The sequence below is a fragment of the Alexandromys fortis genome, unplaced genomic scaffold (assembly GCF_014885135.2).
Source record: "Alexandromys fortis isolate MF-2015 unplaced genomic scaffold, M_Fortis_MF-2015_v1.1 scaffold_52, whole genome shotgun sequence".
Lineage (NCBI taxonomy): Eukaryota > Metazoa > Chordata > Mammalia > Rodentia > Cricetidae > Alexandromys > Alexandromys fortis.
The window spans coordinates 6596892-6662255 of NW_026067929.1; the positions used below are offsets into that span (position 1 = coordinate 6596892).

At 35.3% G+C, this 65364-nt stretch overlaps 1 long non-coding RNA gene across 1 annotated transcript; it reads right to left on the minus strand.

The window, feature by feature from the left end:
- Window positions 1-7954: 7954 nt before the first annotated feature.
- Window positions 7955-30247, minus strand: LOC126503256 (uncharacterized). Its single transcript, XR_007592230.1, has 3 exons — window positions 30228-30247; window positions 24706-24782; window positions 7955-8950 (listed from the first exon to the last, which is right to left on the minus strand). It is a non-coding gene; the product is annotated as an uncharacterized lncRNA (long non-coding RNA).
- Between the last annotated feature and the right edge of the window lie 35117 nt (window positions 30248-65364).

Here is a 65364-nt window from a genome sequence, read left to right on the forward strand (position 1 = left end):
TATATATATGGAAAGAGAGAGAGGAAGAGAGAAGTACTAGATGTTTGTATTTGCCATAATGCTCATATATATTACCTTGGTATTTTGTAATGAATATGTAGTTATGAGTTTTTCATTTTTCTATATAGGATGTTTTCTTTGAAATATATAATCGCAGACTTATCATGAGAATTTTTGTGATTGTAGGACACCAATAAAGAGAATCCTGAGTGTCACAGAGGAAGAAAACAGACACCTCCAGGCAAGAAAAGGCCCATGTGATGGAGTGTGGAAGCTATGAAATTAAAGTATTGTTGGTAAGTTGCAACCCATATTTCTCAAGCTGTCTCTTCCTTCATTGTGCAAAGAACTTTTTCATCATTTTGCCCCAATGTTAGGCTCCTTTATTTTGCAGCATATTCTGTGTCAAATTGTTCACCCCAAACATTGTGTTCGGTCCTTTAGCCATTTGTAATAATGCTAATGATGTAATAATAATAATGATTGAGGAAATCACTCATTTATAGACAGAATGAGATAACTGTCAGATAAATGGGTTTCTTCTGGAATAAGGCAGGTACTCATTCCAGTATCAGTGATGCCCTGTGAAGAGAGAGCAGATAAAGAGACTCTCATCCACACAGGAGAATTTGCAGACACAGATCCACACAGTGAGCATATGTCTGGCAACGCAGGCAGAGAGCAGAGCAAGGTCTCAACAAATGAAGAATCAGCACCCCAGGTGAAAAAACAAAAACGGTGAGACTTTATCCTTAGAAATTATCAGTTGCATCTGATCCGCAAGGCTCTTTGTCTCCTCGTCTCCTAGCAGATTTCCCACCAACTCAACCTGGTGACATTTTAAAGTAATTTCTTATTCTCCACCTCTTTTGGAAAATAAGACATGCTTAATCACAGGATAAAAAAAAGATAGTCATATTACATTATGTGAAATATGCTGTATTTATTGCCAGAAAGCAAAGACAGTTAAGATAATAATAATAATAATAAACAATAGGTGCATGCATGCAAATAATAAGCAGTAAAATTATATTTCATATATTAAACAAAAAAGGAAAATATCCTAATTTCTCTCTCTAGTGGTTTGAAAGAAAATGGGCCACAAAGGGAGTGGCAGTATTAGGAGGTGTGGCTTTGTTGGAGTAGGTATGGCCTTGTTGGAGAAAATGTGCCACTGTAGGGGTAGCCTTTGAGGTATCTTTTGTTCATGATACCATCCAGTGTTTCAGACTATTTCCTGTTTCCTTCTGATCAATACGTAGACAGCACCATATCTATCTGAATGCCGTCATGCTCCCCACCGTGATGATAATGGAACGAACCTTTAGAGCTGTAAGAAAGCCATCCCAGCTAGATATTTTTCTTATAAGAGTTGCCATGGTCATGGTGTCTCTTCACAGTGATAGAAACCCTAACTAAAATGCTCTTCTATATTAATAAAATTTTAATTATTATTGAAAACTTTAAAGGGCCTCCCTCTAAAGCTTTCACTCAGGGCTCAAAAGAGCTACAATAAGTGAAGGAACTAAAATCTGAGGGTTAAAGAAAAAGAATCTACTCACAATATGTTTTCACTATAGATGTCTCTTTATTTTTCTCTCTTCCTTGCTCTCTGTTCTAATTTTTCTGTCCTGTCTGCAATTCCTTAGCTGTAATTCTCTATCTCAATTCTAATTCCAATTCTTTGCTACCTCCTCCTCCTCCTCCTCCTCCTCCTCCTCCTCCTCCTCCTCCTCCTCCTCCTCCTCCTCCTCTTCCTCCTTCTCCTCCTCCTCCTCCTCCTCCTCCTCCTTGTTCTTGTTCTTCTTTTTTCCTGTATCTGCTAATTTCTGGGATATTTCTGCTTCAAATATTCTCCAGCTTCTGCTCACTCTCTTTGTTCTTATCCAGCTATAAAGACCCACAAAATCTTGTGGGCATTCTTCTGAAGATCACATTCCATGACTTAAACAAATAATAAGAAGCAAAGTCATGCCAACAACTTACGGAGCAATAAACCCAGATCAGAAGAAAGGAGCACTTTCTTTCTATTAACTCCCTAATTCATGGGCTGCAAAGCCCAGTTCTAAAAGGAGAAGTCTTTTCTGTTACCTATAGAGGTAGCCTTGAGAAACAAACTCCTCAGAGAAACAAGAAAAAGAAACTTGCAACTACTTTGGGTGTCCATGAAGTCAGTTTATATTTTGTAGCTAACCCTGGCAGTCAAGGAATCTTTCCTAGTGGTGTTTGAACAAAGACCATAAAACTGAATCTGTGTGAAGAGGTAATTATTATTCCTGGTACTGCAATTAGGTTACTTTGCATTGTTTACCTTAGTTCAACTAATCATACAGCTGGTTCCAGGTCCTAGTATTTTTTTGGTAATGGTTTATCTTAAAAATCCAATTAGCAAGACATCTGGTTGTGGGAAAGAGTTTTTTTTTGGCTGTAGAACTGCTCTCACCCATAGCTATGGGAAACTGTGCCCAATAAATGATCAAATAGTGTTGAATTGTGGAAGATATATTCCAATTTTGTAACAGATGGAAGTCAGCTATGGGAGAAATTTGTAGCCAGAAAGATCCGGTTCATTCATAAGGCAATAACTCCAATATGCATTACATCTTGGCTTTATCCTCCTCCAGAATTGATCCTGATGGGTCGACATAATGAAAAGATGGCTGAGTAATTACTGTATAACTCTGCTGTCCAAGGTAAATTCATAATCACATTCTAATTTTATATTAATATCTCAATTAAATGTACTAGCGAAGTCATAATGGTGAAGCAGTCTGACTGTTCCTACAATTATAAACTCCTTATCCAAGCACTTTACAGGTACATTTTGCTATTAATATTTTAATTACACTTATTCCATGCACACTCAGCACTTTCATCCCCTCCACCCCTATTATTCCTGTATAATCTCTCCTCTCCCCACAAATCTGTCTTTATGCTCATGGCTTTTCATTTCTCTGTGCCAACAAGGCTTGTCTGTGTGACTGCGCATATGGATCTATTCTCTGAGATCTGCTGAGCTGAACACAGGGAACATAACTAAATACAGTGGTTCTTTCTCTCCCTTAATCTGTCAGTGGCCAATGGTTCAATGTTAAAAGACTGGACTTCCTGTGCACATCCACTGTTCTTAATTCGTCTTTGATCGGCCTAGACTTGTGTAGTCCCAATGCAATTAAGCATTGTTGTAGTGTGTGAATGCTTGTATCAAGTGCAGAGAATGGCACTCTGTAACCCTACACCCAATCTTACATCTTTTCTTTCTCATCTTCCACAATAGCCCTTGAACCTTAGAGGATGAAGAAGCAATGTCTTATTTATGGGTCTTCCTCAAGCGGTCATTTATTCTCTGCATCTGGGTCAGCCATGAATCTTTGTACTCATCAGAGTTCATTGAAAGGACAGGCTTCTGGATTACAGCTGGAAGGCAGATTTTGTCTGTGGGTACAAATGTTTAAATTTGTGAAGCAGTTATATACTGTCAGTTTAGTTCAATAAGAGTAATAACTTCCTCAGCTTGCCTTTGACCTCCCAAGACTTGAGTGGCTAACTGGGCTTATAGTAGCTGGCGTAGGTTCTTCTCACCTGAAGAGAAGCCCTAGGATCCAATGAAAGGGTAGCTAGTAACTCCCAAGACAGCCAAAGATGATGATGCCCTTTTGTTCCCAAAAGCCCAGCACTGGGAACATTCTATGCTACCCAGCAAGAAGGATGTTTCCAGCTCAGTTCTTGCTTTCTCTGCATTCCGACAACCATAGTCTGTGGTATCATAAATCATGTGATTCAATCCTTTAACTGTCTCAGAAAACCAATACAAGTGACAAAAATCTGTCATGTTTCAGGGTTCTCTCGTGTCTACCTGTCCAATATCTGTGGAAATATGAACATGTGGGAAGAAGCATGTCAAACAGATCTAATGCATGACTAAAATTTTCTGCTGCCTGAAGGGCCAGCCTCCAGCAGCACAGGGCTCAAAGGGAAATCCACAGAGTTGGCAGAGTTGGCATACTACGACATTTTTAATCTGTGGGAAAAGACACTCACACACTTTCTGGATGATTTCCTTCAGACCTTTTTAAAATTCTTCTTTTAGTTGGGTGGTGGTGGCACATGCCTTTAATCCTATCAATTGGGAGGCAGAGGCAGGAGGATCTCTCTGAGTCCGAGGCCAGCCTGGTCTACAAGAGCTAGTTCCAGGACAGGCACCAGAGGTACAAAGAAATCCTGTCTCAAAAACAACAACAACAAAATTTTTCTTCTTTTATATTCTGATTTTGTACTCTATTCTATGTCTTATATTCTCTTTTTTTATTTCTATCCCTCTGTCTCTCTTGATGTTTCCTCCTAAATCTTTTAATATTTTCACCCTAATTTTATCATTCTTGATGTTTTCCTTCTCAATCTCCCTAATTTTTTATTTACAGCTTATATACCCCAGCAAAATCTTTTAAGCGATACAAAAGTTACAATATGGTTGTGTTCTATTTTTCAAGTGAATGATTATAATGAATGCAGGTAAAAATATATTTTTCACCTTCTTTACATGATTAAAACAAGGTCATACCAAGAACTCACATACATGTAAACATGTTACAGATTAACAGAGTTTGAGCAAACAGGGCATTTTTCTCAGGCATTTCTTTTGCTAGCAGGCTGCATATTGAGCTTACACACACACAAAAAGAATCAATCACTACATTATTTATCTTGATAGGTAATCTTACAAAGAATCTTAAAGGAATTAAAACCTAAACTATTATACATAAAAATAATCAGTAAGCTATACTTTAAATCTTCAGTGTACATACCCACTCATCAATAGTGGTTTTTTGTTTTTTTTACATTAGCAGGTTAAGGGCAAAAAATAGGTGCAGGGATTTAATAGTCTTCTCTGGTCATCAACCAATTCCAAAAAAAAATGCACATCAGCTAATGATAATTTAGCTGCTTTATTCTTGTTTCCTGGCCTTAAAGAGTTCCTCACTCAACTATGTGCCTTTTAAAAACTTTAGATTGTCTTCCTGGGTTTTTCACCTCAAAGCTATTTATTAAAAACATCTTAGTCTATTTTTTAGTTATTTTCAAAGTTTTGTTTCAACTATGATGTGCCCCGAAACCTGTGCGCACATTCCCCAACATTAAAAATAAAAGAATTTAAACTGGCTGGGCTATTGAGACTCAGTTGTTTTCATTAATCATGAACCTTAACCACAGTCAATATAGCTGCTCAATTGAAATTATGTGTTCCACCTGTGTGACACTTCCTTGTTTTTAGTTTTTGTCATCAAAACTCTATTTAAACTAACGTTAGTACTATCAATTACACACTACAGTTTAGGAAGAAATCATCTTCATAAGAGTCCACAGTAAAAAATGCCCAGTAGAGCCGGGCGGTGGTGGCGCACGCCTGTAATCCCAGCACTCGGGAGGCAGAGGCAGGCGGATCTCTGTGAGTTCGAGACCAGCCTGGTCTACAAGAACTAGTTCCAGGACAGGCTCCAAAACCACAGAGAAACCCTGTCTCGAAAAACTAAAAAAAAAAAAAAAAAAAATGCCCAGTAGAACAGGGTGTTTCCGTGAGATATGCATACTACATTGCAGGCAGTGGGGATCTTCCCACACCCACTCACACCATGCCAGGTACCAGAGAAAGATGGCAGTGATAAACATGTAAAGGCACAGCAGAAGTAAACGATATTCTGGAGTCTGTGGTCTCAGGGCCTTGCCCATCCAAGATTCACACATCAGGGATTGGCCCCCTGGTGGGGGGACAATTGCCCCATGCTGCTTCACTGGCATGAACACTGGGAAACAATTCTTTCCACAGAGTGAATGGTAGCAAGCACTGGCTCAGTGCTTCTTCTTCGGAGCAGTTTAACACTTGTTTCTCTATGAATTAGAGAAATGCTATGTGGAATTCATGAAAAACGCCTTTGAAAGCAGAGGATGGTCAATGTTACTGTACAAATGAATAGTGATATAGTCACATTTCAAGAAAAATGTCTTTCAAATGCTCTAAGGATTCTATCTGCTTAAACCACGGAGATAATACATGTGTCTTATGAATTATTAATTGATTTATTTTTTTAAATGCAATTGCTTAGAGAAGGGAAGATTTTGCTCTATAACCAAATGCACCTTGGGGATAGTAATATTAAAAACAAGGCTTCTCCATGCCACAGAAGGAGATGCAGTGCTTGCCTGCTGGGCTGAGCACAGAATGCTGATGAGATTGTGTCATAAACAGAAGATGAAGGAAGGACTCCTGTGTTTTTCTAGGGTAGTAAATCATTAAAATCTCCATATTCTGTGTCTCAGTATACCTGGCACGGTGTATAGAGCAATTCAAGAAAGGATTTCCATAGTCAACATAGTGAGATCACATGAGCCTCATCAACATAACTGGATTATGTGAGTTCTCAGGAAACCTGTGGCTGTTGAGTCATAAGTTTGCAGAAGATCACTGTCTGTTTGTCTCTCTGTTTCTCTGTCTCTGTCTTTCCCTGTGACATGTGGCAGATCCTAGAAAGCTGTGACTAATACAGCCCAGGGATAATCACCAGAGAAGATCAATTGAACCTTCCTGTAGTCCTCAGACTGTTTGTTTTAAATGTTTTTTTTTTTTTCCTAAAGCACTTCTGTGTTAGAAGAGATTCCCTAGGCTCGAATAACTCAGAGGAGCTTACATTTGACTTCCAGCCAAACCCCTTTCCAAGCATATGTTTCTCTAAAATGCCAAACCTGGAATTGTCACTACACAAATTCACTGTGAAAGTTCAATTTATTATTCAGAATGGAAATCAAGAATAGGCCTATTCATCAATCTAAATGGCAAGGAGAATTTTAGTTACTATGCTTCCTGACACAGTCTCAGTCTATTCCATACGGTAAATTCTGCATTACTCCCCGAAGTGTATATGAACTCTATATTCTGGATGCTGCTAACAGTGTGGGAAATGGAACTCTCCACTATCTTTTTTTTTTAATTTTCATGGGTATATAAGTTATAACTACCATATATAATAAAAGCCCCTGGTAGAATGACAAAAACATTTGTGAATAAATAAAAAACCACAGAATATATATGTAAAATTGTTACTCATTAACAACTTGTTCCTGGACCTCGATTCACTTTTTAAAGCTTTTTTAATTTAATATTTTTATATTTTTATTAGCATATATTAATTATGGGTATCATCATAATAGTTATACAAATACAGAGTATATGCGTATATCATCGCCATTACTTTCTTTTTTCTTCTTTATACTCCAGTTAACCCCTTTGCTATTCCCAGTTTGATGCTTCCATTTTTGTAGGTGTTTGGTGGTACAGGCAATCTAAACGAGATAACCAAATAACCGAGGGAGACAGAGTCCCACCTGCCTATCCCTTTTCTCCAAATAAAGCCTCCAGTACCTGCACTGGGTTTTACAACTAATAAATTGTTAACCTAAGGGGCCAGATGGGAATTCCACAAACAACCCACACTGTTATCAAGGCAATAGATTGTTCTTCACAAACTGACAGCAAGGAGCTCTCAATATTTTTTTAAATATTTTTATTTATTATGTATATAGGTTTCTTCCTTCATGTATCCTGCAGTACAGAAGAGGACACCAGATCTTATTACAAATGGTTATGAGCCACCATGTGGTTGCTGGGAATTGAACTCAGGACCTCTGGAAGAGCAGCCAGTGCTCTATTCCTCTGAGCCATCTCTCCAGCCACCGAGCTCTCAATATTTTGTGTGCTTTAAATATTTAAGTGTTTAGATAATTTATTATCAAGCACATAATACCTTGGCCTTATTTTTATTCATTTCTATAGAACAGAGAAAATGCAATAAACAAGTTCATATTTTTATTCCTTCATATCTGCTGTATTAAGGTATATACTGTTGTCATCCCACTGTTAACCAGCACTGAGCTTCAATCTTTGTTTCAAAAATCAGTGACACATAATGGGAAAAGTATAAATATGTGAAGGATTCTTTATGATGAATTATATCATATCCAGAATATATTGCATACTATTCAAGTTTTTATTATTTTTCACATTACTAATGCTCATGATTGATTACATTAATAACACTTAATAATGGAACTATATTCTAGCTATATAAACAGCTTAAATGATTGTGGTTAAATAAAGTCATGCTAACATAAAACTGAAGAGAAATTTAACAAAAGCTACACATGAAAATGACTCCTGCAACCTCCTTCATCCCTCTTTTACTATTAGTAAACTATTATGAACCCATCCTTATGCGGACCCAGGGCGGGCATCTAAAGTTACTGCAAGTTCATGTTTGCAATAGTTATGACTTGCACAGGAGATGGCATTTCAAAGCATATTCTATGTTTTCTAACTCTATGTTCTCTCTGGTTTCATTTCTGTACTGTTAGTTGGGCCTTGGGGGTGGTGGTAAATATCTTGTTTAGTAAGTATTTTCTGTCACATATTTTATGAATGCTGTACAGTCAGGAATCTCTTCACTAAGCAACATTATCTTGAAAGAGAATTAAGGCAAAGAGCAATAAAAGTCTCTAGATATGAAACAAATGTTTAGAAGGTAGCTTGAAACTATGCCAGTTGACTAAACAACAGCAATCCGCTCTTTCCTAAGGCCTATGAGCTACCCTGCCATGGATCATTGGCCAGGTTTACATATTCTCTCCTTTGGAGTGTTTCTCAAATCCTATCAGAGAGCACTGTTTCATGAGAGGGCACATCTTGGCTAGTAGGTTATTCCCAAAGGTGATAGAATTCAAGCTCGATAATGCACCTTGCCTTTCTTCCCAAGCCCCCACGTATAATTGGTACTCTGAGAGATCTGCACAGTCACAGTCTTCCAGCTCGGTTCTTCTTGGGCTTTTCTAGATCATGTATCTAAAGTGTACAGTGTCTTCAGTGACTGAGGAGATGGGTTGACACAGAGGGTCTTAATCAAACCTAAGGTAGAAAAACATAAAAAAAGCTACTATTTATAAACAAATTTGAAAATACTGTTTATAATTTTGTTATTATTATTAGCACAAGTCAAATCAGTTTGACCATATATTTGTTGGTTGCGAAACACATTCCTTGTGAAGTGGCCTACATCCCCATGATTCTTCGGCTGATCCTAGACATGAAATCAGTAGGAAGACAGTTTGACAGGTTCTAAGGGGAGTTTCAATGAGCTACTGGGAGGGAAAATAATGTCAAAATGTATTTTACACAAGTTTTAATAGTTCAAAGAATAAGCAAATTATACCTAAAGAGAAATGAACCATTATTACTCAGATAAATGTTTTATTATTGCTAACATATTATACTTATACTTATAAACTACATATAATTTATGTATTATTATAAGTCATCTATTATTATAAAAGTACAATATTTTATAAAATTATATACATCATAGTTTGTGTATTATAAAATCACATAAATCTTATAATAAGAACAGAATATTTTTAAAGAGAAGTTACTTGTGAAGCTGGTAAATATTGCTTAAAGAAATAATGAATTATGATACAAAATATACAATGATGATAACGAAAAACTTTTATGAGATATTGGTAATTAATATTCCAGAAAACTCCCAAGCAAAAACAAATCTTTTTCATTATTTTGGTTGTTCATCAGGACTAAATGATAGCTGCTTATTGTTACACAATATAGTCTTTAATTAAACAAAACTAAAAATATCAAAAGAGTGAAGGGATTTGGCTACCCTTTTTCAAAAATATATAATTTTTAATTACTTGATACCCAGTTACAGTGTTTTAATAGAGAAAAAATGTCAACATTACAGGATCTGCATAGATGGCTCAGTGTATAAAGATGCTTCCTGTGATTTCTCTCCATGAATTCAATTCCCATCACCCATGTGAAATCTGGACCTGGTGGCAGTGCCTTCAACACTAGTGCTTGAGAGAGGAAGTCTAGTAAACAGCAGGTGGATACTGGGGCTGGCTGGTGACTCACACGAGCCTATCACTGAGTTTAAGGTTAGGGAAAGGCCCTGACTCAAATGAAGGTGGCTGGTAATAGAAGAAGATATAGAACCTTGACTTCTGCCTCCACAGAAGACACATGGGTAAGTACACCCACAGAACATGTGTGTACACATATACCATACACAAATGTACACACACACGCACATGCACACACTTCCAGTCCTCATTCTACAAATTTCTTGCTATAATCACACACAATGCATATTTCAGCAAGCAATTATCCGACCTACATTTGTTGGAAGCCTAAACTATCCTAAAGAACCCATGGTCGCCTGGCGGTGGTGGCGCACGCCTTTAATCCCAGCACTCGGGAGGCAGAGGCAGGTGGATGTCTGTGAGTTTGAGGCCAGCCTGGTCTACAAGAGCTAGTTCCAGGACAGGAACCAAAAAAGGTACAGAGAAACCCTCTCTCAAAAAAAAAAAAAAAACACATGGTCATTTATGATATTTTGAATCTGAATGAAAATTATGTCTTACTAGATATTGTCAAATTTGAAGGTAAATTTTAAGATGGTATCATTTTATCTCATGTTGTGATCCATAAGAGGCAATGAAACATAATTTACATACAGGTAAATTTTAATCAGAAGTTGGTATTCTGGTGGCAAAGGAAAACTTGCTAAACATTAAGTTCTTAACACTACACACAAATATTTTGGTTTCAGAGAGCCAAAGATCCATTTCTGTTTTTCCTCTTCCTTCTTAAAAAAAAAAATAACATATTCTTCAAATCATGTAGCAAGTTTTGAACACTCTCAATCAAAACTGTTAACTATTTTTTTCTTGAGCTATTTTATATAAACTTACCCTACTAACTGTCACTTTGACATCACTGTTTAAGATGGCAGCCCCTAAAATTGTGGCGATAGAGTAGGGGATTGCGTTTGTGAACTCAAGGGAGTGGCATGGTATGAGCAAGGCATCTGTTATTAATGAGGAAAGGGCACTTAAACACTAGAAAACGTCTTAATTTAGTAACACTATAAAAAAAATTATGCAGCAAAGTCTTACACTTTTAAAACAGATCCTGTCTTAAAACATAGCATAGGTATCTGAATTTCAATAATGACCCGAGAGTTAAATGGCAGCACAATATCTCAGAGGTGACAGGGTAATTGTCCTCCTCTCATCTTCAGCCTTGAATGTAAGCCCCACACTGAAGCTTCTTCTGAGTAATAGGAGGGAAATAAAATGGGTTAGAATATGATCAAACCATCCCATTTGGCAATCTAAACCAAAAGGAGGATTCTGCATTGTACATCTGCAGGATATTAGAACAGTGCTGAAGGTTTTTATGACCAAAACTCGGAGAGGTTAATTAAAGTTCAAGGGGAAGGAAACACATAAAATAGTCACGCAGATTACGTATTAAACCATCTCCAACCCTCATGTTCCGAAAAGAAGAGCTAATTTGCAGAGTTAAAATATAGTTTTTACATATGTATTGTAGCGTGGTCAATGAACCAAATCAAATCATCTAATGAATTCAGTAAGCTTAAGAGGGATTAATTATCTTGGTAATTATTCATTATGAATTAAGAAATTAAAAAGTGATAAATTATTTTGTTAGAAGAAAATGGTGGTTGCCAATTTGTTATGAATTCTCATAGCATTTATCATAATAACATTACTCATGCACAGCTGCTCTGCTTTTAAAATATATGAACAATTCCACATCAATTCATTTGAAAACAGCAGCCTTTGTTCAAAGAAGAGGAGCTGATTGTGTAAGATACATAACATTAGAAATATAAGATTAACTTTTCATGTGCTACAAATTAGTTTTTAGAGGATAAGTCATCTTTCCGGGTGAAGTCCGAGATAAGTCCCTGAAATATTGCATTGCTAATTTGAGTAAGATAGTACCCAATTTTCCTCATTATTGAACAGTAAAGCCAAATTCTATTAATATAAAAGATATCACTGTGCAATGTGAATCTCATTGTGGCCCAACCCATCCTGGCTTAATTCTTCATACACCTGCATTACAGCGTCAACTACATGTATGAACTGAGCAGTGAGATTATTATTCATACACCTGCACTACAGCGTCAACTGCATGTATGAACTGGGCAGTGAGATTATTATTCATACACCTGCACTACAGCGTCAACTACATGTATGAATTGAGCAGTGAGATTTTTCTCACTGTTCAAAGCCCCTGCCATAACCCATCAACAAATAGCCTGCGCTTTCTCCTCCAAGTGCAGAACTACCTGAAGGAACCATCAGATGTTTACCTCTTTGTTAGCCATGTCCTCCTTTCCCTCAGCTGACTCTCTCTAAAAGATTGAAGAACGTGACAGATTTTGATGAAATTTGCTTTTACAAATGAATGGATTTAATTTGCCCTCAATTTCTGAAGTTTATCATCCTTAATGATTCGTTCTGGTAAAGGGCAGTCTTCCCATGTCTTCTTCTTCTTGGTCATCGCATATATTGGAGCCCACAGCCTGTTTCCAGAGCACACTGGGAAGGCCCACCCCTCCCATATTCCCTCCTCTGACTTTCTCAGTTGACAAACCCTTAGTTTGAAACCTCCCAGGATCTTTCCAGCTTCTATTTTCATTCTCTTTGGTGGAAAAGAAAGGAAGAGATAACCGTTCTTGATATTAACTATTTGATCATAACATGGCATGCAGAAGTCACACTCTGTGCATTTTATTACCTTGATGTAGATCATTCTCTTGGGGTCTACTAGGCTAGATGACATCAAGTATATTTATTTTTCCTTTAGGATGCTTTTCCTATTATACAAAGTGAATTATTAACATCAACACTTTTTAAATTTACCTCGTACTTTATTTCAGTTGTCAGTTTTTGTTTCTTTTTTTTTTTATTATTCTGTTGGCCTCTTGAGGGCTTGGTGCAATTATGAAGGTTAATCATTTAGGCTTATATATATAGCAGTGTGTTTAATATTAAAATCTACTTTTTCTGACATGCCTACTATCTACATTAGCTTTCTGTTATTGCATTGCATGCATTTTTATCCTTTCATTCTATATTATTGGAACAAAATTGTATCTGCCATAAAAAGTAAATTCTGGAATCATTATTTAAAATCCAATATGTTATTTTGTGACCCATCTCATGATTTTGTATTTTATAACTTTAAATTAAAAATTATTGTTTATACCCACATGGATGAAATTATATCAGCTCTTTTATATACATCTATTTATTATGACCTTTTATTTTTCTTTATCTTTCTTTATTGCCTTTTATATTTACTAAGTATATTTTAATTTACATCATTTATTGGTTATCTGGAACTTAACAATATACAACTCAATTTACCAAATATTACTAAAGATTTATGCAGATTATCTTTCATAAAATGTGGATTTTAATTCATATATGTTTCCAATTCTACTTTTTCTTGAGTAATTTTATATATTACAATATTTTAAATGATAAGGACTAACGCATTTATACATTACTGATCAATATATTACATATATATAAAGCTTTAGACATTAAAAATTTCTCTCTATATTACTTGAACAATATTTAATTTTTATTCTCATATCAGTGCTTTATTTATTTAATGAGAATTCAATTACTCTGCACACATAATTTCAGTTTTCCACAATAAACTTACTCTCAGGCATATCCCTTATATTTGGCTATATATACTATATTACATCACTAGAGAAAAGTATGAAATTATACACTCTGCCTGATATTTGGCTATTGAAACATAGCATATGTTTTTTGCTTGTTCTTGTTCATGTTGGTTGTAATTCTAATTTTTACATATGTTTTTACCTCTTATTTTCCCTGGATAATACTTTATATTTGTTTTTATTGTGTATAGTTTTGTATTAGGCTTAGAACTCTCTTATTTAGACAAGAGAGGGAGGTACTGTTGGAACTCCTTCAGCCAATAACCTTTAAGATACTGGCCCACTTTGTGCATGGTCTCCTGTACTATAAATGCAGACAAAAAGCATGCACGGGCCTCTTGGCTGCTGGATTCAATTCCAGTTCCCAGTGCATACAGAGGGCTGCAGATCACTATGCTTTTGGTGAGTTTATCCCCGACAAATAAATCTTTGCTATACTACATTTTGGTCTATTGTGTAATTCTTTTATATGCCAACAAATGTTAGCTCTAAATAATCTAAAGCCAAGACTATTGCTCAGAGATCAACTTAGAAAAAAAAACAACAACAACAACAAAAAAAAAAAAAACATCCAGGACAATCTTGCTGAGGTCCAGTACAACTATTTCAATTTCCTTTCCCCAAAAATCACCAGGGAATTTCTGTAGTCAAATTAGCCCATGTGCATAAACTAGTAGGGAGGCAGTGTTCTTGCATCAAGAACTTGGACTCAGGGAATCCTAACTTTTGGTTAAAAATATGAATATTTGATGCCAGTGTTCACATCATTTATATCTTTCTGGTTGCTGCTATTGGCTTTTTTAAAGTGCCGTGCATTATATTTCTGATTATCATTAAGAAGAAAAGAATCAGCATATCAAAACTGTAGAGATGGGAGGATAAATAAGAGGATACACAGATTGCTCTGCAAAGCATAAAGACCAGAGTTCACATCTCAACACCAATGTTAGTTATGATTGTACATTTTAGCTAGCCAGACTAGTCAAAACAGTGCATTATTAATTCAGGGAAAACTTTCACTTAAAAAACAAGGTGAAGAGCACCTTATAGATATGATGTCAACCTTGACCCTCTACATGAACATACAAACACACATAAGAACATGCATAAATACAGACAATATGCACAGTACACATATGTATGGATGCCAAAAAATTCCTTTGATATTTTATTATCTAATTTATTATCCTAATAGAGAAGCTATTCCAGAGCTGCTCATATGTTAAAATACTCAGGAAATGCCAAGGCAAAACAAACATTGCTGAGTATTTTCTGCCATAGAATGCTATTGAGGAACTAAAATGTCTAACTACAAAGATAAGTGGAACTGCTCTTATTCTGTGGACATAAATTCTGCTGTTCTCTCTGGAACAGTGAGTACATCACAAGTCATGGCTTCTCATTGCTGACCCACTAGTGCCCTCAATTATAATTAGAAAATATAAAACTTTCAAAAGGTATATGATACCCATGAATTTATATTATCCCAAACTGGTGTTCAGACAGGCTTGCAAAATTACTTGGAGATAGTAATGTGAAATTATTGTGGACTTTAAGTGTGAGGGTCACCCAGTGATTTCATGTCCCCATGTCTGTAGCTCAGATGTAACTCAATTAATAAAACACTTATGTAGTCTTCAAATTCATATAAAAATGTCATAGTCACAGTCATAGCTCGTCCCTTGCGATTATAAATTTTAATTTATGTTCTGTTGAGCTCTGTACACTTTTACATATACCTTTCCAATTTTGCATTGAAACCACAAATGATTATCCTGAATGCAATAAAAGTATACTTGCCATATATTGTTATTTTGACAATGGTTCAAATAACACTCTAGGACAGAGATCCCATGGTCCACACTGCCTGGATGGACAGGGCCCAGAAACTTACAAGCCCAGATACCTAGGCTAGAACCCAACATGACTGGTAAAACAAACAAACAAACAAACAAGGAAAACTACAATAAAAACACACTAAAATGATTCCTAATGATATTCTGCTATACTAAGAGAAGATCAGGGCCATGTCAAGTCATTATCAAAGAAGCTTCATCTGGGAGCAGATGGGAACAGGTGTAGAGATTCACCATCAAACATTATGAGGAGAAAGAATCTAAATTGAAAATCTCTTTTGAGTCTCTCCACATAGGAGAACCCCAATGGAATGGGAGGATTGTAGGAGTCAGAAGGGATGGAGGACACCAGGAGAACATGACACACTGAATTAATTAGTCAGGACTCCTAGAGACTGAAGCAGTAAACACATGGCTTGCATGGGTCTACACTAGGTCCTCTATGTACACATATTGTGGCTGTTAGTTTGGTGTGCTTGTGGGACTCTTAACAGTGTGAGTGGGTGGGTCTCTTTCTCCCATTATAAATGTATATATATGTTTATACCTGTGTATATCTAAGATTTACATCAGTCTTTATAGTTAATGTTTCTTTCCTTGTTTAAAAATATGGATGTACTATTCAGAGTTCTCTAGAGAAATAGAACCAAAGGACTGCATATGTAGGGGAGCTGTGGTGGATTGAATGAGAATGCCCCCCCCCCACTTTATAGGCTCAGATCTTTCATATTCATTCACTAGTTGGTGGCAGTGTTGAAATAGGCTTAGGATGTGTATAATTGCTTGAAGTATGTCACTAGGGATAGGCTGTGAGGATTTAAAAACTACACATTTCCAGTTCATTCTCCCTGTTCAGTGCTTTTGGTTCAGAATATGAGGCCTTAGCTTCCCACTCCTGTCACCATGCCTTTGCTCAGCCATCAGGGAAGTGTAAGCCCAAATAAACTCTTCTAAATTGTCTTGGTCGTGATGTTTTGCCACAGCAATAGCTAAGTAACTGGCAGAAAAGTTTACCCACCAACAACATACTTGAAAAAAATTAACATTTTATCATTTCTTTTATTTTCAGGTTTATAATTAACACTATCCTCAGTGAAGTAACCCAGACCCAAAAAGATGATTATGGTATGGACTCACTCATTAGTGAATTCTAGCCATAAATAAAGGACATTTAGACTATAACTCATGATCCTAGAGAAGCTAAATAGGAAGGTGAACCTAAAGAAAAACATGTGGTTATCCTCCTGGATATTGGAAGTAGACAAGATTGCCAGGCAAAAATTGAGAGCTTGGGGGTGGGGTGGGCTAGGGGTAAGAGGAGATGGGGAGAGAGAAGTGAGAAAGGGAGGATGGGGAGAGCTTGGGGGAAAGGGACGGTTGGGATGGAGGAAGAGTGGATATGGGTTAATTCTTAACACTAATTCTGCTCCCAATTCTGAAGATTCCCTGAACACTGGTAGGGAGCCAGATTTGATATAGGTATCTCATTTAGAGCTAAGAACTCCAGAGTGGAACTTCTTTGTACCTCCACTAGTTGGGAGTCTCTGTATTTGCCTTGGAATTTTTAAAGATGCTTTTCTGATAAAGGATGGGAGTTTCAAGAGTCTACAGAAACAAGGATATATATTTTAGAAGAATTTGAGCCTATGTCCCTTTAACAGAATAATATTAGCCGGGTCTATGATTTCCATGGGTTTTTGAGGAGAATTTCCAATAGCACACATTGTTGTAATTTTTGAGAGCAGGCCTTAAGTTCCACTCCAAAGCTATTAGCTATTCAACAATATCCATGCCGTCAGTGTCACTAGTGAAATAGTGAGCACGCTTTGCCAAGCTGATAATTACTGTAGGTCTCAGTGTTGTATGAAGGGCTGCTTGTTGGTTCCTGGCTGCTCAGTCCCAAAATAATCACACAGAAACTGAATTATTTAGATCACTCTTGGCCCATTAGCTTTAGCTTCTTAATGGCTAATTTTTACATATTAATTTAACCCATCTTCATTAATCTGTGTATCACCACGTGGCAGTGGCTTCCTGGCAAAGGTTTTGGCATGTCTGTCTCTGGTGGCAGCTCTATGGCTTCTCTCTAACTCCGTCTTCCTCCTCCCATGCTACAGGCCAAACCAGTTTCTCTATTCATTAACCAATAAAAGCAACACATAGACAGAAGGACCTCCCATACCATCTCAGTGCTTACAAATAGTCAATACTGTGAATGAATTTTCTCTTCAAGCACATTGCTTAGTACCTTCTGCCACTATATTGTCTTGTCAGCAGAGATGATGTTGGTAAGTTAGTTCCAGCACAATTTCCCCATGTTCTGACATTGAAGTGTGTTATGTGTTCTCATCGATGGAATCTTGTCTTCAAGTTCCACTGTGGAGCAAGGGGAATGACAATAGCCTGTATTATTGTGAGGATGTCTGGGACACCCCAACCAACAACTCAAACATAGTATCCTACGCTTTGCACTGTGGTTTTCTGTTTGGTATACTACGGCTTTTGGGAGGAACACTGGGGGTAACACTCCTCATAGAAGACATACCTTGTCATTTTTGACACAAATGTGCTTGTAATGGATTTCTATTATGATACTAATGTTAGAAGGGTTATAGTGAAACTACATCTTCTATTTCCAATATCAGTAATGGCTGTTTCTCTCTATTTTTATCTTTCTTATAACCCTACACAATAGATAATTGTTTCTTTACAACTAACTGATGCAAAAATTGTCCAAATTCATTTATTTCTTATTTGATCCTGTAATATTTTAGAAATATCTCAAACAATAAGCTGTACTCAGGCTCTATCTATGCTTCAGGTAGTACCTTTTGCCTTTCTGGAATATCAGGCCTTCAATCAATTCTGTGTTAAGAGATTCAACTAGATATTTTTCTTTAACATTTCAATTCACCATAAAAAAAAAACACTTCTGAAATCAGCAAGTCTCTGTGAACTTCCATTTGTCATTGAGTCTTCCTCAACATCATTATTGATAGCATGTTAGAAATCTAATATAATATTACTTGGAAGTTGAACTATGTCTTAATGAGGTCATAAATAGACAAAAGTTACAAAAATGAAAATGTTTCTACTTGAAAATATTTTACTAGAGCTCAAGATTATTGAGAGCGATGAAAAGATAGCAGATAGATTTTGAAAAATGGCTTTTAGAACTTAATTCATAGTGAAGAATTTCATTTGAAATATTATATTATTAGTGAAATAAAATGCCTTTTTCCTAAAATAACCACTGAGTTCACAGAAGTCAGCCTTGATAGGTGATTATGGATTTAAAAATGATTTACTTTTTTTCAGTGATACCAAATACAAATTTGAGAAAGGAATGCCACTGTTAATAACTCTGTACCTGGAAGAATGATTAGTCTATGTAGTTTCAACATATAAATTAAAAGAAAAAATCTTTCAAAGAATTGTAAAACTATTAGTTCAAAAAACAGTTTTCTTCTGAAAAAACTTGACATCATTCAAATCATTAAACTTCTATGGTTTGAGTTACTTGTGATTACCAGTGACTGATAATATTAAATAGAAGTTTCCAGAAGTGAAGTATTTATATGTGTTATATGTTTCATGAAAGTACAGTGAAATATTTTGACAATCATTTCAGTTTGCTTGGGGACATGACGTGGTTCTGTACCTTACCTGCTGTTTTATCATATGGTAGCTGTCTTGATTAGCAGGTCAACTCTGATGGTATTGCCATTGGTGCATCCTAAAAACATCTTGGCCTCTCTAACATTAGAAATGCTACCTAGAAATTTAAATATGTCAGAGATGACATAATATACTTTTTCTGAATTAATAGGGAAATGTGTCACACATTGATCTTAATGTTGCAAGACACACTGTAAATTGCTATCGATGTTTTATAATTATGCCTCATTTAGAAGGGAAACACCATCATGGGTATATATTAACAATATATTTAGCAGTCAGTATTATCCGCTTTGAGTACCTGAAAAGAGTGTTAGAAAACATCATTCATAGCTAGGACAGAACTGCTGTACCTCAGAATGGGGTATTGGAATAGCAGGTTATTTAAGGTAATGTGATTAATTTGGAGATCTATTCATGAGGCTAACGTGCTGACACAACAAGGGGAAGATGTGTCACCAGGCAGAACTGCAATCAATAAAGGCCAGAATATAACTGACACTCGGATAGCAAGTGATTAGCAGTAATGAGGAAATTGAATCAGTCTATTCTCCAGGGCATACAGAAAGAATAAATAAGGTTAGAACACTGACACACTTAGATATAACTTCGTTCAACTTAGCTGCAGGTCTGTCTTCAATACCACTGAAAGAAAGAGAATTATTCAGATGGTGAAAAAAAATCCTACTTTTTTTTATTTATTTAATAGTTTTAAATTCCTCTTTTGTTTCCTATTTACACACCTTATTTCAAACAACCTTGAACACGTGTGAAAACGTCTAGAAGTAGATGATTGTACTGAGGTCTTCAGAACATTACTTGAGAATTTTATGACTCATTTGTGTTTTCAAATGTTTCATTGGGGTCTGATGTCAAGGTAATTTTACAAGTAGTAATAAAAATTTATATTTCCTAAAAGTAATAGAACATATGGTGAACAAAGTACAATAATTTAATTCATCTTGGAAAGCACTGAAAGAAGTATGCAGTTGCAAGGAAGGAATGCTAAATTACCCACCAATGAAAGACCATGGCTGTAGCAACAAAGGCAGGGATAGGATGCTGAACATAAACTCATTCTTATTCAATATAAAATTGAGGAGCTGAGAAAGGGTTCAGTGGGTAAAGTGTTTGCCATGCAAGCACGCAAATCAAAGCTCAAATACCCAAGCATATACATAAATGACACACTCACAGGCATAGTGGCCTACTATTTATAGGTAGGATGAGGGGATCCCCAGAGAAAATTGGTCAGCTAATCTAGCCAAACCAATGCGTTCTGGAATGAAACAAGAGACCCTACCTCAATGGATAAGATGGAGAACTATCAAGGCAGTCTGTTGTCAACCTCTGAACTTCAAACTCACAAGCACAATTGCACACATACACCCATATGTGAGGACATACATATGAACACTTCTGCACACAGGCATGCATGCAAAATATGAAAGTTAGGTTTTTTAATTTTTAATGAGATTTTTTTCTGATTATATGATTTAAATATTAATTATTCTCTTTGAATTTATTGAATAAATTCAGTTTTAAATTTGAATAATATCAAAGTTTCAGGATTAGAGCAGCAACAGAACTCTTTGCAAAGAGGAACGTGTGGTTTCAGGAATCACTGCCCTACTTGGAGCCAGTTCTCATGGAACAAAGCAGTTTGAGAACCTGGATAGATGTTGAGGTTTCTGTTTGATTTGTCTCTTCAGAAATGTGAATGCATTATGGGCTTCCAGAAAATGCTTTCTTCTTAAAGAAATAGCATGTATAGTTGAATGTGAGCAGGGTTTCTCATCAAGACTGAAGAACTGAGTTTGACTCCAAGGATTCACATAGTGCAATCAGAAAATAAATTCATTCTAGTTTCACTCTGACCAACACATCTGTAATATGGTATACATATGCATGTACACATATAAACTAATACCACACACACACACATGATAGATGATAGATAGATAGATAGATAGATAGATAGATAGATAGATAGATAGATTGTAGAGTTATAGATTTAATATTTTTAAGTATGACTATAGCAATGATATACATTTCATAGAGGGTTGAATACAATAAATGTTTACTATTAAAGTAATTGAATTCCTCACTCTTCCTTATAGCTTATCATAGAAAAGATGCAATTAAAAATCTGGGTGTGTCTTGGGATTCAGGTGATCATGTTACCACATTATATGGGGAAGAGATTCTGTCTTTGACCTTCTTACACTATGGGTTCAAAGTTTTTTGATATGTTAAACTATGTCAGTTTATCCTAATTAACACTACTTTATTGTATTGCAAACTTTGATATTTTTCCCTGTGATGTTGAAATAGGAGCGGCGGCGGGGCTGCGTCCCCAACACCCCGGCCGCTTGGCTAGCTCATGCCCGAAATAACAACACACAAACTGTATTCATTTAAGAACTGCTTGGCCCATGAACTCTAGCCCTTACAGGCTAATTCTCGCACCTGGACTAGCCCATTTCTAATGATGTTTGTAAGCACCCCAAGGTGCGCTTACCAGGAAGATTCTAGCCTAAGTCCATCGTGGGTTGCAGCTGCCTGGGAGAGCAGAGCATGGCGGCTGTCCGGTCCCTCTGGAAGCAGAGCAGAGTCTGACCTCACTTCCTCTTCCTCCCAGAATTCTATTCTGTTTATTCCGCCCACCTATCTTTTAACCTATCAGGGCCAGCAGTTTCTTTATTGCTCAGCCAATGAAATCAACAGATTGATATATGACACTCCCACATCACTGTGAGCTTTTAGGAACTGTTTGTTATTACCTATATTCATACATAAAAGGATGGTTACAGTGACATAATGCATTATCGCAGTATAACAGGAGACATGAAGAAGGAAATGTGGAAATCTTGTCACATTTCAAGATAAGGTATATTGTATTTGTCTTAAAGGATACAAAACATTACAATTTCCTTGTAGTTTATACACAGAAATGTTTAAACAGAACAAAAATTTAGATATTCTTATTTCAGCTATTTTGGATATTTAAATATTTTGACTTAATGTAGAATCAATCCAATCAAATAAGTCACTATTTTAAATAATTTTTATCATAGCTTCATTGATTGTTTTTGTAAATAATAATGTAAGTTCTGGCATTTCTTTACTGTTGGAAAATCCTGTCAGAGTTGCTTTGATGACAGCACTCAGACTTCATCACCCTCCTGTTTAGAGCCATTCCATGTCCTATAGCAAGGTAAATAATACATGTTTAAACTACAACTCATCAGATGTTAATGTGACAGAAACCACTATTTGCATCATTCAGTTTCCTGGGTTTTCCTGCAAGTTGCAACATAAACCTATTTGATCTCATGTGTTTCTCTCATTCCATTTTTCCTTTCTTCAATAAATGAGAATACTTGGCCATATACAAAACAGTCTTAATGATATTTATGCATTTAAGATTAGTTTAGTCTTAGTTTTAGACTTAAGAACTGGAGCAAATATATGCTTCAATAATTGCTAGATTAATAATCTCTTAATGATGACTAAAATGGGTTGTTCCCTAGTTAAGATTTATTCTTTATAATGCATAAAGATGAGGTAACTAATTTGCTTTCAAAATTACTTAGAGTTTTATCACTACACATACTTCATTTTGCTAATTTTTATTATTTTATACATATGATTTATTTGAGTGTGTTTGTTCATGTGGGTAGATAACATGTTTGCAACAGCATGCATATGAAGGTCAGAGGAAAGCCTGTTTGAGTTGATATTGACCCATACTGTGTTGGTATAAGGGATCAAATTTAGGCTGTTAGACTTGACAATTCAGTTCCTTTCCATTTTGAGCCATCTTATCAGGCCAAGATTCATTTTTCATCCACTGGACATCAGTGAGAAATTCATCATCCTATTTATTTGAGGAAGACAAAAATTAGAAAGTGCCTTTAAATCCCACTGGAAAGCATGCATGCCCAGTGTCCAACACAAGATTTGTGTCAAATGGTGGCTTTATCATTTTCTGTCTGACAATGATTGGACTTGGAACATGGCTTTTTGATAAATGTGTATTGTTTTTCCTTACTAGCAGGCAAAATATTCATTGAGATTTGTAATACGGTTACTTTTAATTTAAAATTGTTATTTTTACATTGCCTGTTGGTGTGTGTGTATATACACATGAATGCATGTGGTGTGTGTGTGTGAGTGTGTGTGAGTGTGTGTGTGTGTGTGTTTCTGGATGGAGCTCAGATATGTACTTTGGGCACCTTCTGCAGCCATTATTCATCTTAGTTTTTTGAGACAGAGTCTCTCTTCCTGCGCTTACAATAACCAGACTTGGTAAGACTAGCTGACTGCAAAGCCCAATGGATGCTCTTGTCTCCACCTTTCCCAGGCTGGAATCTCAGGCATGTATCAGCACTGATCGGTACTTTACTGACTGCTACAACAAAATAGTTCTTCAATATAGATTCTATCATTAATTTTATTTAATACAAGGCATTTTAAAAATATTTATTACTTTATGACTCACACACAAATTTCCATAGACTGGGTATCTTAAAATATGCTGTTTCCCACTGTTTATAGATTGTGCCCTTTAGCAGGTTCTAGTAAGGATACTTTCTTACCTCCTTATGTTAGGTAGCTTTATGCCAACTTGATACAAGCTAAAGCCATCTGAGAGGAAGAAGTTTCAATTACGGAAATGCCTCCATGGCATTAGGTTTCACACAAGCCTTTAGGGCATTTTCTTCATCAGTTATTGATGAGTGGGGGAGAGCCCAGTCCATTGTGGGTGATGTCAACCCTGAGTTGGTGGTCCTGGGTTCTATAATAAAAAAGTCAGGCCTAGGCATGGGGCACAAGCCAGTATGCAGCACTCTCTCATGACCTCTGCATCAGTTCCTGCCACGAGATTCCTGAGTTCTTGAGTTCTTGTCCTAACTTCCTTCAATGATGAACAGTGCTGTGAAAGTGTAAACCAAGTAAATCCTTTCCTTCCCAAGTTGCTTTGGTCATAGTGTTTTATTGTTGCTGTAGAAACCCTAAGACACCCCTGACACTTTTGATGGCTCTGTTACTTAGCCAACCAGATCTTCTATGTTTATCTCTGATCTCTAATCTCAAGGTCACATTCTTTCACCCCTGCACCTGGGCTATATCATTCTAATCTCTGCTATCTAATCCTATAATGACGTTACCTGCTATGCTTTACATGCCTATATTTTGCCTTTTCTCAATTGTAATACATCTTGTTATTGCAAGAGGAGTCACTCCAAATATTCAGAATTATCTTATGGCCCTGAACTATAGTAACAGTTATCATTTCTCAATAAATATGCATTCACAGGTTCTGAAGTGTGGGTAGAGGTCATATATTTCATGGGGCCACAAATCAGTATTCTATAGTAGGTAAAGTGTGTGACCTACAATTTTCTCATGGATAATGGATACAATTCACAACAAAATTCATATGTACCTCATAAAAACTACTTTGTGCTGTCAGTGAAAAGGTGTATCTCACATATGGAAGACATCACCCTTGCTCCCATATTTTCACAGCTTACCTTAAGGAGTCCAGGGTATGTGAATGGCCCTATCTTCATCTTCTTCATGTTGTGAATCAGCATTCTTCAATCATAGCCTGAAGACAATAGGTCAAGTCACATGATAGTTTCACCAGTACCATTGAGAAGAAAAGGGTGCATCAGTTGTGACTTTAAAAGTTGATCACATAGGTGCAAGAATTTCTTTATAACCTTATAAAACTTAAAATTCATAATTGAAAGACTGGCATGCAATTCTGGGTGTCAACTGAACATTTTTTATAGAAACACATAATTTGTAAATAGAGGCATTCATTATTGTAGACAGCCTAAGGTAAAACATTAATTATGTACTGACAGGTATATAAACACAGGATAGAGCTCAGTGTATTAAAACATTGTGCTATGTTTAAAAGTAGAGACACACATTATATATATATATATATATATGTGTGTGTGTGTGTGTGTTTGTGTGTATGTATTATATATATATAAAATATATGATTTAAATAATTTAAGTACTTCCTGACTTAAAATATGACTGATTCCACATAGAAACTGTCTTGTATGTCTTTCTGCATTTAATAATTTTACTTGCTTAATGACTTAGAACTGGAACAGCATTGACTTGCATTGAAGAGAGTAGAGATACCAGCTTAACAAATGTTTCTAGAATATGTGAAGAACTCTAAAAAATAACAAACAAGATAACAGTGCAAATAATGAATTAGTAACTGAGTTGAACAGACATTTTTTTCAATTGCGGAAGTACAAATAACCAACATCTTTAATCATCAGAAAAATGTGACTCAAAACTTCACTGAGATTCCATCTTACTCCAATCAGTATGGTTTCACTAATAAAATAACAAACACTGGTGAAGAATCTGATTCATAGGAACTTTATAAAATAAAGCTAGAGTGCAGGTAAATGAGGTGAATGAATTTTCACCTTGATGAAAATCAACATGTATCATCAAGGAAAAATTAAATATAGAAATTTGGATGACAGACCATCTAGGAATATGCCAAAGGAAACAAAGTCATCATATGACAAAGTTGTCTTCTCACATAAACACTTTTACAATAGCTGAGTTACTGAATAGAGATAGGTTTACATTATTGGATCAAAGGATAAATAAAATGTGTTCCATATATAAAATAGAGCTTTACTCAACCATAAAGAATGAAATGACATAGTCTGTAGAAAATTGGAAGGAAGTGAAGATAGCAGTGCCAAGCAAATTGAGCCAGAATCACAAATATGAAAATTGGATAATTCTTCTCATGTATATTGTAGGAAGGAAATGGATTTACAGCAAAAATTATATGAGGTTTGCAGTAGGAATTTTTGCAATAAAAGAATTCATATAGCGTAGGTGATGGAAATTTATTACTATTTATGGATAATGGAGAAATAGGTGAGAGATATGAGTAAAGTGTTTAAAATCAAAAGCATATGGTTCATGTATGTATACACATATGTTTATACCTGTCACCACATTCACCTTCATTTTATGTATCTCTGCATGCCTATAGCTAATTGTTTGCATAGATAGTGCCAAATTTTAGCAAGTATCTGCAACTAGTGTATAATATACACGTATTTTAAATTAGATATGTGTGAGTTTCACTTCTAAATATAAGATGTTAATCATTATAATTACTGGAAAACATTAAAGTGTCCATGTCCATACACAAAATCACAGACGTGTGAGCAGAATCCCAAAATTTCCCTCACCCCTCATTTAATTCTATCATCTACCAGAAAAGCTCAAAGGTCACCACATATGCCCCATCTAGGTATCCTTTTCATATAATACATAATGCTCATTGCAACATGAATTATAAGTGTGCAGTCTTATTGCCCTCGGCTAACATCTTTCTCTATGTGTGTCCTTGATCAAATTTACAGAGAATAGTTTTTCACCTACGACGCAGGAAGCATTCAACATGTTGACATGAGGCTGGGCTCATCTAAAGTATCCATTAAAGTGTGCAGCACAGTGTGTGAATGATAAAGATTTATTGTCTCTCTAGTGGTAGTTGGGCTAGGCATCGTCTTCATAACTACATACGTTCTTTGAATAATAGGTTTTTAATTTTGTTTTCATACTCTGCAGTTAAATAATTTCCATTCACATGAAAGATGAATTACCGTTGCTAAGTTTGAAAGGATGCCATTAAATATTTGATATGGAAGAGGTTATCTGAATATCAAGGTAAAATGAACACAAACCAGGGACCTAGAGGGAAACCAAATATTACTTTCTTGCTAAACAAACATAGCAATAAAATGAGTTCTAACATTTTGGCTGTACTTGTAGATCAGTGCCTTACTCTGCCATCATCGTCAAGGCCTCCTGCAGCAAACAAGAACAAATACGAGGACCCAGGGCAAGACTATGCAGAGAGTGGGAGAGTTTGGAACACTTGGCTCTAAAAGGTATGTCTTCATTAAATCCTTCCTCACAGAACTCAAGAATCCTGTGGAAGAGGAGGCAGAAAAAGTAAATACTTTCAGAGGAAAAATTTGTTCTCTCCTTGGGAGTCTTGCTGAAATAAATTACGCTAAGGGTAGGCTCCAGGCCTAGCAGTATAAGGCCAATACAAAACCAGCTCAATGGCTCTAATGACATTAATGTTATCATGACATCTGTTTGCTTGTGACCTTACCAGTCCTTTGAATATCTATCTGGCTTCCATTTGGAGGCCTTTGTGGTGTTCCTGTGTATGAGTATGTGTTTGTCTCTATATCCACATGCAGTTCTTGCATTCTTTCTTTGGCTCTTTTCTTGTTTACTTGCTTCATCATGTTTTATTGGTTTGTTTTTATTTATTTATTTTATTATTAGTTCTTAGATGCTTGTTTGTTTTCTAAGGAGAGACAGAAAGCATGTTGATTCTGTTTAGAGAAAGGAGGAGGGAAAGCTTGAATCAGAATATATTGCAGGAAAAGAATCTATTTTCAGAAAAGGGGAAAAGAAAGGTGTCCAGTTAATCAGTTATTTCTGAGCAAACTCACACAGGAGAATCTGATGATTTGAATGTCAAACTACTGTCAAATCACAGAATATAAATGCTAAGAGCAAAATAAATTAATCTTAATTTCAACTTTGTATTCAGCAATATATTTTCATAATTTCTAATTTGTAAAAATTGAATTCATTTTTCGTGAGCATTTTTGAAGCATATTCAGTTTTAACAACAATAACAGAAAGGTGTTGTGCCTTATGCCAAAATATAAAGTTATAACATTATTGTATGTGTAAACACCTCCTGGTATCACACTAACATGTGATTCCAGCTGAGGAAAAACTGAAAACCAGCCATTTCAAGGAGAACTATGATTGGTGCAGATTCATCAGTAATAAATGTTTGAGTCACTTCATAGGATAAAAGGCAACACCATCTAATTCTGAATTAACAAGGACAAGAAGACAGTAGTTATTTATATTACCTGTTACCATGCAACCATTACAGGTGAGGATAATAATAAAGTGCTCTGCTTATTTTGCATCATGTGTACATGGGTGTGAGTTTGGTTAACGTTTGTTCTTTTCTCCAGTAGACCTTATTTGATGTTTCAGTGGTTTGAATAAAAAATTCCCCCCACAAGCTCTTGCCTGTTTGTTCCCAAGTTAGTGCTGCTGTTTAAAGAGGTTTCGATACCACTCCCTTCTGAATAAAAGACTGTGCCCTCTCTGACCACCTTCAACCTGAGAAGAAGTTGGTTAAGATATTCTTTGTGTGATTGTTATGTTGGTTTTCCGGTCTTCACCCTGAAACGGACATATCTGGTCTCCCTGAAGCTGACGACTGGTGGTCTGCGTTTTGCCGGCTCTCCGTGCCATGACTTCACCTGGTCTTCCCTCATTACTGTCTTGACTCTTTGCCTAGGCAAATGCAAAGCTTCCAGCTTTTCAATTCTCCGAACATACTCGCTGAATATTATGTACATGAGATTAGTTCTGTTTTTCTGGTCATGTGAGCATTGAAATACATTCTCAGATATATTTTAACATAGAATTGCATCAATCACAATCCCTAGCTACTGGCACATGTTAATAATTGAAGCATAATCTGAATTTAATTCACATTATTAAAAGCAATACATCATATGCTCATTTTGAAATCCAATACTGCCTTTGGTGTTTCTCATAAGCGGTTATGAACATATGAAAGCAGTTTCTAAAGTTGCACAGTCCAGGCTAATAACTTATCTAAAACCTGAAGTCCCCTCTAATTAGTTATTTATTCAACACTTACTTTGACCATCTGTTATGTTTAAGTGAGTCAAAGTCCATTTCCTAATACTTCTCCGTTAATGATCAGGTTTATATGGATTGCCAAAAAACTCCTCTAGAAATTTGGATTTTGCTAACTGTTTTGAAGATTATACATGGAAAATTCAAATTTATTTACCAAACTTATCAAGTGTACGCTTATTCTGGATTTATAGATGTTTCTGATATTTGCCATAATCGTCTAATCTCTAAGTTATTCCTGATTAGGAGCCAAGGTAATACTATTGCTACTATTGCATTTTCTACAACCAACTTTTCGTGGAATGACTGGCCACGTATGCAAATCCCAGTACTCAGAACTATGAGAAATAGGTTTCCTTTTGTAGGACGTGGAAAACTTTAAGAAACTTTGGAGCATCAATAGTTAGCAGGAAACAGGAACCTTTGCAAAAGTGCAGACCAACTGTCCCTAGCAGCTAGCCCCCTGTCAACACCCAGCTTTGTAGTCTAGACAGGAGCAGAAAATAACTGCTTGGGGAAGGGTGGGGGGCAGCGAGGGGCATGCCCAGGAGCAGAAGAAGCTGCTTAAAGGAGGAAGAGGATATGCAGAAGTAGTCCATACCATGTACTCAACAAAACTAACCCCCTTGACCCTACGTAAAGCTGGCTTGCAGTTTTTGCCTATATAATATCAACTTCAAATGATGAGGGGTTCTCTTCCCTACTGCACTGCGTCGAGTAGTGGTCGAGCCCCCAGCCTGGCTGGAGAGCGCACTGAATAAACCTTGCTTTTGCATTCTGGACTTGTCTGGATTCTGGTGGTGATCTCTCTGGGGGGGGGGGGTCTCTACTTGGGCACAACACTTTCTCATGTGATGTTCAGCCTTTGGAATATGTCTATTATAGCAACATGCCAACAAAAACAAACACTAAGGAACCATTTGATTTCAGAATAAATCATAAGTATGTAAATTCACCTATCTATGGTCCACAAATCTATCATCTATCTCTTATCTATTTATTTATCAGTCTGTCATCAATCTATTATCTATCTGTCTAACAATGATCTGTCTGTATTCTGTTAGTATCTCACATGCATATGTATTTATTCAACATGTGTATGTATATTTACATCTATCATATATTCAAATAACACTTCTACATGTATTTGATAAGCATTATTAAATAATTTACAAAGAACTACAAAAGTTTATTAGCTAAAACTAAAACTTGAACAGCAAGAACAAAGCCAAGTCATTACATACAGCAAACCAGCCACAAAACCTTTGACTCATACCTGTCCTGCCTGCAAGATATGCTGGGGCAGTGCTGGCACAGAACTCGAAGCATTAGCCAATCAATGACTGGTCCAAACTCAGGCCATGCAGTGAGAGTGAGTCCATGCCTTATACTACCTGGATGGCCAGAAACTGGAGGCTAGATAATCCAGAGTCCTAGGATAGAATCAACCATTGCTATAAAAAAAAATAGTTAAGTCAGTGGAACTATTCCAACAATATTCTGGTATACCAGTAGTCTGGAGCCTAGAATAATCATCATCAGAGAGAATTCCTCTGGCAGCTGATGAGAGCAATGCAGACCACAGCCGGACATAGGGTGGAACTTGAAGAACCCTCTGGAAGTGAGGGAGGAAGTATTGTAGGAGCCAGAAGAGTGGAGGACACCAGGAGAACACAGCCCACAGAAGCAACTAAGCAGGGCTCATAGAGGCTCACAAAGACTGGAGCAGCAATCAGGGAGCCCGTAGGGTCAGACCTAGATCCTCTCCATATAAGTTATGATTGTTTACATTGGTGCTTTTATGGGTAGCATAACGGTGGGAGTTGGGTGGGTCTCTGACTCTTTTGCTTGCTCCTTAGGACCCGTTCCCTCTCACGTGGTTACCTCTCCAGCCTGGTATGATGGTTTGCATCTAGTTTTATTGTAACTTGTTATACCATGTTTGGTTGATGGGAGGCCTGCTCTTTTCTGAAGGGAAAGAAGTCAGAAGTGGATCTGGGGGAAAATGGAGGTATTAATGGTGATTAGGAGGAATGGATGCAAGGGAAATTGTGGACGGGATGTAATGTATGAGAGAAGAGTAAATTTTAAAAAGAACTTTGCATACTACTCATCTAGATTTTGTACTATATTTCATAATATATGCCTGAAGCAAAAGGAAAAAATGTTTGCATATAATTTTCTTCTTTCCTCCTCTTGGAGAGCAAGACTGTAGCTTAGTCTTGTTTTTTTTTTCTATTCTCTTTGAACCCCTCAAAGATTATACCTCATGAAACAAACTGTGGACCAAAGCAAAGCATAGTTTAAAGCTTATAGCACTAATGAGTTTTATTTCTATTCTCAAGAGTGGCCCAGCAGTAGATGGCCAGCGGAAGACAAACTGGATTGCAACGTTGAAAGTTTCTTGTATTATAATGAGAATTTTCTTTATTATCTTATTTTTATTACCATAGATATATACGTGTACCATATATGTAATTATACAATACATATACACATATATGTACATATCCATATTTTTATTTTTCTCTTTTACCATACATGTTATTCTCTTATATATTGTGTCCTCCAGCATAATGTTTTTATGGGATTTATCAGTGGGTATCTGTGCAGCAACTGTTTCTTATGCATTTTTGGGAGATTCATTTCCCTTTCTGTTTTATCCTACTCTGATGTGTTAGATTTTGCTTCATTTTATTTAATTTCTTATTTTCTCTTAGAGCCCAATTTTTTCTTCCAATGGGAGACAGAAGATGGGTGGGTCTGGAAGGGAAGGGTGGTGGAGACGAACTAGGAGGAGCAGATAGAGAGAAAACCATAATAATGACATATTGTCTGGGGAAAATTTCATTTTAAAATTTAAAAGGTGTAGTTTTATTTGTTATGGCTTTGTGTATATGATGCGGGGGAATGCCGTACCTGCCATGGCACATATGTGGAAGACAGAGTTCAGTGTAGTGGAGTCAGTCTCTCCTCCTATGTGAAGTGGATTTCAAGACTAAACTCAGGTTGTCATTGCTGGCTGGAGGGGTTTTACCTGACAAACCATCTCAGTCCAAAAATTTTATTTTGTTTCTCGACCCTGTTTTGTTGGTGCTTCAATGTCACTCTAGATATGCTATCTGTTTCATTGTTTAAAAAACATTTTGAAAATATGAAATAGCATTTCTAGGATATCTGTAAAATTTGGCCCTACAATAGCTAAGAAATACATTTCATAATACTTCTTTTCAATTTTTGAATTAGCCACGCTTTGAGTACTAGCTAAACAAGGATCAATATCTAGTTGCAATGTCATTTTTATAAAAAATTTAGAAAAGATGAGAAGGGATCGGTAAAGGGACCTGGTAAAACACCTGAATTCCTAAGTTTGATGTCCCGAATCTATAGGAATAGATTGAACCATCTCTTGTAAATCGTGCTAAGAACTTTACAGACATATGGCATATATGTGCCATAAGAACACACAGATGCATGTACGAATACTCACATGTAATTAAAATGGTAGCTGTAATAAAAATTTAAAGGCATGGGGATCAGTGTCAGCATCATGCTTCCTCTATATGACAATTCCTTCCAGTTATTACAATTTGTAAATACAACTTACATATCTCATAAAGTTCATTGATGTACCAAAAGAAGCAGCAGCAGCTTGCCATATGCCTGGTAACCTCAAAGTTGCATGGCGTTTTAGCCCATAATTTGAACTTATTTACATGAATTTCAAGGTTCTATCTTCATCGCTATAGTCGTCTCTATTCAGCTGAAATCATTCTCCTGCATGCTTTTTCACATTGAACTGCATATACAAGTGTCAAAGTTATGCTTAAGAGGCCACACTTTTATGTTCTGAGCATCACATTGTGTGCTGACATCCATTGTCTTTTAATCTCATATTAAAGAAATCGTTAGCTTTCAGGCAGCTACAAGTCAGAAGTAATAACATTAATATTTAAATACCGACTTTTTACGAGTTTGAATTATTTGATTCATTTGTGATTGGGTATATGTTTTTAACCAAACAATGAATAAAGGTTACACGGTCACCCTCTAACAGCAAGATTGATGCACATGCGCACAGCTCTAGAAGTAGTAGTGGGGTCAATTCAATTTTGTTTTAGTGTTTTTAAGTTATATTTGTGAAGACTGTAATTCATCATTCTCCCTGCACAAGCACTGTCAAAAAATGAGCTCACTAATCCATTTTAGTTTCCATTGTCTTTAGAAAAAAAATTTCCATATTCTGAATGTGTGAGGATATCACCAAGGAAAGCTTAAACCTTTACAGTGAAATAATTTCATCACTGTAATTTACACATTGGAATGTTGAGTGAAAAGAAGGGGAGTCATATAGTTTAGGAAATATGTGCAGCTGTTATTCAAGGCCCAAGAGTAAAAGAAATGTCCTAAGTCAGCCTGGAGGTTTACTAGATGTAATATTACAAGAGAGTTGTGTTGAGATGAGAACTATAAATAATCAGAACAGGAAGGCATTCAGTTGCAGATAAGAAAGGAAACAACAAACAAACGATGCTGTTTGGCACACATTTCACACTGAGACATGTAGAATGAAGTCTGTACACACAGGAGAATTGTGAAACTTTTTTTCTGGGTTAGTTTCCTGGAGATGAGTCCTGGTTTAAAAAATACAACTGTTCTTGTACAGGGAATATGTAGATAAACATAAAACTACACTGAGAATGAAATGATCTCAGGGACACAGGGATCTATTAGTTTCAGTCAGTATAATAGGCTTGAGAGTATTGTGTCATCTTCTATTTAAGCCAGAGCTGAGATACCGGCTAAATATCACAGGGTGAGCTCAGTCATCCCATTTGTAATAGAAGAGTCGTTCGGTCAATTGTGATTTTATGAAATGTGTAGTATCTCCTATAAACTGTCAATTTTAAGACAGTTTGATTAAAACCAAAGCATGATATGTAGACAGAGCAAAACCTGAAAAATTATCCAATTAGTTATAACCATATTTGCTTTTATGAGGAATAATGGACTAACAAAAAGAAAGTGTATTTATCATTGAAATGTTTTCTAGTTAAGCTTCCTAAGTATTCTTAAGCTCTTAAGCTGATAATATGTAGCACCCATCAATATAAGGTGTAAATTATATATATATATATACTATATATATACACTGAAATATACACACATATTTAAGAGAAGCTATTATTATTCCCATCCATTATTGCTGCAATAAAACGTCATATACTTTAAGATGATCAAAAGGCATAAAATCTAAGAACAAAATAACCAACATTTTTGCATCATTATTTGAAAATTAAAACACACATATTTATATGTGTGTGTATTTCAGTAAATATGTGTGTGTGTGTGTTTCAGTGAAAACAAATGAATCTTATTCAAATGCCAGATATGATGGAAAGATAATTGAGGTCTGGAACTCATAATTAAACCTTAGTTGTTCACTCTTGATGGTGTTTTTTAAAGTGGATATTTTAAATGGAGGTTTTAAGGTGATCTAGAAGGCTTTCAGCAGTTCATGAACTCACCATTGGTACTGAATTCCCCACCTGCTAGGTGACACTAGTGTTGATAATCGTCTTGTTAGTGAAGATGGACACAGGAGCTGATGCATCACTGAGCACAGAATTGATGGTTTGGTGTCAGAAGTCTTTTAGGAAAAGATGAGGACTGAAAACATCTATAGGAGGAATGCTGGCTTTCCACTTGAATGAGAAAATTAGGAGAGGAAATGTATGTTTATTTGAAGGAGTTCAGATGAGCTGGAGTGTCACAGATCAAGACAGTTTGCAAGAATAAAGGAGTGTGTCAATTCCCACAATTACTTTCAATGATGAAGGATCACTAAAAGCCTAGATTAATCTATCATATTATGGCAAGGAGAAATTGAGCGGAAGATGAATCATAAAAAGTCAAGGGAAAGATTGCTTTTAAGATATCTGCCATTGCTATGGAGAAATGTTGTGTTGAATATTTTCTAAGTTTATCCATTACAAGCAAATTCTTAGGAACTGTGTCTTGTTTCATCTTCTACATATTTAAGAGAAGCTATTATTGGGCCCATCCATTACTGCTGCAATCAAATGTCACATACTTTAAGATGATCAAAAGGCATAAAATCTAAGAACAAAATAACCAACATTTTTGTATCATTATTTGAAAATTAAAATTATTCAGAAGTCATTCATTATTGCGGGTTTCACAAATCACACTTCACTAACTTTATATTTTAAAGAGATACTCAAATAGAGAGAATAGTTTTCACTGAGAAATATGACAAATGCTGCTACTCTGTTATTTTGTCCTGATATACAAAAAAGTCATAAAAAATACAAGACAAAGTAAAATAAAACAGTGTCCATTTTGATGTTTGGTATCTTTACTATCTTTAAATTATTACTTTTATCACTTAAAAAATTACATTGATTCAGTAATACTTGATTTCTGATAGATATATGTATATGTGTATTCACTAAACTATGGAAAAATTATTTCATTCTGGTTTTTGCTCTTATGTAAGCAACATATTTTCAATGATTTTTTGAGAAGGTTCACCTTTCCTAGTAAAGAATGTGTTCAATTATTTAGGATGTAAGTCAATGATATTTAAGTTCAGCTCATGGCCTTTAAAATCACATGCTATTACTGCATTTTTAGATGTTTATTGTCAATAGAAATTACAAAAATATATTCTCTCAAAATATACTATATTTTGTGATATTTGGTACTTCTTCGGTTTCTCTTTCTAGCCACTTAATTACAGTAAGGATGATAAAACTGTTATTTGAAATTTTTCCTTATAGATATATTCATCTAACTGATAACATTTAAAAAGTAATGATTCATTTTAAATTATTAACAGATATCTTAAATATCTAATTAGTCATTCATAAATAATAATTTATACACATGTATGTGTATAGCATAATGTATGAGAAAAATGGATCCTGATGAAGCTGTACACTCATGTGCTTCTATGTGGAAGAGCAAAACTAAATGAACTAGATCAAGTTTTTCATTTGTGTCATGCTCTTTTTTGTTTAAAATGTATCTAAAGGTACAGGTGTATGCCTTACTGTCTGGTTGGATAACATGTTCCCTTAGAACTGGAGTTAAGTGGTTATAGTTGTCTGATATCAGTGCTGGGGAAAAATCTAGGTCATCTACAAGAGCAGAGGTCTTAACTGTTGAGTCACCTCTCCAGCCCCACAATAAAACACTTTAACAGCACATGTTATAATGGAAACTTAGTTCTGCAATGAAAGGAGTTTTTATATATACAAATATGAACTGCCGAGTTCACCCCTACCCTCATCTTCTTTGTCCTTCTTGTTTGACCCTTTATTTTCAAGATATTTTGACATCTACTTTTATTTAATATATGTATTTGATACAAGAAGTTATATGAATAAATAAAATTATAGAACAAATAGGAGTAAATGTGGTATTTGTCTGAGGCTGGTTAAACTCTTTTAACATAACCCATTGCATGACTTTTCCTGTAAAAGGCATAAATATTCTTTCACATGGAAGGAAAATCTATTGTATAAATATACCACACTTTGCTTATACATTCTGTTTGAGGATACATAGGTCAGTATTACAATGTAGGCACTGAGACTAGAGCTGTAAAAATCGTTGATGTTTGAGAAGGTGTGTGATATATTAAAAGTATACTTGCATATGTGCTTTACTATGCCCTAATTTAACCTTGTCTAAAATACATTTAAAAAAATAAAGGAATGACATTACATTAAGTATACATGTAAGTATAGCAATAATATCTTGAAATAAATTATTAAGAAACTATTTTTATTTTGCTTTTCTTTCCTCAATTTCTTTCTTATGCAAAAGGAGGGGCTGTGAATGAGGTCCTTTATCATTTCTGTCTTCACACACTCTTCTCTCTCACAAAAAGAAAATTATAAAATAACTTACTGGAAAGGAAGCTTCCACAAGCACTTTCTAATCATTGGTTTCTTTTAAGAAAGCATTGATGTGTTGATAACGTAGCACACACCACTGTGGACACGCAATCATGGGCATTACTAAAAGTAGTGAAGTTTCTGACGGTGATCACATGACACTGTAACTTGTGTTTAATCAAAATCTCATTCATTCTATTTTACCAATAAAGATTCAGGAGCCAGATGCTGGTGTGTTAACCTGGTCTCTCATAGAGGCAGAGAAAGCAGGCAGCTGACCTTCCTCCGCTACCAAACATCCCAGAAAGTGAGCTTTCTCTCATGGTGTCTCAAACATGCCAGACTTTGTGCAGTATGATTTTGAAATCAAGCATACATATGTTTAAAAGCTTCTTCTTAAGCCTATTTATCTATGAGTATGAATGGCTAACCTTTACTTATTAGATTTTAGAGATGTCCATCACTCATGGCTTCAGAAGAAACTGTATTTTATTACCATATATTAACTAAGCAAGCAAAGAGCTTTGTTATGAACCCCCGTACTATGATTATGTCCATCGTTCTCCTCTTTCCACTTTTTTTTAATCCCTCCTTTCACTTTTTAGAGTTTAATGCATCTTTAATTTCAGTTAAAAAGTGTGTATGTGAGTGTGTGTGTGTATGCATGTATGTGTGTGTGTGATGATATTCACAGAGACATGAAGAGGGTGTCAGATTTCTCTGAAGTTGGGTTTATAGGAGGTTGTGAGCTGCTGGATGTGGGTCCTGAAAACTGAGCTCTGATTTTATGTACTAGTAACAAGTATTCCCAATCACTAAGTCGTCTCTTCCATTGCTACCCCTTCTTTCATGTGTATAGGGTTCACATTTTGTTCTTATTCTTAAAATGTAAAAGTTGCATTGTTCAGTAAGATAAATTTTTCTGATTGGGCAAAATTACCTTACTTCAGTTTGTTCCTTCCATACAAATCCATAAGTCTATCAGAAAGCTTCTCATTGTCTTACTCAAGTCCATAAACTTCAATTTCAAGAATATTTTGGATAACAATAAAAAATCAACTGTTATTACACAATTGAAAAATAATACACATGTGATGAATAACAAGTAATCAGAATAAGGTAAAATATCTTGTTATTTGTAACAAAAGAAAATGAATTAAGCCTCTTTAAAATTCATCAAAATACTAGAATTGGCTATTTTGATAAAACAGGTTATATGATATACTTCTGTTATCTTTGTCTTTTATTCTTTTATTCCCATTAAAATTACATTCTGTATTCCATGTTATTGTCTATGATAAAAATTATTTAAAATTGATTTTTTAAATTTTTGTATTATGTTGTTGTCACACAGTCTCATTTTCAGGTGAACTCTTTGGTTTGGTTTTAGCTGTTTGTTCTCATAGTTTTACTTAAACACCCTTGGCCCACCAAGAAATGCAAACTGATAACTGTAACTCATCACTCTTCCAAATAAGAGTCTATTTGGGTAGTGGCACAGTCCAAGAGTACTGTCAGGCTCACATACCTCAAGTAAATGAAGAAAGTGAAGGAGGAGGAAGAGGAGAAGAAAAAAGAAGAAGAAAATGAGGAGTAAGAAGAAGAAAATCTGTCTGAATAAAAGCAAATCTGGAAATAACATCTGTGCAACTCTCCACCTTCTTCTGAATAAACTTCTGTTCTCTGAATACTCATATGCTGTTATGAAAATATCTGTTGTTCTCATTGATATACCATGTGTTTTAATTATACCATACATAGTATAACACATTTATTTATTCTTCTCTAATTCTAGGTTACTCTATATCTTATCCCAAGAATGATGCTGTCAGGAGCAAAAGTTTCCTTCTTCCATGTCCTTTGACAAGTGCCAAATTTAGAGTGGGTCTTCTCATCTCACAATATCCAATAAAAAAAAATACTTACAGGTGTACCCATCTAAATTTTATTTGATTCCAGGTGCAGTAAATTTGACAATTAAGTATATTTAATCAAAATATTATTTTAGAGAAATTAGTGAAACATAAAAAATTAAGTGAAAGTCACAAAACTTTTCCATGTTTCCTTTCCCTAAATAAGCATAGCATCCAAAGTTATCAACAAACTCTCTGATTGGTACATTTAATACAATTGCTGAGTCCATCTTGACATATCATCGCCATTATCAAGGGCTTATATTCAAGTGTTCTTCTGGTGTCAAGCAATAGTTGCATTTAGTCAAAGTGCGGTGCTAAGGACACACCAGGGCAATGTCACATAGTGTTTCCTCTGGCTTCCCAGTAAGCAGTGCAGCTTACTGTATTCAACCAGTGGTTCCTCCAGAACCCAAAAGCACTGATTTGTAAGCCTCAGCACATTTTTCCTTATATTCTAAATAAATTATTGGATACATGCATCTTATATGGCTTTGCTCTGATTTTAAAATGACTTGTTTTACCCAGTCATGCACATTTAAGTGTCTTCCCCATCTTTTCATAATCTGACAGGTCATTCCTTTTGTAACTTGGTAATATTTCCTTTTTCTTCATATACTACAGCTCACTTGCCCATTCACTGACTGAAGTATGAGTTTACCTGCATGTCTAAGTAATTATGAGGGGGGGATTCTGAAGTCTGTCACTCTTATGTGGAGGTTCTCGATGTGAAGACTAGCATCTTCCTGTTAAAAATGCTAAACTAAAGCACAGCTAAGTAGCCTAAGGAAGGCCTAGTCTTTCTGAACAGAAATAGAGGAGAGTAGATTGGGGTTGGTGGAGGGGAGGGGCGGTGGGGACGAAACTGGGATGAGAGGAGGGAGGGGAACCTGCAGTTGGGATGTAAAATGAATGAATAAATTTATTTAATATAGATAGTTAATCATTCATGTGTTGGTGCTAAGTTGTGTTGTTGGAGCAATGGCCTGTGTGAATCTGAATAAAAGTTTTATATTTGTGTGGGTGTATATATATATATATCTTCTATGTAAATATAATTTTGTGGTTCAGTTCTAAAGGGTTTATGAATAAATAAGACGATAAGGCATGGCGAATAGAGACACATATTGTAAAGATATTTGGCTCAAAGTAAAGTAGAGGAAAAGGGATACATGAAAGGAGAGGTTAGAGGAAGAGACCCTCATTTGATTCCTTTAACAATGTTCACTAATAGGGCAGCTCTATATTTGAGAGGAAAACGGAGTGTGAAAGGGGCAATCTATTTCCTGAGACTAGACCAACAGCATTATACACACCAATCTCCACTTCCTGTCCATAATTAATCCAAACTGTCTGGATTTGTCTCCCCGCTATCAGTTCTTTCATAACCTTAAGCTTCATTCTTTGCTGTAAGGGAGATTAGGACAATACTTAGAAAAGTTATTTACTGGTACATCTGTCACTAGGGTTTTGAAATCAGAGTGTGATGATAAAATAGGAAGGATTTTAATAATCTACAGCTGCTCATGTTGGTCCCATTTCTGTTTCCTGTGATATTTCTTGCCTTTCATTTGAATATTGAGCATGGTTTTAATGCAGAAAAAATGCACTGTAATTCAGTAATTTGATAATAAAATGAAAAAGGTAAGCTGGAGATGAAGCATTTTATACACATCATTAATATAAAGTGTTGCTGAACCTTTGGGGCAATGTCAATGACCACAGCCACCGGGAGTCAGGTAGAAGCCTTATAGTGGACTCCTTTATGTAACAACGGGGAAAATCTTATATACCCCTCAGCATCCATGCATTCTGATCCAGCAACACTCTTTTATTAGTAATGTCAACAATTCAAAATAGATTGTATTCACTTCCAAAGAAAATATCTAGCAAAGATTCCAAGTTACCAGACTTATTTTTCAGGTAAAATCACTGCATAGGAAATCAGGCCTAACATTATCCTTTTAGATATTCATTAAAATTATTTTGAGTAAGTGAACTAGAAAGCAATGCTAAATCTTTACTTACACAAATAAGTTAAAACTATGATATTATATAAAAACCACAAAGGTAAAATTTATTTTATTGAATATGTACTCTATGTTCACCAATGGAAAGATTATCAATATCATAAGTTATAAGAATAAATTTTTTTATAATTTACTTTTTCCAATTGTTAGTTTATTGATTTAATATTTTATAATATGTGATATATGAAAACATATTTATTAACTAATCATTTTATTCATATAATTATTTTTTATTAAATTCAAAGTTATTTCTTAAAAGCATTCTTTAAATTTATTTCATGCTTCTCAGCTCTCCATTACCATAACAGAACACTTGAGATAATCTCCTGAAAAGAATATAGCTTGATTGTGGCTGACAGATGGAGAGCCAGTTCAAAATAGATTATTCTGATTGTTTGGTTCTGAAAATCAGACAACACATCCTGGAAAGGACTTGCAATGAAGAAAAATGTTCACTTCATAAGCAAGGGGAAAGAGAGCAAGCTTGGCGGTGAAAATCCACCAACCCTTGTAGAGTCACCTTCCTAGTCCTGATCGCTGTCCTCTCAGTCTACCTCCCAAATACCCCAACAGTCACCACAGGCCCTGCTGGAGCCACAAGACTAGCATAGGAATCTGTAGGAACCATTCAAGATCTTAATTATACCATGTTGATATAAATTTTCAATTTTATAAAGTACTTAAAATACAGGAAAATGCAAAGAATATTAAAAATACTAATATATTTGCCTTTAAGTTTTCTATTCTTTGTTGTTGTTAGTTTTTCAAGACAGAGTTTCTCTGTAGCTTTGGAGCTTGCCATGGAACTAGCTTTTGTCGACCATGCTGGCCTTGAACTCACAGAGATCTGCCTGCCTTTTCCTCCCGAGTGCTGGGATTAAAGGCCTCCCTGCACCACCACCACCACCGCCGCCCAATTTTTCTATTTTTGGTTATATAAATGAAAACAATTAAATAAATGTGAGTATCCCTGTGTCTATACTGCTGCCTTGTTATTTTTATTTACCCAGAAAAAGAAAATGCACCCCCCCACACACACACACATATTGTGTACTGGCAAGACAGCTAACTGGGTAAACGTCTTAACCATTTTTGGAAAGCTACTCTTCAAATGGGCAAAGCACCTGTATAATTTTCATTATTTATATGATAAAAGTATTCTTCCAAGTTTGATAGTACCCAACGCTGTCATTATTTCACGGTTTCTAACATATCCAAAGTACTACATAAGCAGAAGTTTCAAGTGCCTTTTGTAAACTCTATAGGAGCAATATATTTTTAGATGTACCTTCGTCCCCTGTCATAATGGCAGTGCAGATATGCAGGAAGCCATGTTGTTTTTCTGCAGATATGTCTGAGAATAATTTTGTGATAAAAGAAAAGTAGTGCATGTAATCACACAATGGAAAGTATATTTCTAGATTTTGAATTTCTTTGCCATTCTATGTGGATTCATGGTAGTTATAACTGCTATAAAATTAGAAAGACAATATTCATTGTCACAGAAACCACAGGATAATATCGCCACATGTTAAGGACTATAATGCTCAAATACATTGATAATCTTGGGGGTCTCCATAGGGAGCTCTTTAATTCGCACGCAGTTAAAGAAAAGATGCTTTTAAACCACACAGTCTCCGTAGGGAAACACATAAAGCATTGTGAGAAGCACTTATGGCCAGACAATTGTGTGCACTTATTTCTATTATATTCAATTTATGTTCCTATTTTATATGAGGTAGTTTTTGCCCCGTGGTGAAACAAAACTACGTGAATGTCTTTGCTAACATTTGCCACACTTGCATTGTATTTCTTCACTCATTAGAATTGCTCAGAACTATTAAGTATCAGAGGCAAGAATCTGAGTCTCAACAATGCCTTGAATCATTCCAGGACTGACAACACAAGACAAAAAAATTTTTATGTCCACAGAAACAAATAAACACGCAGTTTAAACAACAACAACAACAGCAATAATAATAATGATAATGATAATAATAATAATAATGTGATAGTTCATTCTTTAATCCCTTCACTTAGAAGTCCAAAGCAGGCAAATCTCTAGGAGTTCAAGGCCAGCCTGCTCTTCAAAGAGAGTTGCAGCCAGCCAGGACTATTTACTAAAGAGCTATAAATGAAGAAACAAACAAACCACAAGGAGAAACTTGTTGTCTGGCAGGAGATTCCTCATCTTTTGTAGATCACCCACATAAGTACTGGTCTCCCCCAAGTTTGCTTTACACAATCCAGGTGGGGAGTGGCTCCTGGTCATCCTCTGCTACCTGGCTTCTTTCACATGTTAATCTCAATGCAATTTTCTCCAAGTCTTCAGTTTTTGATGTAAACAAGACCAAATGTCAGTATCCATGTTGCTCTTTATGTCTTATTCCTTCCTCAACCTAGCACCACTTCTCACTCTTTGCTTCTGTTTTTGTTTACAGTGGATTTGAAACAATTTTTACCAGATGTATAGCTGGACAGATACTGAACATTTTGAAGTTAAGCAGCACCCAGTTCAGATCCTGAATTTGATATGAATAGATTTTATTCAACCTCCTTGATTTCACTCATTTAATCTATTTTATTACTTACTTGTTGTTTAGAAAGTTTGTGAAACACATGGGGTGAAGAGGTGGAGCCACTGTAAGTGAAGAGGTGGAACTCTTACATTCATGAAAAATCCCTGTGGCAATAGCATATTAAACTGCTCATCTTCCTCCCTAATCCATGTTTCTGAGTTTATTCATTTTTTATTTGTTTATTTATTATTATTTTAATGCACTGAGAATAGTTAGTGCTGCCCACATGAACATGGGTATGCGATCATTCACTGGGGCATGGCTGACCACTGTAAGAAGCACTTCTCATGGCAGCAAGTGATTAGTATGGAGACACGTCACTGTTTAAATTGTTGATCTAAGTCAGTATTTGCTCTCCTCCAACTCTCAGGAAACATCACTGAAGATGGGGATGAAGGAATGTAAGCCCTGGAGTTTGAGAAGGAATGCTGTATGATGTCTTCTTCTGAGCATCACACACTGTTGTACTAAAGAGCTCATAACATTTGTGCCTTACCTACATGAGAAATGCCCAAATTCTCTTTTAAAGCAAACTCGTGTTATTTTGATAACCTATTAACCCGCTAATCATTAACCTGTGAGCCAATTATTCACCAGAACTACATCCACCTGGAAGAATCCCACCTTAAAATGTCATTTGGCCCTGTACCTTACAATGACAAAATGGATACTAAATTTCAGCATGGATTTTTTTGCCAGGGAATGAATGCTAAAACGGCAGCAAAATTAGGCAATGAAAGTCTTATTTTACTAATCAAAATTTGCACTTGGATAAAAGTATGTGTGCACCACACCTCCTGTTGAAATACCAAGACCCAGTGTTCAGACTTTTGAATTGATATTGTTGGTCACATAAAATGTTTTCAGTGATAAATGTGATAGCTACTCAGTCAAAATACACTGAAAGCAAACACATTATTGTATACTTGTTTTGCTTATTTGTGCTCATAATTTTATTTTGTTATGTTTATGGATGACTGTATATATGTGTTTAAGCATCCTTATTTAAATACCAGTATTGGCTTCATTTCTTTTCAAGTCTTTGAAAATTGACTTGAGAATTCTCTATGCTCATGATTGCACTTTAATTTGATGTTTTACAAAAGATGAGAGTCCCTGGAAATTCTAAGTAAACTTTACAAATCTATCATTACCAAAAGGGAATACATTATGTTAATTAATATTTATAGTGCTGTGTAAACAAGAGTAAAAATTCTTGTTATTAGGAATATTAAAAATAGTGCCAGTGAGATATCTTAAATGACATAAGTACTTGGTATGAAAGCCTAGTGATCTGAGGTTGATAATCGGATCCTGCTTAAAAAAAAATGTATCTGATAAGACATATGTTAGTAAATTGAGTTCTGTTAATAAATTTTAGACAAACTTCAATTTTGTTTCACAAATTGTGAATTTGAATGATACTTTTCTCAAATACATAAATTTCTAAGAATTATGGTGTTTTATGTCACAAATATGTAACAATACATCAACTTACACATTCTTCTTGTTTTATATTATCCATATCAATAATTATGTGTTAGTTGTGGGTTTTAGGTATTATAAATCAATATTTTTTGATTAAATTTTTTCATATAAAGTATTTTATCATATTTGTTTTCTTCTCTCATCTCTTCCCAAATTCTCCCCATCTCCCTACCCATGAAACTGCATTTTCTCCAAATAAAAATCAAAGACCAAAACAAACAGAAAACAACCCAACGAGACAAGAAATACCAAGAAAAGAATAAGTATTCTTTATGCAGAAAAATTATCCAAATAGGACATGAGTTGAAGATTCTTATTTGTATGTTTTCATCACTTTCAGACCTTGCATCTGCCTCAAGGCCATCAAGATCGTCAGTTATCTATTGACCACGTACATTCATATATAAGAAATATGAGACGGCATGCTGAATCTGAAATTTAAATCTGAGCTGAAGCCACAAATTCTCCTGGAAAATATGCCCTTTGCATTTAGTGACTAAAAGACTCTCCGAAGACTAATATTTACGTATGCTTCACTAGAGGGCCCTTATTTAGAATAATTGACTGTGATATTTTGATATATTAATTAAACTTCTGGCAAATGTGGTATTTCAAGTCAGTGTAAGAGACGGTGTCTAAAAGGAGCTTGAAAATCAGCAAGATTCTTTATTATTGTCATCTTAGTTTATAATTATCAAACAATAGGTATGGCAGGAATAAAAGTTAATTGTGAATACTTATTTAAAATGCCTAGTTCATTCACGTGACTCTAATAAAACAGTAAACTAAGTCGTTAAAGGCCATTTTCCTAATAGTACATGACATTTATGTCACACTGGAAATCGCTCATCACACCCCCCCACCCCGAGGCAGTTCCACGGGAGCAGTATTAGACTGCTTGTGGTGCTTTTATGCTGTTTTGCCCAGCTTGTAATTGCATAAAATGTCAAGGAAGTAAATGCCTCCAAGTACAATACAATGTATAACCATTCAAGGAATTACAGAGAAGAAAGGAAAACAGAATGCAAACTGGCTGTTTTCCCCATGTGGATAATAGGTTTGCTTAAGGGCACTGACAGCAGAAATGGTATTTCATGTTGTCAGGAGGGCAGAGGTTGTTGAAGCATGTGGCTCACAAAGGAGGAACAGGAGGTTTCTGCTTGCTGATTAGCATAACAATAAATATGCAAATCTATACAATTACATGCAGTATATTCTCTTTATTTCAGAAGAAATGACAAAATAATTAGCACGATATATATTATACAATATATTACCTGTATATATATATATACACACACACACACAAATATATATATACACACACATACACACAGATGCACACATATATGATTTTGTTTTAATGATTAGACTGAGACCCAGGGCTTTATTTACTACAGGCATGTAGTTTTCCGTCGCTGGGAGATATATTGACGAGAAACTGTTATGGTGTCTCTAAGAAGACTTACCTCTATCTAAAAAGACAGGGAGAGGGCATCTCCACCTCTAGGTTCTAGATCTCTCAGCACTCCATTCTGAAGATAAGCCTACCTCTAAGAAGGCTGGCAACTGACTGCTGAAAGGAAGGGTTCCGACCTCTCTACTGGCCTGCCCTAGGATTTCTGACAGGTACTCCTCAGCTGTAGCCACTAAGAGCACCTCCTGTGAAAATTCACTATGTTCCCTTTTAAAAGGGCCTGCCCATCTCTCATTTCTCTCTGTCTCTGTCTCTGTCACTCTCCTCTCCTCCTCCCAGTCCCCTCCTCTCCTCTCCTCTCCTCTCCTCTCCTCTCCTCTCCTCTCCTCTCCTCTCCTCTCCTCTCCTCTCCTCTCCTCTTCTGCCACTCTTGTTCCCAGAGGCCGATCTCCTCCGCTCCCCTACTTTTCCCAGTCACCTTTTCCCAGTTAAAGAACCTCCATATAAACTCTGTTGCATGGGGCCTTTCTCTCCTGTGCTATTTGCATTGTTGTTGCTATTTTTTTTTTATTAGAACATTTAGAGCAGATAGCAAGACACAGGGATGTCCGTGAGCCATCCTGGGATAGCATTTTTCATATATCTTCCAGCCCCAATTGTCAGGAATTCAACTGCCAAGTATTTAAGTTTATTTTTCTTCTCCATAATCACTTCATAGTCTCAGTTCTCGTGCTCTAGGGCTCTGACCTGGACCTGGACGCTGTCTTCCCAGTTAGTCAGCTCTATAGGTGTGTGCTGGAGTCCGTGCTTTTCAGAAAAGAGCAATTACCTTAAACAGTACCGTGGTAGATTCTGGACCTGGATTCTTACCTCTGCACCCAATTGCTATTTTCTACCCATATTTCTAATCCAATATGAAGGAGTTCATTTACTAATGCCTTCTAATCATCTCTTAGAAAAATAGCTCTTAAATAATTTCACACACAAATATTTAAAAGAATAATCTGTGGTATTAGCAACTTAACTCTATATAAGTGTATTTTACTTTTGTTTTATAAATAAGTACTAGAGATAAACAAAATAATATTTGTTAATATTGAGTATCAACTCGACAGGATCTAGAAATTCTCAAGAGACAATCTTCTGGATATGCCTGTGACAGAGATCTCAGATTAAATTATTGAGCAAGAAAGACTCACTCTAAATGTGAACTCCCACCACCTCATCACCTGATGTCTTGGACTGAATAAAAAGTAGAAAATGGATTTGGCACCAACCTTTATCTTTTTCTGATTCCTGAGTGTGGATGCAATCGAGTGTCAGCTTCACGCCCAGCTGCCCTGCTGTCCTTACTACGACAGACTCTCCTCACAGCTGTGAGCCCAAGCAGCCCACCCTTTTCCGGTTGCTTTTGTCATGTATTGTAACTAGTAAATACTGTACTCACTAAAGATGTTCTTAATTTCATTATCCATACCAAAACTTCTCTTCATTTGCTTTGGTTTTATTTTACCTCACCATTTATTCCCTGAAAAGCTTTTATAAGAAATAAATATGAGATCATTTTTGTAGAAAATAAAAGGGGAAAATCTTTGCATATATATAGAAGTTAAGTTTGTGATGTCTTTGGCATATAATCAGCTCCTCCTAGTTGAATTGGCTAAAACATTAGATATTTCTTAGATTCACAGTTCTCACTGCTAGCTCTTCTGACCTGGGCTGAGCTTTTCTCCTGTCTTGGCTCACACATGGAGATAGCAGGTCAGCTCATCACGGTTAATCAAGGATGGCTCTCCTTATGTCAGGAAATTGGCTAGTGATCATACAGAGCCAAAGGAGTGGCACTGTAACAGACTGTGCCTATCATTTTGGATGCTTGATTAACGGCAGAAGGCTTTAAAAGTCCTGGGCTTGCATCATGATCATTTCTATTTCATTGGTAAAACTCCAAAACCAGGCAAAAGGAAACAATTCAAATTGTGTATTCATTTAAAAAAAACTCAAATAATATGTGCATAATAGTAGAATGGATATTATATGAGACATACATAATAGAAATTACAAAATATTACGTTGTTTAATCAAAAAGACATGGATGTATACTTGCTATATCTGTGTTGTAAGCCTTGCGATATGAAAGTATAAATTTCTCCAAAGTAATTATAGGATCAATACAATCCCAGTAATAAAAAGGCATATTTTATTTCTGTAAAAATTTCCAAGTGATACCAGAGCTGTAAAAATTTACAACAACTTGAAAATGAAAAAGATGGACAATGTAAACTGCAGGACTTTAGGACCCGCTGTATGCACCGATTGAGCCACACTTCCCGAAATACTAAACATCAACATGAATTGCAATTGGCCTTGAACTTTAAACCATTCTATATACAACAGGTGGATTATAGACATGCTTAAAATGTGAGCCAATAAAGCTCAGAAGATTGCTAATTTAATTATTAATTTTATACACAGTTACCACTATTCAGGGTAACAAAGGTTTCTTAGAAATATAATATTAAAATATTTATGCCCCATTTATGTGTTTTCTCATGACCTTGGGGAGTGATAGAGATGTCCTAAGTGTTTTTTGAGGTAGGATTGAATATGATCATAACACATAGATTATATATATGAAATTGTTAAAAATAATAGTAAAATAAATATATTATAAAAATTTTAAAACTAAACAACTAAGGTATCATTAAGATGAAAGTTTTTTTTCCATCAAAATAATCTCTAGTACAACAACTGGGAAAACTACATTCTATTAATAAGTACACAAACAAAATTTTGTTAGAATTGACTATTAGGCAGAATGATGAGATTAAGTGTGAAAGCCCAAAGTGTGAGCCTATTTCCCCACTGACCAAAGGTCAGAAAATTGGAATTTACCTCTATTTCTTCAAGATTATTGTGCTTCTACCTCAAACAAAGTCCCACCTAGATTTAGGCCAGAAGGTCTGTTCTCTCAAGGTTATTGTCAACAGGTGTGGCTAATAGTCAGACCTTGTACTTCGGGAATAGAGAAGAAGATATGTTCCTACCTCGAACAAAAGTCTAAGGATCCAAGTAAGGGCCCAGTTCCCTTATGGAGTTAATTTTGGATCCATCCAGGGAGTGGTTTGCCCATAGAATGTGTTGGTCTAGGGTGTGAGTGTTTCTAGTCACATTTATTGCTGGTCCTGTCAGGATAACTGTTGAAATAGGAGCGGCGGGGCTGCGTCCCCGGCACCCGGCCGCCCGCATGGCTAGTTTATACCCAGAAATAATTACACGGAAACTGTATTCTTTCAAACACTGCCTGGCCCGGCTAGGTCCAGTTTCTTATTGGCTAGCTCTTACATATTGTTCTAACCCATTTCTAATATTCTGTGTAGCCCATGAGCTGGCTTACCAGAGAGGATCTTAACCTGCGTCTGTCTGGAGTGGGAGCATCATGGCGACTCCCTCTCAGCTTCTTTTTCCCAGCATTCTCTTCTGTCTACTCCGCCTACCTAATTTTCTGTCCTATGAGGGCCGAGGCAGTTTCTTTATTAGTAAGAAATCACTCCCACATCAGATAACAAGGAAAAGCAATCAGCCTGGAGGTCCATCGTGGATGAATGGTTAGAGAAATTTTAATACGAAACCTCAGGGAATTCTATTCAGCCACAACAAAAACTGAAATTGCAGAATTTTCAGAAAAATTTATGTAGTTGGAAATTATGTAACCCAGGCTCAGAAAGGAAAATAATCCAGTGTCTTTCTTCTTCCTAGATCCTAGCTCCAACCGCTTACATGGTGTGTATTTACATGGCTTAAGAATGAAGAGAGACCAGGACACTAGACAAAGGTCTATGGTATTAGAAAAGGAAGTTCTAAGAGAGGGGATGCCGAGAGTAATAAATCATACAGGACATTAGTCTGGAGGAGGGAATACTGGCTAACAAATGCCACCATGAAGAGGGAAGGGGGAATAGTGAAAGGAAGTAGGAGGGTTGGGCTAGAGAAACATTGATTTCACTAACGGCTGCTATGGATGAGATGCATCACCTTCTTTCATATATGTGTGTGTGTGTGTGTGTGTGTGTGTGTGTGTGTGTGTGTGAATATCTGTGATAAATGCATTAATTTTCACTATACAAAATTATTAATAAATATTAAAGGCATGAATAATACAAATAAGGCTAAATGATGATCAATTGCAAACAGTGCCCATTAGGTAGCTTCAGAGAGGTTTGTTTTCTGGCAGATCGCTTTTATTCCATTATGTGGTTTCAGTCTTCTGCAGCAAAGCCAGTGCAACTCCATCAAAAGCAAGGGGAGTTGGGGGCTTGCTAATGCCTTCCAGAATAACCAGTGTAGATGGGCTACAGCAGTGTGAGAACAGCAGTGATTTACTCAACTGGAAACGATGCATATTGTTTTAATCATCCTAGCTGTGAGGGCTGGATATGCATCAACAGAAAATTACTACACACTCTTAAAGCACAGAATGGAAGGCAATTATCTTGCCCTAAGAACTAAGTATGTATTCAATGAGAAGAAAGGCCTTTAATTGTGACCTAGGGAAAAGTGGTGTTCCTTAGGCTGGGAGAAATCTGTGGCAATAACACGTGGTCACAAAAGAATGAGTGGGATACGTTCAGAAGCCATAAATTATGAACTTTGAAAAGGGCTCCGATGCCTGTGTGAGAAAAAAAAAAAAAAAAAGACAGGTCTAACACTGTTCTGATTAAGGTGTCCACAAGTAATTTACAAGCTTTCGTCCCCCAGAAAGCACTGTGGAAGTTTTATTAAATTACTCATTTTACAAAGAAAACCAACACCAGCTTAAAACAAAGACTAAAAGATATGAACGTTATCATTTTAAGCCAAGGAATATGTGCTATAATCAATGTCATGGGCAGAGCTACGAGAAAATTATGAATACTTCTCTGAATTTATTAGATATAGATAGTCAGGTTTACTTTCTATGGCCGCTAATGTTTTTGTCAGCCATTAGTATGAGTTATTGAGCAAATTAAAGTATAGATTATTTGTTTATTCATTTCCTGAAAAAATAGGTAAAATAAAACTCAATGATATAAAAAAATTATAAGCTAATGACCATTAGTTTATGAGTTATTAGGAGAAATGTTATGGTCACTAACTGAGTTTTTGGGCTGTAGATGAGTCCGCATGGAGGTGAAAGGATGAGCTTAGCCACCATGGTCTGTTTGCTTGCATATATGGTTCTCACCATGAAGAACGGATGCTGTCCTACAGCATGTTGTTCATATTTCTGAAAGCTATGTCCACCGCTTTAGGAAAGCCGGCCACACGTATCACACGTTAGTATTTCATCTATCACAACTTCTATCTTCTATAGTAAGATAAAGTTATCTTATGAGGTAAGATTATCCCTATTTAAAGCCCTTGATAAATTAGTCTACCACATGATGGTAAGAAAATGTTTGTGGAAAAAATAATCCTCTTATGGCTGTAACATCCAAGGAAGGGTCACTGACCTTGGGCTATTAGTTAACCAGTGCATTGCAGAATGATGGACAGATCAAAGAGGAATCAAGACAGAAATTTTTTAAATTCCACAATGAAATGAAAACACAGCAAATTAAAACTTGAGGCATGTTAAAATAGTCTTAAGAGGGAAATTTTTGGCATTAACTGTCTATATTAAAAATTTAGCCGGGCGGTGGTGGCGCACACCTTTAATCCCAGCACTCGGGAGGCAGAGGCAAGTGGATCTCTGTGAGTTCGAGGCCAGCCTGGTCTACAAGAGCTAGTCCAGGACAGGAACAAAAAAGCTATGGAGAAACCCTGTCTCGAAAAATCAAAAAAAATTATAAAGAGCACAAAAAATGACTTAAAAATTTGGAAAAGCAAGCAAGAAAAAATAAATTTAATAGATGCAAAGAAATAACAAAGACCAGCACAGCAATGAATTAAATATAAGCAAAAGAAACAATACAAGGAATCAACTAATTTAATCATTTGTTATATGAAAAGACAGACATGTTCATCAACAAAAAATGGAAGAGATAAAAAAAAAAAAGAAAACCTATGAGAACCAAAAAAGAACAGGAAAACATTACAACAGTTGACATTAAGTTCAGAACATTATAAGGGAATACTTTACAAACTTGTACCCCATGAAGTTAGAAAAATCTAAAAGAAATGCATGAATTTATAGAATAGTGAACCACTCAGATTAATCCAATAAGAAATAATTAGATAAAACAAAACTATAGTAGATAAAAAAAATTTAAAGAGTAATAAAAATCCGAAACCCAGGTGATTTCAGGGCAGGTTTCTACCAGATTTTTTAAATAAGAACTGCATCAAATCCTTAAATTGTTAAAATGAAAGATAGACAGAAAAAAAAGAAAGAATGAGAGAAAGAATAAAAGAAAGAATGAACACCTCCAATCTCCTTCTACAAGCTAGTATGACACTAATATCAAAACCAGGTAAAAACTGACATAACAACAAATGCCTCAGGCAACCATTCCTAATGGAAATATGGAATATTATTTGAAGATGTGTTATGTTTGTTTATGCTGCAGAATATATTTTAATGGTGTAAAGATGTGTTGCATTCTTTTATGTTGCATTTGGTTAACTCTATAAAGCTGTCTTACTTTAACGTGTCTAAAACACCCGATTAATTTAATAAAGAGCTGGATGGCCAATAGTTAGGCAGGAGAGAGAATAGCTGGGGCTGTCAAACAGAAAGAGGGAGGAATCAAAAACAGAGTAAAAGAGGAACATGCTGAGGTCAGCCAGCCACACAGCCAGATATGGAATACGAAGTAAAGAAAAGATATACCGAAATAGAGAAAGGTAAAAGCCCAGAGGCAAAAGGTAGATGGGTTATTTCAAGTTAAGAAAAGCTGGTTAGAATACAAAAGATTCTTAATAAAATATATACAATTCAAATGCAGAAATATATTAAAAATATTACCCACAACATTCAAAGTGGTTTTATCCAAGAGATATTGAAAAAATGCAAGTCAATAAATGTATTAAATGAACTCAATGACAAAAATCACACGGTCATTTCAATAGGGCCTTTGACAAAATCCAGCATGCCTTCATAATAAAAGTTCTGGAGAAAAGAAGATTGGAAGCAACATACCTCAACATATTGAAGGCAAATCCAGTATGCATTATTTTAAATGGAGAAAACCTGAAAACAATCTGACCACTACTCTCACTCAGTTTCAATAAAGTGATTGAAGCCTGAGCTGTAGCAATAAGGCCGGAAAGGACATTAAATTTATACAATTAGGAAAAGGGAAAGGATAAGTATACCTTGTTGCAGATAAAAAAAGAATCTTATTGTTTTGAAAGTTGTGTTATAATTTTAGGTACAGCAATATAATTTATAATTAATGTTGCAAACAGAGCTATGAGGAAACCATATATATTTCTCCAGATTTAAATAGAACCGTGTGCTCATTAGCTTTACTTTGCCTGAACTCTATTATGACAGCCGTAAGAAAAAATCCACTAGAAATTTGAGAAATGATCACCATTGAAGTTATGAAAAACTCAGAGAACCCAATAGTCTGTCTATATACTAGCCACAAGAACTGTAAGAAAGGTCATGAAAACACTGCCTTCCCCAATTGCCTAAGAAAAAATATTTAGAAATAAAACTAGCCACTGATGTGAAATACCTCTAGAGTTAAAATATCAGTCTTTGAAGAAAGAGACTGAGGAAGACACTAGAAAATGGAAGAACTGCTCATGAGCATTGGTAAAATTAATATGAAAATGGCCATCATACTGAAAGAAATGTACGGATTCAGAGCATTTTAACATTCTTTTTAATTTTTAGATATGTAACAGTGTGTCTTGATAATAACCATCTCCATTCCATCCAGCTTCCACAAAGATGTATCCCAAAACTACTCCATCTCAACTTCATCTTCTCTTTCTTTTCTAACACTTCACTTTTATATGCAAAAAGTTATTTGATTCTTTCTGAAAACATAGTTAATGAAAGCCTTTCTGAAACAAAAAAAAATTCACTAAAAAGACATACTGAGACTTAGGATAAGCTGTTTATTTAATGTCAAAATAGTTAAAACTACTATTTTGGTCTAAGGAGTTCCGATCCACATATGGTGTTGTAAACCAGTAAACATGCTTCTCAGAACGTTTTATATTTACTGTCCTTGCTTTATTAAGCGTGAATGAAACTGCTATAGGATTTAAAGACCAGAGCATATTAGTGAAAGAGAATTCCAGTAAATTCAGGGCTTGAATATTGCATATACCAACCCAGCAACAGAAAGCCAACCCCAGAGAGAAGAGACAAACTGAATGGCTCAAAGACTAGACTTCAACTAAGCCTAAGACTTTTCACAGTAGTTTCTAAGTCTTGATCCCGACCATTTATTTGTCAATTTTTTTTCTGTGAACTTAGAAACAAGATAATATCACAAGATCTTTGAAAATCCCAAGATCAGTTACAATGCCTTGTTTGAAAAACAAGGCCAGTGACACTGTTGATAATGGTGATGTTTGCACTAAGGTGATTTATATAGCAATTTTTTTTTTGTATTTTCTGATCAACCATTTTGTTTTTGTTTCTAAGTTATCCAGACATGAGCTCTTTGTTGTCCCCTAGGATGTGAAACTCTCTTAACAGATGAATTCTGTTTGAAGCAATAACACGGATGATTCTAAATGTCAATTCTTTGTCAGTTGTGCAGAATAACTCTTTAATACTTTTTTAGGTGCAGGGAGGATATGATAAAGTCTACAAAATATTCTAGCTTTTTGATGTGTGCCCTGTGCATGAAATATCTAATTTACTATTTGACATATCAAAAAATCTTCATGTTTTTAACATTATATTCTCTCCTGTGGTGTCCATTTTAATAAATTCATCTTTCAGACATTTGAGATAACTTTTTTTTTCTAAAATCATCTACTGTGATAAATGTTATCCTGTGTTCATGGAAATGAGTAAATGTTTCTTTTCCTTTTATGTGGAATAAAATTTTTAAAGATGTATTACTCTAAAAGTAGGTTTCTGATTGTCAAACCCGAGGCTACAATAACTATTTTACTTCTTTGGATAATTCTCACTGTTAAAATTGAATGTAATTTTTACTGCTTCATTTTTATGATTTATAAGCTAATTAAAACTAATATTCAATTATTTTGATAGTATTGTATAGTAGTTTTATCATATTAACCATAGACATTCACATTTAAAATAAGTAATTTTATGACTCTTCTGGTGGTCACATACCAAACTCAGATACAGTAAACTCAGTCTCTGATTTGGGGCCTAAAGGAATCAAAGGAAATACACAAATATATGTTCTGAGTCTTTCTTTGAGATGAATATCTCAGATATAAAAATCAAATACCCATATATATTTCAGATTCCACTAGAAACAAATCCCCCAACTTTTGGGAAATTCTGGAAATACTGGAGCAGACTAACAGGCCACACAGTGAACTCTGAGGTCACTATGATGCTAACGGGGTCATAAGAAGTTCTCTGGTTCCTTGGATGTCAAAAGTTTGATCATCTAGGGCACTCTGGTCTAAAGCATGCGGAATCTTTGGTGTTTAGATCATGTTGAATTAAAAAATGGGAACTTTCTTACCAAAGATTCACAATATCTTTACAATAAAATGTGGGTAAATGTCAAAAGGAGATTGTTGCAGCTAATTTATTACTTGAAATCCCTTGTACAATCACATTGTCCTTCATTAGGATCTCCAAGTTCTGAGAAGATAAGAAAGACTTGAGGAATATATTAATGAAGAAAAAACCTGTTATATTTGAAGCATCAATATATTATTATTCTCTCTTGAAGTAGGAGTATGATAGAGAAGTCCTTGCTTTGAAAAGGCTTCACTTATTTTAATGATGATAACTGTATTCTAAGGTGGAGGAGGTCAAATTTCAACACTATCTGCCAGAAGTAAAATGAATGATAGTGGTCATTATGATGAACAGAAGGTCTGAACTGCTAAATTATAATGGTTTGATCCAGGGAAGCCTTTCAGAGCAGCCAGTGCATTGTCAAGTGCTCTTTGAAAATATTAAATAAATTATATGATATCAAATATCTTACTTAATGTCCCCTAAATAATACTGATCTAGGTCTAATGAATAGAAATCTAACTTCAGATTGGACTAATAATAGAGATATATTGGCTCTAAGTTCTCTGGACTTAAATCAACAGAGAATCACAAAGTCCAGAAAAAATGAAATAGGCAAATTATAGATGGAAAAATAAAAAAGAATTTTTTCACAATACTTCAAAAAGCAAATTTTGTTGATATGACAATTTCATAATTTATAGTACCTGGAACTAGAAGAAGACATTTAAGTTGGTGAATCAAATTCATTCCTCTAAAATGAAAAATTAAGAAGTAGCAATTGAAACTATTTTAACTACAAGAAACATGATATGTAAATGCCAGTGCTTTACATTTATTTTGCTAGGTCAAAACTCTTAAAAATAGCATTAGTGTTGGGTAGCTGCTCAGTAATGCGTTGTTAGTTCACATCATCTCTTAAGCTTTAAATGCCAACATTTTTAATATTTCCACTTTACCTTCCAGAACAGTTGAAACATCATGTGCTTAGAAGATGGAAAGATGTTTACAAATACCTTACATCTCTTCTCCAGCTAGAAATGCCTTTTCTCCCAGAAACATTCAAGGGACTGTGGACTTGACTTACTGTATCAAATTCTGCCATTATCCCTCTATCCCTCTAGTCTTTCTGAACTACAGTGGAGAAAAAAATAAGGCAAGCTTTCAGGTATTTCATCTGCAAAGGAATCCTTTGGAAACCAAGCTTGGATATCCAACTAGAATGTCTGTTATACACGCTTACTAAGTATTTATATGGCAGTTGCTCATTAACTGAGTACCAGTCTATGTGGGCTTGCTTTTTCATACAGTAATATCCAGAATCTTCTTATAAAAGAAGTATCATTGAACCTAAAGTACAATAGGACAGAGGTGAGGAGGAAAAGAACATAAAGATGCTGGTGGCTTCTCTTTTTAATTTTCTCACTCCATATCTAGAAGTGCATTTTAGTGTAAGCGGTTTTGTAAGGCATCCAATTAACAGTCGTCATTTTGTTTACCATGTGTTTCCTTATTTGATAAATGACTGTATGACTTTTTTTCGTGCAGGATGATAATAGCAAGGACTATTTAATATTCTCCCTGTGGTGTTGTATGGAGGTCTCTTGTTTGTTCCCAACTGCACAGCCCAGGTAAAATTCCAGCATCTGTCTCCAGCATTTACCCTGCATTGCCCTCTCTTATCCCATTCCCACTCTTGCTGAACTCCTTATTCCCCGCTAGCCATCTCTGGCATCCCTGTTTGTTGTTTGTATTGTTTTGCTTTCTTTGTATCAGGTCTTGTGCACATCTATTGGGTGTTCATATTTTAAGTTCTCATTCATATTCATATCTTTTCCTTATCCTTTGACTTTTCTATTTTCTACTGTTGTTTTCTGAGCTTTGCTAGAGGTGATATAGCTATCCCACTTATGGTTGAGCACCCAACACTTTGACCTGCTGTAACTCTCTACATTAGTTGCTTTTCTCTTCAAGAATCTTCTCTGACCTAGGCGGAAAATGATCTTAATGTATAAGTATAAATATAAACTTTTAGGAAGAGATTTTGGTACCCATTATTGTAACAAAACCAGCAAAAACACATTGTCCTCTAAGGATCTCTCCAGACATTGGCCTTTTACCAAATTTTCAGTACTGAGCATATGTTTACTCCCATGAAATAGCCTAGAAAGCAATTTGTTATACCTATAACAGTCATGCCACTATTACGGTGGTTGAATGCATCTTGCCTTCCATGTTGCCATCCTTGAACACAAAGTAGTCAAATGGGAAATTGCATTGACGATTTTTTTCTTCCCCAGAAGCTTTTTTAGAGGTTTCCAGTATTATAAATGTTACCCACCCAGGAATGAACTTCCACCTCATGTCCATCTTGATTTCTTTTTGTGTTATATCTAATGCATATGTTTGTTTTAAGTAAAACTACCTTACCATCTAGTTCTGGTTCATAACCAAGAATAATGGGAAAAGTCTGCACTGTTTTGAGTGTCTCTCAGGCACTTGAGACAACACTTCTTAAGAAATTATCCTATACCTGGCACTGTGATTTTGTGTAAAAATCTGTCTTCTGGGAACAATAGTTTCAACTACTACAGGATGCCTGTGCTCATACACTCTATAATTTTATATTTATTTTACATAATAAAAAGTAATTACTGCATCAACTCTCTAAAATTGCAAGTACAATTATCATCTGCTGGATATTCCGTTCATTGTGGTTTAATGTTTCCAGTTCTCTATTAAAATAACAATTCTAAAATTATTATTTTGATGGAAATCTGATCATTAGCAATTAATAGTAAAGTGTGATATAATGGAATGACAGGAATGTTGATTCAGTTGTTGATATTTTGAAAATAAGTAGATGACAAACAAGATTAAAGTTCTGTTGGTAAAAAGAAAAACAGAACTTTTGTCTCTGTTCCAGTTTTCAAGAATACTTAAATGAATAAGGAAATAAATATTTAGTATATCTTCAATGCACAAAACACACTTAGGTTTAGTTTAAACAAACAACAATGTACAGAGTTAACTGCTACTCTGAATAATGCTAAATAAAATGCTATGTAATGCATCACTTAAGAGTGGTGTCTAGCCCAGCGGGTTTGGTGCACACCTTTAATACAGCACATGGGAGGCAAAGGCAGATAGGTCCCTGAGTCTGAGGCCAGCTTGGTCTACAGATTGTACTCCAAACAACCAGAGCTATACAGAAAAACCCTGCTTTGAAAAACAGAAACAAGCAAACAATAACCAAGAAAGAGTGATATCCAGCTGCCAGTTAGAGAATTATAATACTGGACCTATTTAAATATATGAAAAGAGTACTTCCTAGGGGCATAACAGTAAATTCTTGCAGCCAGTCTGCCATCACCACAAAGACTCAAATGATATCTACCATTTTGTTCAGTGATTACCAGCTGGGAGCTCACAAGCTCCAGCTGTTTGCTCTTGTTACTGGTGTGACTCATAGAGCTAATCATAAAACATATGAGCACTTATCAATCATTCTTCTGATACATAAAAATGACTCTAAGAAAAATTTATTACAAGTTTCTTTCTGTCCTAGCATTTAGTTGAAACCTAATATATTAGTGGAGGTTACATAAAACAATGTAAATAGGTAATGGGAGAGTAACAAGTTTAATAAGAATCTTTTCAATACATTTAATACATGTTCTTCAGCTAGTATGTAGAAAAATAAGCTAATTTCATGTTGACTATTATATTTTTTAAGCTCTACTCATGAAAGAAATAGAAGTACTTGTGATTCCCAAATGTGATGCTTGATTTATTTATTTATATTAAATTACTATATATATATGTATATATATGTGTGTGTGTGTGTGTGTGTGTGTGTGTGTGTGTGTAGATACTTTGGGGACATTTAGTTATTTTCATAGATGTGGAATGCTTGGTTGCATGGTAAACATTGAGTTATTATTTATAAATGGAAATTTTCCATTTCATTATAGTAACATGGAGAATAAGAGGGACCACTGATGTCTTATCTTTTCCAATCCTTGCATTTGCCTTTGTTTTTGTTTAGACATTGTGGAATGGAGGATCATTTTAAAGTTGTGCTTTACTTTTTAACAATTTTTTTGGAAATTATGATTTTGTCATCCTTTCTTTCTCTTTTCTCCATCAAAACACCCCTATGTAATGTCCCTTGCTATTTTTCAAATTCATGGCCTCTTTTTCTCTAATGTTTATTTTTACATATTCATAAATAAATAAACACAACCTTTTAAGTTTGTGTAATGTCACTTGCATGTATGTTTTCTGTAATAACTTGATATTGGATAATCAACTGCATGTTCTTCCTTTCATAAAAATACTTTGTTAGTGCATGCTTTGCAAGAATTTTTGCTTTCTTAGACCTTTTAAAAATATCAATGCAAGTATGTTCCTTGTCATATTCATGGTTTAAACTGTTTCTTATTCTCTTTAATAATATATGATGTGGGTATGAGATACTTTATCGATGCCATTAGCAATTAAATTGTAAATATAGCATCCTCTTCTAGAAATGGCCTTCTATTTTGGTTGGGAAATGTTAATTATTTTTATGTATTTAAGCATAAAATTACAGAATGACACAATTTTCCTATTCTAGCCAAGTGACTTTTCAAAACTGTCCACTTGCTTCTGCTGCTAATAATGTTCTTAATGGAATAGAGTAGTTCAGTTTATCCAAAACTGTTTGAATGTTGACATGCTAGAGAAATACAGATCCATTAACTGTCAACATCTGTATATATTGCATTTTTACTGGAAAGCAGTGATATGTTGAAAAACAGACCACAAAGTTTCAAAGTCAGTTTTGATCAGGATTGTCTACAATGCAAGATAACATTTCTTAAGTTATTAAATTATTACTTTAATATAGAGTACTTTTTAATTGATGGAATTGTCTTTTTCCTTAGCTGTGAATTGCTACATAGTCCTGGCTTGCCTCAGAGGTTGGTATCCTCCTACTTTACCATCTCCACTGTTAGGATTATAGATGCACAGTATCATTCCCTGATGAAACAGAATTATGTAATTAATATAATAATGACATTTATAATTTCTATAATCACTTAATGTTTCATGTTTTCTTAAAAATTCATTTGTACAATCATTGTATGTGTCCTTTTGAGTTAAAACACTATTATTTTCTTGAAATTAGCTGAAGTATCCACCAACGTCCCAGAACACAAAATGTTACACAATTCTGTTGCATTAGAATATTTCTGTTGTCAGATATCAAATATCATGCTTTCCTATACACAAGTGCTATTTAAAATGTTTAAAAAAACTATTCTTCAGAAAGTTTATTATATTTTAATTAAAGTCCTTTGCTTTGTAGATTACAGTACTCTTATCATTTCAACCAAACAACAACTCCTGCATTTTTTGAGAATGTAGCACAAAGTAATTAGCCTTAAAATTGATATACTGTATTATCAAGTCCTGCAATCATTGCTTTTTATTGTCCACTAGAACTTAAGACCCTATTGCTTAAGGCACACTGAACACAGGACTTGGAAAATTTGACCAATTATCTTAGCATTGAAAGGTGCTATGCAAACAGCAAAGGGAGAAAAGCAAGTCATAATCATACCCAGGTGTAAATACTGGAAATGAAAATAAATCTGCAATGGGGCAATCATGGTAGTTACGTCTCGGGGTAACCCATAGGTTTCTAATTGGACTTAACGCTCACTCAGTAGGAGGTAATCTTTACCTATAACAGTCAAATTCCTTTGTTTGGAGATGTCCTACACTCTAGAAAGAAGCTCTGCCACGTTCTAAATCAAACTGTTTTCTAACTGTATTCTATTTATTCTTTATTCTTATATACACAGAGAGTGTAGCTTTCACTCTTCATCAAAGCAAGCTATTTTTTTGTAGCATAAGGCTATTGTATAAATCAATAACTGGTCAAAAAGCAGAGAATATGTGAACATGGAATGTTGCATTTGTATACATAATCCAGATACAAAACTCTTATATAGCCTTGCATTTATTCTAGATATATAAATTCCTATATAAACTGGCAACTACTGGTTATAAAAAACACAAAACAGGTTTTTGAATTAATTTTGCCCTTCTTTTAAAACAACTTTTGACAAATTATTGCGGTATATTTAATCAAATTTACTGAAATAAATTTTGCGTGTTGTTTATCTTATTGCCCTGACCTATGAGATTAACTTAAAAGGATGAAAGTATTTCTTTGTCTGATGATTGGAAAGGTATCAGCCCACTGTATTTGAGACCCCATGGTGCAGCAGAGCAAATCACATCATGGCAGCTAGGAAGCAGAGCAAGTTATGTCACCATCAGTTTAAGACATTGTCATGGAGGGCATGTTTTCTTACTGATATACTTTCTCCAACTGGGCTACACAACTACTTCAAGTTATAAATCCATTGTTAGATTATAGCCCTTATTATTCAATTGTCTCTGAAAATGCCTTTATGGGAAACACAGAAGTATGCTTTATCCATCTCCAGTTCATTCTTTAATCCACTCAAATTGACTATTAAAGGTACACATCCTATTTGAAAAAACTATAATGTTATATTTAGCAAGTTTTCTCACTATGCCTTAACATTAGACATCATATGAATTCAGTTTAAAATTTTATTCTTTAGTTTTAGCATTAGGTGAACACTTTTATATTTCTATTACATGGTGCTCTGGGGTTGGTGTCACAAAAAGTCCCAAGTTCATTTTTGATTGAAGACTAGAAAATTCAGCCAGAGTTCTGAACAAGTAGAATTTATGGTGTGAAGATGAATTGGTTGCATCTTATCTTGAAATGGCATTGAACTTATTCATACCCAGAAGTATCTTTACTTACTCTTGATAAGAACCCCTACATTTTTCTTTTCTGACAGCAAGAGAGAATGAAATACAGCCATAATTGTAATATGTGTGTGGTGTCTGTCACATCTCAAGGAAACTAGCCTCACATTGTGAGCAACATCAGAATTTCACAGCTTCATTACCCTCAAATATTTTAGAACACTTTAATACCTTTAATTGTTACCCGATCTTCCACTTAAATTGCATATTGCATTAAAACTACAACAATGAGTTATTTCCTGCTTCATGGAAAAGTCTGCCAGACACTATGGGCCAGTAGGCTGAAGATGGAAGCTGAAACAATCTGGAAAAACTTTGGGTGACTGTCCAGGCAGCAAGATCTCTCTGTAAATTTTGGAAATTGTTTACAATGCACTTCTTGTTAACATAGGTAATATTATATCCTTCTGGGGTCTTTGACGGAGTTAAAAATAGCTATAATTATAGTTTTCCTTAGTTATGATAAAATATAAAGTAGATATAAATATTGTAACTGTAATTCTTCCTTGATACCTGATATATATACACTATATACTATATATATACACTATATATAGTAATTTTGCTATATTAAAATTAAAACCTTCCTTTTTATTTAGACAGAAAACAGGAGGTTGATGTGGGATTCCCCTCTGTATACTGTGAATACTACTCGTTAATAAAGAACCTGTCTTGGGCCTGTGCACAGAATAGAGGTAGGCAGGGAAAACTAAACTGAAGGCTGGGAGAAAGAAGGAGGAGTTAGAGAGAAGTCATGTAGCTTCACCAGAGACAGATGATGCTGAGAACTTTACTCGCCATATGGCAATGCACATATTACCATAAATGGGTTAAATTAAGCTATAAATGTTAGCCAATAAGAAGCTAGGGCTAATGGGCCAAACAGTGTTTTAAATAATATAGTTTCTTTGTGATTATTTCGGGTCTGAGATGCCTGGAGGCCGAGAAACAAATGGCCTTATTACAAAGGAAGGTGATGTGGGATTCCCCTCTGTATGCTGTGAATATATTCTATTACCATTGCTAAAAAAGGAAGCTGCTTTGTAACTATGACAGGACAGAATAGGACAAGGTGGGAATTCCAAGCAAAGATAGAGGAGAAAAGAAGGCAGAGTCAGGGAGATGCCATGTAGCTGCCAAAGGAGAAAGACATACTAGAACTTTACATGGTAAGCCACAGCCTTGTGGCAATATGCAAAATAATAGAAATGGGTTAATTTAAGATGTAAGAGTCAGTTAATAAGAAATCTGAGCTAATAGGTCAAGCAGTGATGCAATTATTTGGGTCTAGGTGGCCGGGAAATGAACAGGCAGTCTCCACCTATACTCATAAACTCATAAATTACTTACTATATCCCCCAGTGTCATGTGACATAGGTCCAGAGGCAAGGCCATCCACACGGTAAGAGACTCAAGACCTAATTAATTGTTCAGTATGAAACCTCAATAATTTTTATTGTTTAACTATAAGGTATTAACACACACTTGGTTCCTTAATAAAAAGTTACTCTTCTTCAACCAGTTGTAAAGACATTGAAAAGCAGTATTAATATTATGCCTCTGACACCCCTTGGGAGACTGCAATGTTCCTAAGCCAGCCTTCACAGCAATCCATGCATACTGCAGCATAGGCTCTCAACTCATCTCTCATGCTCTGGTCTGAACGTCATCTGCAACAACGGTAATGGCAGGCTTTGTGAAGAAGAATATTTCAGAGAACAAAAAGAGGCACCTGTGTAAGTCTTTATCAGCATGACTTACTAAAGGTAATTTAAATCTTGTGAGAACCTATTAAAATAGAAGTGCAGAGGTATAGCTGATTCAAAAATAACACTCAATACCTGAAAGCAAGGTGAGAGCAATTTTCAGGTAGAGGAAGTTGTGAAAAAGAAGTATGCTAGCAAAAGAGAGAAAAAAAATCTTTTTATTTTTGCAATTAAAATTAGTTACAAGGATTAATTTCAAATAGCTATATAAATGAAATCATTGTGTGGACACTCAATAACAAATCATAAACTAATTATTTAAAAAATTAAACTCTAAATGTATATTTCACTACAGATCATGATATATTAAGAACATATATGATTCTTTTGAGTTTCTTTCTTTTTTCTTAGTTTTTTTGAGATGAGGTTTCTCCATGTAACAGCCTTGGCTGTCCTCGAACTCTCTCTATAGATCAGGGTTGCCTTAAAATTGCGGAGATTCACCTGCTTCTGCCTTCTGAGTGCTGGGATTTAAGATGTGCACCATTACCATCTGGCTTCTTTTGAGTTTTTATTTGAAAATTTGACAGAATTCACATAGAATACTCTTACTTTCCTAAAGGACTATTGCTATGTGTGATTGTAAAAAGGAAGGAATCTCTTCTCTTTTGCCCTCCCAGCTAATCATGTTTGATAGTAGATCCACCAAGCACACTTTCGTGTAGCTACGAATATCCTAGATAACCATTTATTTATCTCTTAGCTTAATGAGTAGTTTCTATGATAAAGGTCAGTGAGTCTATAATTTGATCTCCTAAAGAAGCTAAATAAGAAGGTGATCCCAAAGAAAAACATATAGCTATCCTCCTGATTATGGGAAG